The 68,039-nt window shown below is 55.5% G+C and overlaps 2 protein-coding genes and 1 long non-coding RNA gene across 5 annotated transcripts; 2 read left to right on the top strand and 1 right to left on the bottom strand.

Moving 5' to 3' along the window:
- Positions 1-8,241: 8,241 nt before the first annotated feature.
- LOC118522890 (uncharacterized) lies at positions 8,242-10,331 on the top strand. The gene is made up of 2 exons (XR_004910839.2): positions 8,242-9,485; positions 9,785-10,331. It is a non-coding gene; the product is annotated as an uncharacterized LOC118522890 (long non-coding RNA).
- Positions 10,332-19,537: 9,206 nt separating this feature from the next.
- CISH (cytokine inducible SH2 containing protein) lies at positions 19,538-24,801 on the bottom strand. 2 transcript variants are annotated; one of them, XM_036072229.2, is made up of 3 exons: positions 24,634-24,801; positions 21,336-21,556; positions 19,538-21,089 (listed from the first exon to the last, which is right to left on the bottom strand). In XM_036072229.2, exons 1-3 carry the CDS (start codon positions 24,651-24,653, stop codon positions 20,557-20,559), a joined length of 774 nt encoding a protein of 257 aa, XP_035928122.1. In that variant the 5' UTR covers positions 24,654-24,801; the 3' UTR covers positions 19,538-20,556. The 2 variants fall into 2 exon arrangements, with proteins under 2 accessions (XP_035928122.1, XP_077933836.1); XM_078077710.1 differs by lacking the exon at positions 24,634-24,801 and adding an exon at positions 23,231-24,615 and having other exon boundaries at positions 21,336-21,560.
- A 4,604-nt stretch (positions 24,802-29,405) lies between these two features.
- MAPKAPK3 (MAPK activated protein kinase 3) lies at positions 29,406-57,455 on the top strand. 2 transcript variants are annotated; one of them, XM_036072223.2, is made up of 11 exons: positions 29,406-29,538; positions 29,809-30,085; positions 48,202-48,341; positions 49,922-49,986; positions 50,453-50,532; positions 52,397-52,520; positions 53,721-53,796; positions 54,130-54,254; positions 54,932-55,017; positions 55,288-55,368; positions 56,053-57,455. In XM_036072223.2, the coding sequence occupies exons 2-11, from the start codon at positions 29,861-29,863 to the stop codon at positions 56,203-56,205; spliced, it is 1,155 nt and encodes a 384-aa protein (XP_035928116.1). In that variant the 5' UTR covers positions 29,406-29,538; positions 29,809-29,860; the 3' UTR covers positions 56,206-57,455. The 2 variants fall into 2 exon arrangements, with proteins under 2 accessions (XP_035928116.1, XP_077933826.1); XM_078077700.1 differs by lacking the exon at positions 29,406-29,538 and adding an exon at positions 29,655-29,675.
- The last annotated feature ends 10,584 nt before the right edge of the window (positions 57,456-68,039 follow it).

The raw sequence follows: 68,039 nt of genomic DNA, 5'->3' as shown, positions 1-68,039 counted from the left end.
TCCTCATGACATGAGTGTGGTCACTGTATCCTACAGAGTCCAGGTCTGAAGAGGTGGGGGAGGATGGCTATGGGAAAGGCCTTGCAGACCCTTTCGAAGCCCTGTCAGTGCTCTGAGTAAGCTTCCCTCAGAACAGCGGGTTCCACTGCTCAACAGGCTTTGAGAACTGATTTAACCTTTTCAGGCCAGCATGTCCTTCCCTGTCCACTTCTGGGTTCTTCAGTCCACTGCTCTGGACTGCAGCCTCCCTGCAGAACTCTCCATTCCCTAAACACAACTCCTTCCCTTCACCCAGCAGTGCCTTTCGTCAGGAGTGCCTTGCCCACCCCCGCCAGTCCAAATGGTCCCCTCCTTCAGGCTGCAACCCAGAAGCTGCCTCCTCCAGAACGCCTGCCCTGACCTCTCTATTCTCACCGCCAGCCCCTAGTCAACACCAGTGACAGTCTGCCCCATGTATTTGGAAACCTCCCTCATCTCTCCGGGGCCCCACGGTCAGTAATATCCACTAATAAACCAGCAACGTATGTGTTTTCTAGAATGAAGCTGGGACTTCCTGTGTGGCTCACGTCTGACCTGACAGCAGCTTTTGCATACTCTGGCCAGTAGGGAGAAGAAGCCATGAGGGCCCGGCCGAGCTAGGCAGCTGTCCCAGTTGAGCCATGACTGCTAATGGGCTCAAGTGCACCTGATCTGTGCGCAGCGGCTGCGCCAGGAGTACAGGCTGTCCTTGGCGGCAGCAGGGGCAGGCACCAGGTTTCCTGGAGCTCTGGGCTCCAGCCAGCCCCCAGCCAGAGTCTTGGCCAGAATAACGGCCTGATCCCTTGTCACTAATAGAAGCCTGATCCTCAGTCCTGGATCAGCCCTCTGGACGGAGCTGGGGACTGTCAAAGCAACCCTACCCCTCCTGTGGCAGATCGAAAAATGGCCCCAAAGATGCCTGTGTCCTAAATCCCCCAACCCTGTGAATGTGTTGCCTTACACGGCAAAAGGAACTTTGTGGGTGTGATTAAGTTAAGGATCTTGAGATGGAAAGATTAGCCTGGATTATTCAAATGGGCTCAGTTGTAATCAACAAGTGTCCTTAGAAGAGGGGGGCCGGACTGTCAGTGAGAGGAGATGCGAGGGAAGCAGACGTCACAGGCAGCCGGGGGAAAGGGCCATGAGCCAAGGAATGCAGACAGCCGCTAGACACTGGCGAGGGCGAAGAAATGGATTCTCCCCTAGAGCCTCAAGAAAGAGCAGAATCCTGCCAATACCTTGGTTTTCACCTAGTAAAGCTAATTTTGGATTTCTGACCTCCAGAACTGTAAGATGATAAGTTTGTGTTGTGTGAAGCCGCCAGATCTGTGGTAATGTGTTATAGCAGCAATAGGAAACTACTACAGATGGGAGTACCTGAAGTGAAGCGCTGCTCTAACAGATACCTACAAATGGAAGTGGCTTTGGCAATGGGCATGGGCTGGAGGGATTTTGAGGTGCATGATAGATTGCCTTGAATATCTCTGCTCTGAGAGCTGGGGTGGCTGTAGTGGCTGGGGTGGGGGGTGGGGAACCCTGCTCCATCTGGAGACCTAAGCTGCCCAGGCCCCCCCATCCACAGGTCTCACATATGGTAGAGAGCTGGCCTTTGCAGCGAAAAGACTAGAAGAGTGCTCAGAGTGGGCTCTGGAGAGGCTAACCTGGCACCAGGGGCAGCTAGGGAATGGGACTGTGATCAAGGGAGGGGAAGCAAGGCTGGTTTCCACAGTCCATCTGTGGTGGCCTTCAGAGAGGATCGCAGAGACTGGATCTGAGCCTGGTCTTGGCCCCCGTGGAGTCACGTGGCTGGCCCAGCACCTCTTGAGTATGTGAACTCTCTGGGTTGCAGATACCATATCTGTGAAATGGGTACAGCAGTCCCTGACTTCAAGCTGATGGACCTGACCCCTCCATGTAAGCTGTGGAGGGTTCGGCTTCTTCCAGCCACCAGCCAGTGCTCAGCTCCTGCTACAGGCATGGACTGGGCTCAGAATTAAGTCGTTCCTGGGATTTTCAGCCTGTGGTTCCCAAAGCTGAAGTGACAAACGAGAGTCCTTGACCCTGTCCCTGTCCAGGCTAGGACCAAGATTCCACTACAGATGAAGGGGACTCAGGGGCTCTGGAGGCACCATCCCACCTGGCCAAGGCCTGGGGCTCCTGAAGCCACAGTCCTAACTCAGGAGCTGCAGGGAGAACTGCTGGGAGGCCAGACATGGGCTGGTGTGCCTCATGGCAGGTCTGAGAATGTGGATTCTCCTGATATGCTTTGGACGAAGCCCAGAGGGGCCTGATTGTAATAGATGGGGTGGATTGTAGCAACTCATGTCTACTCCCTGATCCTCCCTCCTAAACAGAAGGAAGGAGGTTACTCAGGGTCGCATAGCACTTGCCTCCTGACTCCTGGTGCAGTGCTCTCGGCCTCCATTGCTGCCAAGGGCCTGTGGTCATTTACTTGGATGGTGTGACTCTTTCATATGGCTCTTCAGGTAGCTCCTAAGGTCGCTCCTCATGGTAGCTCAGCCATTGCTGAGCGGCTGGATGGAGGAGGGGGTGGCCAGGACCACAACGGGGCCGTGACTCTGACTGGAGCCTGGGGTGCCTGGAGCCACCATAAACTGGGGAGTGGGGGAGTTCGGATAGTCAGCTTAAGAGTGTGGGATGCCATCAGGACATCTCAGAGGCAGTGTCGGGCAATGGACAGATGTCGGGAGATCCAGATGCAACCAGTGGGGGCAGAGGTCAGAGGCAGCCCTTGAAGTGAAATAGGGAAGAACACTCTCCCACGCCTGAACACGGCCAGCAACGGTAACCGGGCATCTCCACGTGCCAGCTCGGACCAGGTGCTGCACACCCTGGTATAAATCCTGTCTGCACATCAGGAATGGCGTCCTTGGCCGCTAGACAGGTAAAGAGACTAAGGCTTAAGTGGCCCAACGTCACACAACCAGGAAGTGGCCATGGTGGGGTTTGAACCTTGTCCTCTGATGTCCCAGCTGGGGGCCCGGGGTGGGGGTGGGTGGGGGGAGGTGGTGAGCAGGCCCTGGGGGCTGACTACAGCCCAGGGCATCAATTCCCAGAGAGGCTTCAATACCTGCGGGTGGGGGAGCGGCAGGGCTCACCGGAGCTTCCAGGCAAAGGGGAAAGTGGCGAATCATCCAGAAGCACCAGGTGTAGAGCAAGCTGCCTTCCCTCCCAGGTGCACAGCTTTCTGCTAAGCAGGAGAGGAACCAGGCGAAGGGCCCTGCATGCAGGGCAGGGGAGGGCAGTGAGAGCAGCTGCTACTGAAAGGAGACCTATGTCCTCTGGCCGTGGGGTGGGACTGACAGACCTCGGACTCTGCTTCTCGGCTGACAGGCAGGTGAGGAAAGTGAGTCCCATCTCAGCATGAGGCGGATGAAGCCTGCTGTGGCAGGCAAGGCGTTTTAGGTCCCCAGGCCTGGGGGGTTCTGGAAAGAGGTGCCAGGTAGATGTGCCTACCACCCTTCTTGAAGGCGTTCCACAGCTCAAGAACTGACTACACGTCCCTCTCTCTGCCTGCACAGAAGTCCACCTCTTCCTCGTTCTGCCCAGCCACTTAGAGCCACGGGGCTTGTTCTTTCAAGCCAAGTTCAGGTGGAACTCAAAATGTATTTTTACAAAGATAAAAAGTAGTATCTTAAACATAAATTTATTATTATTATTATTAAAAGATTTATTTATTTGACAGAGAGCGCACAAGCAGGGGGAGCAGCAGAGGGAGAGGGAGAAGCAGACTCCCCCCTGAGCAGGGAGCCCGATGCAGGGCTCGATCCCAGGACCCTGGGATTATGACCTGAGCCGAAGGCAGACGCTTAACCAACTGAGCCACCCAGGCGCCCCAAACATAAATTTATTTTTAAAGTTCACATTCTCAACATCTTCTTAGCATTAAGTCCATCAAGAATAGCAGTGGGGGTGCCTGGGTGGCTCAGTCGATCCTGGGATCGAGTCCCGCGTCGGGCTCCCTGCTCGGTGGGAGGCCTGCTTCTCCCTCTCCCTCTGCCTGCCGCTCCCCTGCTCGCGCGCGCTCTCTCTCTCTCTCAAATAAATCTTAAAAAAAAAAAAAACAACCCAGCAGTGAACACACGTTTGAACTGGGGGCTGGGATAGAAACCACCATCTTATGTCAGCCTCAGAGATCAGTTTCTCTCTGTGTTTGATTTCAGTGACACAGGACCAAGTGACCCCCGACTGTCACAGATAAGTGGTTACAAGTGGTGGCAGTGTTTCTGAAGGCCACCTCGCAGTCTCTTTCATTCACAGGGACAGCAGGAGAAGCCTTATTTCAAGCTCAGCACAAACCCAGTTCTCTGGACACGTGTCATAATTTGGTGGTATGTCCATTTGAGTCTGTGTGTGGTTTTTTATTTTATTTTTTAAAAAGATTTTATTTGTATTTGTCAGAGAGAGCGAGCACAGGCAGGGGGAGCGGCAGGCAGAGGGAGAAGCAGGCTCCCAGCTGAGCAGGGAGCCCGATGTGGGACTCGATCATGACCTGAGCTGAAGGCAGACGCTTAACCGATTGAACCACCCAGGGGTCCCTGTGTGTGTGTTTTTAAATTGGGCTCTTTATAATAACTAAAAATATGAAAAGAACAGAGAGGGAAAGCAAGAGGAAGGAAAGGAAAGGAGGAAGGGGAAGGGATGGGGGAAGGAACTCATGGGGCTCCTTTGGGTTCTTGGTGACGGCAGCCTCCGCCTCTGCCTCTCCCGGGAAGCCCGCCCTGGCTGGTCTATCCCTACACATCCTAGAGATTCCCAGAGCCTCCTTTTGCCTAGCATCTCTCTCAGCAAGTGAATCTGGGCCACATGCTCCTGAAAAGTCTCAGGAATCCACAATCCCCTCTTGGCTCCTGTGTGGACCTTCCAGGTACTCAGTCCCTGGTTCTGGGGCCGGGAAGAAGGCTCCAAGCAGGGGACAGGGACTAGGGGCTTCCCTGGGTCCTATGGTGGTGTCTCCAGGGGTGAGAGGACTGGGGAACCCAGTGCTCCTGAAAGCCTGAGGTTTCTGTAGTTCCGGGTACCTTCATTTCTGGGAACATGCTATGCTTTGGAAAGAGAGAAATGAGAAGCAAAACCCTAGGGCCCAGCACCACCCCCCCTTCCTGCCTTCCTTCCGCTGAGTCACAGCCAAGAGCCCAATACCTCAGCCTCCTCTTGGGGCCACTTGGGTGGGGTGGAATTCAGGGTCATGTGAGGATGCAGCATCTGGGACAAGTCCTCTTTTCCTGCCAACATCCTCTGTGAGGTTACTGAGGGCTGAGGCTACCTCCCAAGCTTGGGGAAGGGGTGACTGAGGTCCTTATCTGTCCTCACTCCCCTCCCATTGCCAGGCCCATTATTCACCTGTAAGCACTGAGCACCAACTGTAAACCAAGCCAGGGGGTGGGGTGGTTTAGGTGGGGCCTGTCATTGAGGAACTTGTGGACTTGGACAGGGACTCTGGACAGGCCCCCAGTGCGTGGCTGGGTCCTTAAGTTTTCTCTGGTCAGCAATGGGGAACCATGGGAGCCCTTAGGCTTTGGGGGAACGAGGCCACCTTATACACACACATCATAGAGACCTATACACCCTTACACAGGGACCCATGTGCACGTGCGTGTGCATAGGTGCGGGACTTGAGCACTTGGGTCCATGTCCATGATCACAGGTGTCCGTGCAGGGCCTCCCATGGTTGGGGGAGTTCTAGGCTCTGGGACCCAGGTCAGGACCTTGTGTGCGTGTGTGTGGGGGGGTGTCACCCTGTCTTGGAGGTCCAACCACTGTCTCTGAGTCATGGGAGCCCATGGGAGCTTGAGTTCTGTGCTCCCATTTCATTGGAAAGAAAGCTGAAGTCCAGAGAAGGTCCATGCCTCAGCCAGGATCATATAGCAAGTTAGGGGAGATCTGGGAGGGGAGGGAGCCAGACCTGGGTGCCTTGCCCACATCCCTAACCTCTTTGACCTGGCACTTGGGGCTTGACACCCCCTGACAACCACACTGCATTAAACTGGGAGATGAGATCGGTGATTCTCCCAGCAAACTCACCTGAGGACCAATCCCAGGGTATTCCCACTTTATGGACCATTGCCGGGGTTTCCCAGACACCACATCTCTGGTTGGGCTGTCCTAGATTCTTAGAATGCTCTCTCTGCCTCTCCCTCTCTAGTCCCTGAATGAAATTGACTTCCATATTCCAGTTAAATGCTTCCTCCACCTTCTCTGACCCCATGGAAGGTTCCCCTGTCTCTGGATTCCCCTGAGTGTGTCTCTCCCCTTACTTCCACCTCCTGTTCACCCACCTACTAAACATAAAATTGATGTCTGGAGGCCTAGGCTGGCAGTGGAGGGTGCTTGAGGCAGAGACAGTGGGAGCCACACCCAGGCCAGCCCAGCCCTTCAGACTTTGCCCGTGGCGGGGATGGGCCTGGAGCTAGGACAGGAAACTGCATCATCTGCTCCCAGCTCCGCTCCTTCTCTGAAGGCCCAGCAAAGCCCTGTGTGACCTCTGAGGGAGGAGAAGACTGCCGGCTGACAGAGCAGGCCTGGGGCACTGCACTCGAGGCAAGATGGGCCCCTCTGAGTTTGCCATTCCGGGTTGTGTTTATTCCTCTGCGCCCGGAGCGCCCCTCTGAGGTGCGCTAGGCCTGTGCCTGTGTTTGGCCAGATGAAGGGTTGGGGCTGACGACGTGTACAGAGCCCTCAAGTATGGTGGGTGCTGTTCTTCCGTTAAATGGCCCCGGACCAAGTTCTCTGCTCCTTTGCAGAGCTCTTCCCTTCCACTTGGTCTCGGGAAGGGGGCAGAGGGGCTGCCTTTGCCCCACGAGGCTGCAGGCCCCATCGCCACCTGGCCATGTCCTCGCTCCTCCTCACCCCTAAGAGCTAAGAACTCTGTCCAGGGCGACAGCGGGTGGCTTTGCTGGGTCTCCGGGAACGGACCCAGCTGGCCCAGCCTCTGGAACGGCCGACTTGCGTCCAGCCTCTCGTGCAGAGGGTCCAGCGCAGGGGAGGACATCAGGATTTTGCCTGTGCACCTGGCTCGGGGCCCTGGAGAAAGTTCGGTGGGTTCTGGGGGGTAGGGGGGGTAAAACTCACAGTCAAGAGGAAGGTGGTTTTAAGTTTCTCACGCCTCATTTCCTCCCCTGGCTCTTGGAGGCCCATGCCCCTCATGAAAAGTTAGCTTTGCTGCTTATCTATTATACAGTGGTCATTGTTATTTATTATACAGGGGGATGGCCTAACTGGTTCTTGCTGCTGCATGGGAAGGTTAATTGCTGTGGATTCTGTAGATTCTGTAGATTTCTTATACTGGCCGCTTCTTGCTTTCTCTTAGATCTGTTGTTTGTTGCTTCTCTTGGATTGTTTTTAAATTAAATTTTAGTTAAACATACAATGCGATATTGGTTTCTGGAGTAGAATTCAGTGATTCATCACTTACATACTACAACCCCCAGTGCTCATCACGAGTGCCCTCCTTAATGCCCGTCACCCATCTAGCTCATCCCCCGCCCACTTCCCCCCAGCAACCTTCAGTTTGTTCTCTGTCGTTAAGAGTCTCTTATGGTTTATTTCCCTCTCTCCCTCTTTTCTTTTCCTCCCTCCCATATGTTCATCTGTTTTCTTTCTTAAATTCCACATGAGTGAGATCATAGGGTAGTGTCTCTTCGATTTTCTACATTGATGTTTTACTACTGAAAATAATGACATATTTGCCTTTTCCTTTCTAGTATTTATAGCTCATATTTATTTTCCTTGTCTTTTGGCTTGGCTAGCATCTTCAGTATAATACTGAAACATAGTGACGGCTAGAGCACTTGTGTCTTGTTTCCCACACGGACTGATGCCCCTGGTGCCTCCCTATCAAGTGTACTTGCTTGGATTTTGGAGAGAGAGACAGTCTTTCTCTAGTTAAGGATAGCTCCATCTACTCCTGGCTGACTCCGCTTTGCTTGTTTATTTTATCTGATTAATTTTTTTAAAAGATTTTATTTATTTATTTAACAGAGAGAGACACAGCGAGAGAGAGAGAACACAAGCAGGGGGAGTGGGAGAGGGAGAAGCAGACTCCCCGCTGAGCAGGGAGCCCGATGCGGGGCTCGATCCCAGGACCCCGGGGTTAATGACCAGAGCTGAAGGCAGACGCCCAATGACTGAGCCACCCAGGCGCCCCTATTTTATTAATTTTTTAAGAAGATTTTATTTATTTATGAGAGAGAGAGAGGGAGAATGGGCGGGGAGAGAGGGAGAAGCAGACTCCCTGTTGAGCAAGGAGCCCGATGTGGGGCTCGATCCCAGGACCCTGAGATCATGACCTGAGCCAAAGGCAGATGCTTAACCAACTGAGCCACCCAGGCACCCCTGCTCATTTATTTTAGAAGCTTCTTTATTTGCATCATTTGTGTAACAAACCTTCAGTGAATGTTTGCTGATGTCAGGCCTACCCTTGGTACCAGAGGATGAAGGAAAAATTGACACAGATGCTGTCCATAGGGAGCTCACGGCCTAGTGGAGGACAGAGGTAGGTAAACAGGCCCTTGTCCTTGGGCCACATGGCCTGCACTTGACGGCAGTCTGCTCAGCACCATGCGGGGCACTGGGGATGGCCAGTGTTCAGATAAGGCCCTGCTCCCTTGGAGCCCCCGGTGGAGTCAGATCCTCTCCCACTGAAGTTCCCACACAGTAGCTGCCATGCTCAGCCTGAGGTCTTCTCTGATACACCGGGCAGCTTGGTAAGTGGCTGAAAGCCCATCCCCTGGAGCAGCCCTAAGCCAGGGAAGGTGGGCATTGGCTACACACCCCCGCTTCCCCACTCCTTGCTGGGGCAACAGCGAGGTGTGTTCTACTCCATCTCTCAGCTGAGGACTGTGCCTCATGGCCCACAGAGGGAACCCACTCGTTAACACACCTGGCTAATAAGTATCCTTTCCTTCCTGCCTCACCTCCCCTCTCCTCTACATCAGGAACTGGGAAGGCTCTGAGATTTTGCCCAACTCGCAGGCTAACAAGTTAGCCCCTTATATTCCCAAGGCTGCTGGCAGAAGGCACTAGACTCGTGGTTCAGAAATAAGGATCAGTTTGTTACAGTAACAGCAGGATCAGCATTTTGTTGCACCACTTCCCTGAACCCCAGTTCCCGCAGGGTGACCCAGGAGGCGCCAGATGGTGCATGCACATGCAGTGGGTTTGCATTACAGGAGAGGAGCCCTGGGGTCAGGGGCCTGGATGTTTTATAATAGGCTGCCAGCAAACTTGCCAACCTTGGACTCAGAGGGAGCTGCAGTCTCTGCTGTGCTGGACAAGAAAGAAATCTGCCTTTTTCCCTGGAGGGAGATACTGTCTCTGTTTTCTAAGGCTGTTTGGTATAATCATCACCCTTGAAAGGATTGTTTGGACAGGGAGTCGTCTCCTCCAAAGGCAAGGATACAGAAATGGGAGCGAACCATGGAGAATTGTCTCCCAACACCCTACTGGTGAGTCTTAATTTTAAGTAGGCTCCATGCCCAGTGTGGGGTCCAATGCAGGGCTTAAACTCACGACCCTGAGATCAAGACCTGAGCTGAGACCCAGTCGGACACAGAACCAACTGAGCCACCCAGGCGCCCCCCTACTGGTGATTCTTGGCATCACCTCTCAAATAAGCTACTTGTATTTGGATCCTTGTCTTAGGGCCTATTGCTCGGGGAAACTCTCCCCCAGCCCCCCACCTCTGGCAGGGAGATGACACTAAAAGGACATTAATGGATTTCTGATGTGACTCTCCTTTCCCCAGACTGACCTGCCCTGCAAATAATTCAGGGGAGCACATGAAGGAAGAAGAGGTTGCCTCACTCAGAATCGATACTGTCGTGACCCTGAGGGAGGTGCTCTAAAGGGCTCTTAGGGTTTCTTTTTTCATGTTTAAATATTTAACATTTAGGGTGGTTGCCTCTGTGACATAGACATTGGACTTTTCTTTTTTTCCAAAGCATTCCAATACCATGTATTGGGTATTGTACCTGGTCTCTTACCGCTCTTTTCTCATCTGCCTGGGGCCTGTCATTTAGATCGTATCACAAACACACAAACGATCAATTCACAATAAGTGGACTAAGAACACATGGGCATCACCAACCCTGGGGATTTGACACTCAGCACTGACACAGTGTGAGACAGACCCAAACACCAAACATCCACTCATGGTGACACCATTTGGGCCCCGGGGAAGCGCAGGAAGGTTGTGACCCTGCCTCAGAGTTCACAGAGGATGTGAATGTGAATTGGGAAGGTTTACTTCTATAAAAATAGTTAACAGTGAATAAAAGTTTCAAAAAGTTAAAGTTTTAGTTTTAAATCTTTTTAATTTAAATGTTGACATTAGTTCATTGTAACTTGTAACGTATATTTTGCCTTTTAATTTTACTAATTTTGATTATTGTTAAAATAGCTTTGTGGAGTATATTTTAAATACATGTCAGTTTTTATTTATTTATTTATTTAGAGAGGGGCTGCGGGGAGGGGCAGAGGGAGAGAGAGAGAATCTTAACGGGGAGTCTGATGCAGGGCTCAATCTCACAACCCTGAGATCATGACCTGAGCTGAAATCAAGAGTCAGATGCTTAACCGACTGAGCCACCCAGGCGCCCCAATACTTTTCAATTTTTAAATATATTTAATTTAATTTATATTTTTGTGCTCTTTGAATATAATATTTCACTTTAAATCATTACTGCCAATAGGACAGTAATTATATGAAAAATCTTGATTATGATAACATAGCCAATAGTTTTACTGGAATAAAACAAGAACAGTGAATGTTATAGAGCAAATATATAATACTTTATGAACTCGGTATGTCTTTATTTTCTTACTCATCTCATACCACTGAACACCTTGGACATGAGCAATAATCATGAAACTCGATCATCTTTGATATCTGACTTTCTGATATATATATTTTTTAAAGATTTTATTTATTTATTCATGAGAGAGAGAGAGAGGCAGAGGGAGAAGCAGGCTCCCAAGGAGCAGGGAGCCCGATGGGGGACTCAATCCCAGGACCCTGGGATCACGACCTGAGCCGAAGGCAGACGCTTAACCATCTGAGCCACCCAGGTGCCCTGACTTTCTGGTATTTTTATGTGACTTCCAGACATAGAAAAACTACAGATTTATAGATTTTGTATTGTTATGAAAGTTTCTTTACTGAATAGGAGGATAGAACATATTTTATTAGCAGTCCATAGCTTGATTTATGATGTAATATTTAGATTCTGGGGGCACCTGAGTGGCTCAGTCGGTTAAGCGTCTGCCTTCGGCTCAGGTCATGATCCCAGGGTCCTGGGATCGAGCCCTGCATCGGGCTCCCGGCTCTCCCTCTCCTTTTGCCGCTCTCCCTGCTCAGGCTCTCTCTCTCTCTATCTCTCTGTCTCAAATGAATAAATAAAATCTTAAAAAAATATTTAGAGGGCGCCTGGGTGGCTCGGTCGTTAAGTGTCTGCCTTCGGCTCAGGTCATGATCCCAGGGTCCTGGGATCGAGCCTGCATCGGGCTCCCTGCTCAGCAGGAAGCCTGCTTCTCCCTCTCCCACTCCCCCTGCTTGTGTTCCCTCTCTCGCTGTGTCTCTCTCTGTCAAAGAAATAAATAAAATCTTAAAAAAACAATATTTAGATTTGGGGCGCCTGGGTGGCTCAGTCGTTAAGCATCTGCCTTTGGCTCAGGTCATGATCCCAGGGTCCTAGGATAGAGCCCCACATCGGGCTCTCTGCTCAGCAGGAATCCTGCTTCTCCCTCTCCCACTCCCCCTGCTTGTGATCCCTCTCTCTCTCTGTCTCTCTGTCAAAATAAATAAATAAAATCTTTAAAAAAAAATATGTAGATTCTGTAATGTGGGACTCCATGTGTCCTTTTGCCCAGAGCGTTACGAGCATCAGGCCTGAGCTCCGGTGGGAAAAGCAGACGTGTCTATGGGTACTTCTTGATGCAATGAGGGCCAGCGAGAGTGCGCTGCTGGGGCTCGTATCTCCTTGGTTTCCTGTTAAGGGGGAGCGGAGGGGTGGGGTGGGACTAGGGAGGAAACCCTAAGGAGAAAGGAAATCACCAGATCTACACATTTACTCCTTACCATGATAAAGGTGAGTGATAACATCGCCCCCACTTTGCAGAGGGCGGCTCAGAGAGGGTTCGTGACTGGCTCAAGTCACGCAGGTTGCCTGGCTCTGAAACCACCTACAGCAGGTGTATCCCCCTGCACCCGTATCCCCCTGCAAACCCAGTAGGTGCCAGCCAGCAGCTCTTCCCACTCAGGATGGGTGGGCTCCAGGTCCAGGTCTCCCATGGCAGCTTCCTCCCAGCCAGCTTGACCTGGGTGCAGATGCCAGGGCCTCCGGCTGGTGGAGCACGCAGCCTTCCCCCCACAGCAGCCTTCCCCCCCACCGCCAGCTGCGTCAGGTAGCCTGAGAACTGGCACTCCCAAGCGCAAGCACAGTGATGAACTGGGTCCCTAGGCTGCCCCGCCATCCTCCTGCAGGGGTCAAAGGACCTCTCTGTCACAGCCCTGCCTCACAGCCCCACCCGTGCACTGAACCTCAGGACTTCTCAATTCCATGACTGGCCCTGGAGGATGGATTTGGGGCCCCCTTCTCTGTGATGCGTTGGGGGTGGGTGGTAGCAGGCTTAGGGCTGTGCTCGGTGAGAGGCAAAGAGTGACTTGAGGGCATGAGGGGAGAGGCAAGTCCCTGCCCCTGTCCAGCCTTGGCTAGGGAGGGTTCTCCATTCTTCTGGAGGCAAACATGTCTTGAGTGGTCAGAAGGCTGCCCCAAGGCCACACAGCCAGAGAGGGAGGCCCTTACTTGCCCACTGTGCCGATCCCGACCTGCCCTCAATCCCCCCTCAGCCAGACTTCCAGGCTCCTGCTCTGACGGTGCCGATCCTGGGACCCCGTACTGGGAACACTGAGCCACACCCGCAAAGTGTAGCTGGGCCCCAACCCTGTCCCAGACCCGGGTCATAGTCCCCAGGGCCTTCCTGGGGGCCCTGTAGCATCTCCTCTCCATTACCCAGGCAGGGAAACTGAGGCTCCAACAGGCTGGATGTGGGCTGAAGGCTGCACAACTGGGCACTGGGCTAGGACGACTCTGTGTGGCCTGACGCTAAAAGCTGAGGCCTGTTCCCCAACAGTGGGACAGGGATCTGAGGGAAAGGCCTGTACAAATGACAGGAGTGCTGGCCAGAGGCTGTCTGTCCCTCAGGAAGGGGAACTCTGCGAACCAGGCCTGGCCCCGCTGACCCCACCTTGCTCTCCCTCCTACTCTCCTTAGCCCTTCCCAGCCTGGCTGCACATCCCACCTTCACCTGTGTGCCCACACCGCACGCTGCCCCACTCCCCACCCCCACGCACCCCCCTCTTCCCCTACTGTTTCTGGTTGTCCACTCTGTACCTATTCCTGGCCTGGACGCCGGGCACCGCAGAGGCCGTGCCAGAACTGGGCCTCTCCTGGGGCCCAGCAGACTTAATGCTGAGATGGCGGAGTCTCAGGAGGCACCTGCAGTCAGGTAGGGCTTCCTGGAGGCAAGGACCCAAGCGGAGGCCTCAGTACCCCCCCCTCCCCGAGGTCACTGCCTGTCCTCTGAGCCTCTCTCCCTGGAGTGGCCAGCAGGTTCCAGGAAGTGTCCCCTCACCCTGCAGTGCTGATTCCAAGAACTGCAGCTCCTGGCAGTGCTTGCTCAGGATCCTTTCCTAGAACACAGGCCTCGCCCCGCCCAGGCTGCTGGAGTCTCATTGGGCAGCTGGTGGAGGTAGTGGAGGAGGGGGGACCCTGGGAGGAGCCTCTGTAGGAACCAGACACTGGGAGGGGGGCCCAGGCTGCCAGCCCAGAGGGGATGGAGGCCAGGAGGTCAGTGAGTGTGAAAGCACTTTGACCCCAGTTCGCTGTGGGGGGGCAAGTCCAGTGAGTTCAGCTCAGAGCCTCCCCGCACACCCTGGAGCCTCGCTCCTTGGGCCCAGAAATTTGGCTGGCTGCTGCAATTCCACCCTCCATCTCCCTCTGTCCCCCGCCCCCCCACAAGCCCAGCACCCCAGGGTCCCACCCCCTGGGCGAAACGCAAGGGCCTTACTCTGGCCTCAGAGCAGGCCTTCATCAGTGACTTCCAGAGGGACAGGCTGGGGACAGGCGTGGCAGGTTCTGAGCAGGGAGAGGGGATTGGGGCAGTCAGGCTTGGGGCCCTTGGAAGGATGTGACATCTATATTATTAATCCTGTTATAATGTCACCTAGCCTGGTTAGGACAGAGGAAGTCACCCCACCCCATACCTCAGCGAGTCAGGTCAGGCTGGTGGAGGTCTGGGGTGACAGGCTCGGATTCATGGACAAGGACAGGGCCCAACTTCCCTCAAGGTCACTGGGCCTCTCCTCTGGGGCGAGTCCTCCACCCCCACCACCTCTGAGCTGGCAGCGCGCCTGCCTGCCCGCCTGGGACCTGCCAGATCACGTTGAGCAACCAGTTCCTGAGAAGCGTTGAAGTCTGTTTGGTTTAAAATTAACTCCCCCGCTCCTCCCTCCCCTGCTTGTGGGCCTCCTCTGAGTTCTTGGAAGAGGCGCTCTGCTCTTTCTTCCTGGGAAGAGGCCTCCAGCCACAGCTGCTCCGATTCTGGTGAAAACACCTCACCCTGGGTGGGGGTGGGGGTGCCCGCACCACGCCTTCTCTGCCCTCTAAAAGGCCCAGGGGTCCTCCTGGAGCCCAGCATGCCCTGGTTCGCCCACTGAGACCCAGGGGAGAAAGGGGGTGATTGTCAAGGTGCTGATAGGGGTGCTACTGCCCCCAAAGCCCACAGCTACCAATCAGGGACCCGCTGGCCCCAAGGGAAGAGGTAAAGGGCTATAGAGACCCAGCCTGGGCACCTCTGGGGTAGGGAGGTCACGCACGCTGGCAACAAACCCAGGACTTTGGGGGCACCTGGGTGGCTCAGTCGTTAAGCGTCTGCCTCCGGCTCAGGTCGTGATCCCGGGGTCCTGGGATCGAGCCCCGCATCGGGCTCCCTGCTCAGTAGGGAGTCTGCTTCTCCCTCTCCCTCTGCCCCTTTCCCCGCTCATCCTTGCTAGCTCTCTCTCTCATAAATAAATAAAGTCTTAAAAAAAAAAACAACCCAGGACTTTGGCTTCTTTGAGACATAAAGAGAGATAAAGCAACCTGTGCAGGGTCACCCAGCTTTGCTGGCCAGGCTGACAACAATGATGCCCAGGGGCAGCCCCCACAGGCACTCACATCGGGGCCAGAGTGCTCTCTGTGAGGAGGTCCTTGTCTCTTACCCACAGTCCTCTAACTGCCCTGGGAACCCACCTTCTTTTCAATAGACCTTCATCTTCTAGTGTCTCCTTGGGCTCCATGTCTCTGGGGCTTTGGAGAAAAGGTTTCCTGAGAACCTGCTCTCCTAATAGCTCCTCCTGCCATGGCCATCAACGCAAAAAGCTGAGAAAAACAAAGGAATGTTGGCCAAGTGGAAAGGTCAACACACACACACACACACACACACACACACACACACACAAACACACAAGCTCATAGTGATGTTGCTCAGAGGTGGGACTGGTGGGGGTAGGGTAGGGATCAGTGAAGTGCTCTTTGGGAGGAGGCTGAGGGCCTAGAGGCCGTTTCCAGAATAAAGTTTTGGCCCAACCCAGACTATGAGTAAAAATTCTCACCTCTGATGGAGGAGGAGCCCAGCTCTGCTGAGGAAGAATCCAGTCTGGTTCCCTGATGCTGTGTGAAGGGAGAGTCCTCGGAATAGGGTTCTGCCTGGGGAGCGTTTGTTGGGCACCACTCCCCCTCCGGCAATACCGTCCCAATGTGGGGCTCGCCAGGGCGGACTGTGGTGGAACAGTCCTAGAGGACTGCCTGGAGGAGTCGTGGCAGTCCCAAGTTCCATCGGCCCTCAGAGACCACTTCTAGCACTCTGGGCCCTGCCTGCTTCAGCCAGGCCGGGGTCATGGAAGCAATTATCTTTCCATTAAGCATAAAGCTTTGGCCACACCAAAAATGCTCCCCCTGCTCCGGGCCTAGCTCATCTCCTCTGGCTCATAGGTGAGCATCATTCCACTCACTCCACATTACCCCGAAGCCAGACCCAGCCATTCTCCAACCACCCTGCGGCACAGGCACTACCACTATTTCTGTTAGATGGCGACACTAAGGCTCCGGGAAGAAAAGTCCAGGTCTGGACGAGTCTGAGGTGCCATGAACCAGGCTTTTCAAGTTGCCAGCCAGCAGGCAGCTGACTCCAGTTCAAGAGTTCTAGGGGGAAGGGGACAAGCCCTAGCGTGGGACTCAGAACCCTGGGCTCCAAGCCCATATGCCCACTGCCTCTCGGTGACTATGGAAAGCTACTTTGCCTCTCTAGGTTTCAGGCTTGCATCTTTGAAATGGGGCAGACCCAGAGGCACTTGCCCAGCTCACCTCTGTCCCCTGTAGCTCACCTCTGAGGGCGCAGACCACTGAGGGCTGGGAGAGGAACAGGCCTTGAAGGAGACCACCCCCAGGGTCTGGGGCAAGGGTAGCCAATGGCCTAATCTTTACTGTTACTGTGAGAGAAGTTGCTAGAAGGTAGAGCTGGCCACACCTCCACCCCAGCCCATGCAGAGACCAACTAAGGGGTCTGTTCACCAAGGACCAGAATCCAAGGTCATTGGCAACTGACGCCTGAGGGTGGAGGGCTGGGCTTAGAGGGCAGAGCTAATGGGGAGAGGGCCCACTTCTAGCTCCAGGTGGTGCCAGCCCAGCTCCCCTGCAGCCCCATGGGGACCTCAGCAGACATCGACACCCAGCCCTCCTCTCAAAAAAGACGAAAACGATGGACAGGGAAGAGTTATAATGACAGCTGTGGCAGCTCTCCTCAGCATCACCGCATAAATCCGTCAGGCTCCCCATGTCCTTTCTGAGGGAGGCCCTGTCACTCTCCTCACTTCACAGCCAGGAATTTTCTCAGGGTCAGTGAGGTTGAAGGAGACTCCCCAGAACCAAGTGCATGGCACACAATCCAAACTGGAGCGGCAGGGGGGCAGTCGGGGTAAGACCAAGGTGGGGCCCTGTGGGCCAGGATTAAACCTCCAGGGCCTCTTCTTGAGTCTCAGATGTGGGAGGCTCAGCCTGCTGCGTGAGGGCAGCTAGGCAGACCCCTCGGGCGGCTGGCCGCGTGGCCTGCCTAAGCTGGGGAGCAAGGCCCACACCGTGCAGTCGGGGTGGTGAGGACTCACTCACCGTGAGAAGTTGTTGAGTTTCTGGCAAAGCTAGAACCTGCTTTATTTAAAACTGGTCTAACAGGTTGGTGTGAAGGGACTGCCCAGGCCTGCACAGGTTCCACGTCTCCTGGAGGAAGATGGCCTTTGTGAGGTCCCCAGAATTCTCCTGCTTTCTTGGGCGGGACTTACTTCAAGCGCCTGTCCCTGCCCTTCACTGTGGGCCGCTGTGCAGGCTGGGAGCGTTTCCGCCTGAGAGTGCAAGCTGCCCAGCTCTGCCCCCAGCCCGATCCAGACTCGTGTTCGGCCTTGGCCCAGCGAGATTTACTCAGTTGGCAGATTAAAAGCTGAGCCTGGGTACAGGGGCACTGATGATCCTAGGGGTGTCAGGACACTTGGTGATCATGGGAGAAACGTCCCAGTAAGACCTCACTGATGAGAGAAATCTGGATGGCCTGGTGGTATCTCTGTCCCAAAGTCATTCCGGAAGGCTATTATGAGTCTAGGGAGGGATACCACGTGGGATCATTCTCCAAACCCACCTCCCCATGGCCTGGTGGAATCCTCCAGGGCCCGGCCTCCAGCCCTTGCCCCTGCTGCCTCCTTCAGAAAGTTCTCCTGACCCCACTGGTTGAGCACTCGAGGACACAGGGGGATAAACCCAGCATCTAAAATCAATTTGCCTGAAAGCTGCCAACCCCAGCTGCCTGTTCTTGCCAGCTCATGTAGCAGCCCAGGGGCAGGGGGCCGTTGGGACCCCTCAAGGTAAGCTCTGCTCTGTGCCTCACTTCCCCAGCCAGTGCCTTGCCCCCTCTGGGCCTCAGTTTCCTCCTCCATGGAGTATGGGTCATATTTAGGTCTAGTCCCACAGTTGTGGCGAGGACTGCATGAGGTGCAAAGCCCTCGTCCATTGCCAGCACCTGGCGGGCACCCTGAGCCACCCCCCAACCCCTGCAGACAATGAAGAGTTTGTGGGCCTCCTCCTGCTACAGCAGCTTTCTGTCCAGGCCGTGGCACGAAGTGGGGAACACCCGGCCTTTGGCCCCTCTGTGTCCACTACTCACCCATAGGGTGACTCAGATCTGGGGGTGGAGCAGACAGAGGAGTCACAAAGGGGCTGAGATCCAGGCTGGAGCAATGAGGAACAGCAGATATCCCTGGCAGGGTCATGGTGACCTGGAGGAGGCGTGCTGTCGGGCCCTGCAGCCGGCAACAGAGAGGGTGCCAGGCTGGGCACCTGGGCCTGGGCACTAGTCCCAGTAAAGTCAGCTTTCACTCACCTCTTATTCACTCTCATCCAGTATCAGCTCTATTCTTTGCTAGAACTATCTCCACGCCCACAAATTTCTGTGCCTCCACAGTTCTGGCTTTTTATCCCTTCCTGCTTCCTCCTGTCATCAGTATACCGCTCCTTGTACCTTTCTGCTCTCAGTCTTCCAGCATTTGTCTCTTCTAATCATCTAAAGCCCAAGAAAACAGGAAGGTTAAAACTATTTCTAAAATAAGGGTTAGAAGGCTATAAATGAGTTTCAGAAGAGCTTTCCTGTGAGTTATTCAAGTGAAAGTGCAAAAAACTTCAGGACACAGTGGAATTTCAGATACGGAAGTGTTACAAAGTCAGACCATCAGATGATGGAGAGTATTTTCATTTTAATCGCTCTTCCATCTACTTCTGGGGTATAGGGCCCTGAGAGGAGAGGGGTCCCCCCAACCCCAACTAGCCTGTGCCAGAACCCTTCCAGGTCCCACCTCAGGCCAGACCCTGCCAGCTTATTGGCTACCATCCCCAGCTCCACTGTTCTGCCCCACCGCACAGAATGACCCTTCCCCACGCCTCCTTGTGGTCACGCCCTGGTGCCTTTGCACTCCCTGTATTTCTCCCGAAATGATTGGCCCCGACTTCTCTGTTGGCCTCATCTCAAAAGACACTGCCTCCAGGAGTGGGTGTCCCCATAGCACCCTTCCCCCAGGATCCTCCACTTTCAGTCTTTAATTGACATCTCCTGTTTACACGTCTCTCAGGTCGGGTGGTCTGCTGCCACCACTCCCAGCTGGCAGAGGCCTGGGCAGTGACCCGGCAGGCAGTCCCACTGCCCTTCACCTCCTGCCTCCCGTTCTCCAAGGGGAACAAGAGGTAGCAGGAGAGGAAGCTTGCTCCCTGTTCCCCTCCAACTTTTAGTGGGTCCCCTAGTAGGGCCTGCTCAGCCATATAAGGTCGCTGGGCCCCAGCTGACCCAGATGTAAAGTGGGGGATAATAATAATATCAAATGGGACAAATTGTGTAAGAACTCAAAAGAGGACCCACTGAGGGCTCCTTAAATGAAAAGTACAATTTTATTGTCGATACAGAAAAAATCAGTAGAAGAAAAAAAGACTACCGAACTGGGTTTTGCCTGTTATAATAATAATTATTTTATAAAGTCTTATCAGATACGTATTCCTTTCCCTCTCATGTGCAGGTGCCTTCCTGGGCAGGAAGCAGGCCCAGCAGACCCGGGGCCCAGCCAGACCAGCCCTGCGCCAGTAGGGCTCTGCCCTGTGACGGGGTGAGCGGCGGGCTGGGCCGGACACTGACACCTTGGCTCCATTTTCTTGTCCATTTACCCACCCTCCCAAAGCAGGGCTGGGGGCAGAAGAGGGGGGACACATTCACAGGTGGTGGGTCAGCGCCAGGATATCCAGAACTGCCTTGGGTCCAGCAACAGGTCTCAGGATGGGGCTCTCCACAAGGAGGAACCAGAGAAGCTGGGGCAGAGCTGGGGTCTCCAGAGCACTCAGGGCTCAGGGCAGAGAGGTGGGGCTGGCTCACCTCGAGACCAATCCAAGGAGAATAAATAAATAAATACTGTATAACTTTGCCATCCCCCAGCCTGGCCTGTTCCCCCATCGGGGGACGGTCACTGCCAACCTCAGTTCCTCTGGCCGCCATCCCGAGACAGGGTGGCTGGAAGGAGGGGGCCCGCCCCACCCTGTGGACTGAGAAACCAGGGCGGGCAAAGTCTACACAGTCCAGGAGGTCATAGCGGGCAAGTGGGGGCCTGGGCCCAGCCCACAGGGTGAGACAAGGTCCTGCCTGTCTCCCTCTCTTCTGACCCATGGCTCTCCACAACGAGCCACAAGGGAGCTGGGTGGGGGTTGACCTCCCGGCTGTGGGACGCTTTTCCCTGCCCCTCACCCCCCAGCCTTTGCTCCTGCTGGCTCTTCCTGGTCCGGCCGCTCAGGGGCACGTAGTCACCGGGCTGACCGGAGGAGGGACGGCGGGAGCCCAAGTCCAGCTGGGGCCGCTGTCCCCTCGGGGTACGGCCGGGTGAGGCTAGGCAGACGCCCGGGCGCGTCAGAGCTGGAAGGGGTACTGTCGGAGGTAGTCGGCCATGCGCCGGGGCAGCGGCAGGCAGTCCACGTCCGCCGCCAGGCGGTTGATGACGAGGCGACACAGGTGCTGCAGGCTGCGGGCGCTGCTTCGGCGCACGAACGGCTGCACCAGCTTCAGGTGCACGGCCGTGACTGCGGGCGCGGGCAGCGCCGGGTCGCCGGGCACGTCTTCCTTCGGGGTAGGCGGGGCCGGGGTGGGCGCAGGGTCGGGGCTGTCACTTCGGCTGTAGGCGGTACAGGAGGCCACATAGTGCTGCACCAGGCTGACCACGTCGGGGAAGGCTAGGATGCGCGGCCTGGACAGGCAGTTGGAATCCAGGCGGAAGCTGGAGTCGGCGTACTCGATGCGCACGTTGGTGGGGCCTCGGGTGGTCTTGACCGACAGTGTGAATAGGTAGCTGGGGTGGGTGCTGTCGCGGACGAGGAATGTGCCCTCTGGCATCTTCTGCAGGTGTTGCCGGGCCTCGCTGGCCGTGATGGAACCCCAATACCAGCCTAGGCAAGTGGAGAGGGAGCCGAGAGACTGGTCACAGGGGAATTCGGCTGGGGGGCACAACATAGGGCCGGGCAGGGCAGGGCAGGACTCTGCCTGCCCCTTTACGCTTCCATGGGGAGCGCTGCACCTCCCCCATCAGACTCTCCTGGGCATGGCCATGTCTCTCAGATCAGACTCAACGGACAGAGCTAAGTTTTTCCCACCAGACTTCCCAGAACAAGGCCTGCTTCCCTCCTCAAACTCACCAGATTCCCGGAGGTAAGAGAAGGTCTTGGCTATGCACAGCAGATCCTCCTCAGGGTCCAGCACCTTGGGTTCACTCTCTGGCTGGGCTGGGGTCTCCTCTCTAACCTCCTCCAGAAAGGCCCCGGCTGGCAAAGGCTGCATAGCTGGTTCGGGCAGCTCCAGGGACTGGGCCCACAGGGGCCGCTGCCCGATCCGCTCCACAGCCAGCAGAGAACAAGGTCTAGAAGAGGGTGGATGGGCAGTGAGTGGAGGCCCTGTGCTCGCCCTATTTCCAGAGACCCCCTGTGCCCCGGACCAGCGACATGACCTCTGGCCAGTCCATCTCAGTGTCCCCCTTGTGGGCTCAATGACGTCAGCATACCACCTCCCAGCTGTCACCACAAAAGCCTCCTTGATGGCTTCCCCCAGGTAGTGATTCTCTTTTTAAAGAGCCTTCTCCACCCTCCTGCATTTATTGAACAGTAATTAATCTCTCTATTGCGTACCAACCGAAAACACAGATCATTCCCCATAGGCATTTCTAGCTCAGGATGGGCAACTGGCGTCCCCGCCATTGGTAGGATCCAATGCAAAGAAGCCTCCCATTGGTGCCCTGTGGGCTGAGGGGGGCTGATTAGATGACACTGGTCCCACCTGAGCCATGGCCTGGGCCTTCATGGGGTGCTCCAGAGAGGCCCCCAAATTATGGTAGGATGCCTGAGGTCACATGCTACCTCCCCTTGGATAGGAGTATCTGTCGGAGGGACCTAGGTCCACACTGGCCAGGGCTGAGAGGCTGGACCAATCTCCCCAAACAGGTCAGACTCCCATCCTGTTTTCTCCTCCCAGCTGGGAGTCTGGGGTGGACACTGACCTCTAAAGGCGCTGGCAATTCCCACCTCCCACAAACATAAGCTTCCCGCAAAGGGCCGGGTACTCACTCCACATTCCAGTTCCCACCCTGGCAAGCCAGCCCTACTAGGCTTTATGATCTTATGCGAACGTTGCTGTCAGCTTCTCCACCCCCTAATGAGGGATGCTACCAGTCCAGATCCTGCGGGGTTTGGCTATACCATATTCTCAGGTGGCTAGAGTTGGGTTGCTGAGCCAGCCCCAATCTGAGCAGTAGCCTTTCTCTAGGGGAAGGCCACCCAGCATGGTGATCCTGGGGCTTCCCAGGAGTGAGGGGCATGGGCCCTGGATCCCAAGGAAGAGACTGCTCATCCTTCCTCACTCCTCAGGAAATACATCCTCAGGCCTCAGTTCTGGGTCTGGTCCCCTGCTGGGCCTCAGGACACGAAGATAACAAAACCATGGGCCTTGCCTTCAAGGAGAACTTATAACCCAAAGTCATAAATGCAAAGGGTGTCATGGGGGGTCAAGGTCTGCCTGTTCCTGAGCTGAGTCTGTGAGGCCAAAGGAAGGAGGAGGGGGAAGGCACTCCCTCCAGGCAGAGGTGACAGCACAGGTAAACAGTGCCAGGGACTTCTTAGGAGGTGGGAAGAGGTGGACAGAAGCCTTGGTGGGACGCAGGCAGACGAGCCAGATCTCACAGTGTAGGTTATAGGTGAGCATTAGAAGATTTTAACAAACCCGGAGAAGGGGTCACAAGACCCTGGTCCACCATAGTCTGCGTAGTACTTCTCCACAGCCACTCTGGGTGCATTACGGGTGCTCTGGAATCCTACTGGGGGAAACAGAGGCCAAGCTCTAAGCAACCAGCTGGTGGCCTGCCTGCTGGGTCCCCGAACTCAGCTCAGGCTAGCCACTCAGGCCAGAGCCTCCAGTGTGGCCACGTCCAGACAGCTTAGCAGGACCCTTGTGCGTGTGGGCACCTCTAGGGTCAACATGGTGTCTTGGTGTGTGAAACAGCTGTATTGGTCTCCGCAAGCTCCTGGCCAGTAACCGTGTACCTGAGGAGGGGTGTGTCCACAGCTGTCATCGTCATGGCAAGGGCCATGGCTTGTGTGTTCCAGGTGTGGGTGCCTGTACGTGTGGGTACCTGTTGCGGAGCCCCGCCTGTGAGTCCTGACTGGGGACACATGCCAGGGGAGCATACTCAGCCCTGAGGGTGGGCCCCTCAAGCAAAGCCAGCAGCTGAAACCTACATCTGGGAATCTCTGCTCCCTACCCCAGGAGGGCACCAGCTGGGTTGTGGCTGTGTATTTGGAGGTCTTAAAAATCTTGCTCCCTGACACCGAACACTGGCCCTGAGGTCCCAAGGGGCCTTCGTCTGGAATAAAGTAAAAGGAGAATGTGGGACCCCAGAATTGGGGGAGGGGTCCTGAGGACAAGGGTGTGGGGTGTTCGGGAGTCCCAAAATTCAGAGGAGGGAGATGCTGGAGACAATCAGGTAAAAGTATAGTAGCACAATCTTCCTAGCTTGCCTCCCTGGAAACAGGACGGCTCAGGGCAAGGGGCACTTCAGCCTTGCCCCACCTTCCACCCTTCTTCACTTGGTACTATGCCAGTTCTGATAACAACAGTCACTGGGCCACCCAGCTCTCCCTGGGTGTGGACACTCACTCATCTCTCCTTTCTCTCTCCCTGGAGCTTTCTGAGTTCCTGTCAGATCAGTCTGGAGAACATCAGACCTATTGGTTGAAGGGGGATGCTGAGGCGGAAGGAATGTACCAAGAATGCTCAGCTGAGGCCAAGATTCTGTCTTATCAGCCCCCACCCCACCCCTGTCTTTGGGGAAAGTTGGAGAAGGGAGGCAGGAGCCAAGTCCTCACAATGGGATCCCAGACTGGGCCGAGAGGAGGGGTGACGCAATTGTGGGGGTACCACAGGTAAAATCAGGCCAAACTCAGGCTCTTCCAAGAGCTGCTGGTCAGCAGGTGCCAACCTGGGGGGTGCCATGGATCTCAGGCTGGCTTCCCAAGAAAAGCCTAATTGTTAGCCCGTGGCAGAACAGCGGATGATGGGACAGAGAGGGGCAGGGGCTAACCCAAGGTCACCAGTAGGCCCTGCGGCCTGCAGGCTAGGGTAGAGAGCTCTGGGCCCAGAGGGGGTCTGGGCAGGTGAGCCACGTCTTGGGAGTACGCGCTTCGCGGGCGTTCAACTGCTCCAGCCAGAGCCCAGGGTTAGGCTACCCCGTGTTCCTCCCGTCGCCAGCCGACCCCCAGTTTCACCACCCACAGTGCGAGTACAGGTAGTGACGGTGTTGTCACCGTTCCCTGTCGTCACCCCGAGGTCCTTCCGCACTCGGTCATCTCTGACCCGTCAAGCCCTCTCACTGGCCGGCAGCGAGCACGAGGCGGTACGCTCCCGAATGCCGGCCGCAGAGGCCGGGCGGGGGCGAGGAGCCGCGCTTACCCCTGAACGCAGAGGACCATGTCCCGGCAGCGCAGCAGCAGCTCCGGAGCTGGGGCTCGGCCGGACGGCGGCGGCTGGAGGGAGCCCGTGGGCGCAGGTCTCGCTCGCAGGGGAGGCTCCCTGGGCGCTCGGGCGGCGGGCTGGGACTGAGAGGCGACCGCGCGGGCGGGCCGGGAGGGCGCGGGGGGCGGGCCGGGAGGGCGGGGCGAGCCGCCTAATCTTTTGTCCTCTGTGTCCCAGCCCTTCCCGGAAGCGACGTCTTCCTAGAACCGCCGGCTGTGCTGCCGGGCCGGGGAGGGGCGTGGGTGGGGGCGCCGGCTCCCCAGTGTGGCGCTGAGGGCTGTTAAAGCCAACACCTTTGACAGATTTCCAAGAACTTTCCAGGAAAATGGGGCGGGGTCCCGCTCGCCGACCAATCGCAGCTCAGGAGGCGGAGCCGAGTGACCGGGGCGGGCCAATTGCAGCTTTGGGATCGTAAGCTGAAGAACGAGCCGGGTTGAACGTGACCTAGAGACCAGTAGGGAAAGACCCGGTTGGAGGAGGCCAGGGAGGGGCAGGGGTTCTACCCGCCCGAGCCCAGACTACTTTTGGGCATTCCGCTTCGTTGGGGACAGTCCCCTTTGTCTCTGCAGAACTCGTGGCAGCGCAAGGGCAGGGTCACGGGCCTGTCCGCCCAGCTAGCGACTCCCCCAAAGCGGTCTGTCCGGTGTGCAAGCGCCCCCTGTGGGCCGCATTTGGATCCCCGGACTCTGTGTGGGGTGGTGGGGAAGTCGGTGGCATGGGGTGGGGTTTGGAGAAGGACGTGGGAGGAGGGGAGGGGTGCAGAGGGGGGCCTCAGATCCGAACAGGTCCGCGGGGGTCAAGGATCCACCACAGCTAAAAGGATCCAGGCGAGAATGTTTTCTCTGAAAGAGTTGGGAGAGAAGGCACATCCCAATCTTGGGATGGGGCAGGTGTGGCGACCTCATTATCCATTTGATGGCTGGGGCACTGGGAGACCCCAGCATGGAGCACCTATGTAGGGTGCAGTCTCTTCAGAAGAAACTATCTACTGCCCCATTACTGTGAAGACAAAGGGCCCTCATAGCTGCCAAGCAACAGAACTAAGATTTGAAGCTGGGTCCCTATGGGGCCAAATCCCAAGCTCTCTATCCCAGGACTACCTCTTCCCTTCACTGAACACTTTGGATGTGCCATGTACTATCAGTGATTTCCAGCCTCATTTCATTGTCTAACCACTACATAGTGTGTCCTCTTTACAGGTGAGGAGATGGAGGGACAGAGAAGTGAGAATGTACCCTAGATCTCACAGCTGGCAAGTGATGAATTGGTGCTTGGACCCCAGCCCCCCCTGCCGCCCGCCTCCTCTCTAGGTTCCTTGACCTAACAACTCCTAGGCATCCTTCAAGATCCAGCTTTAAGGTCCACAGTGAAGCTTCCCTGCCGCCAGGCCAGTCAGTGTCAGAGCACCGTGGGTGTCCCCTTGAAAGCTCCCTTATGGATGTCAGGGATTATGCAGTTCTGTGTGTTAAACTAAATGGCCCCAAGGGTTTTGCCCTCCAACCACCTTTGTGCATTTGACAGAGTAACGCACCTCACCTGTGTGCATGGTCTATGGTGTGCCCCTGTTTTGCCCCAGGTGTTGTGGGTCCCTCTGGCCATCTCATTATCACCTCTCCTGCTCTGGCTGCTCCCTACCCATCCCTGCTCTGAGTGCTGGGCCCACGATGCCACCCAGTGGCAATTCGTCTCATGGTTTCACTCGACGCATTTCCTTATTCTCTCCAGGATAAGCCCTTCCCACACTCCAGGGATGGGCCTTGCTGCAGGATCTCCCTGCTCCTCCCCACCAGGAATAGTCACAAGACGGGTCAGTCACAATAATACACAGCAGTGCCTTCCTCAAAGTCTGGCTCATTTGGTCTCTCTAGTCTCATCATTTGCAGCCTTTCCTCTCCCGGAAGAATAGTCTACACATGTTATGTGTGTGTGTGTGTATGTGTAGGGGCTATATTCAGTCCTCTACACTGCCCACCCCCACCCCGCCCGATGCTCGAGCGCTTGCACACACACACACACACACACACACACACACACACTGGACCCCTTTGTCACTGTAAGCTATTCCAAAGGCCTCAGCCCTCGGCCCCTTGGACAAACAGCTATCATGGAGGGCTGGGTGGCAAAGTCTGACACCACGAACCCACCCCTGCCCTAGCCCAGCTATCCCAAACAGTGAATTCTCCCATCAGTGTGCAAGTGGTTGCTGGAAAATGAGCAGCATTCTGAGTCTCTTGGGTTGAATGAACAGTTGCAAAACATCTGTCTATGATGGACCTACCTACATGGGAAATGTATGTGCTTGTGTAAGATTGGCATTGGTGGTGGAGACTGCAAAGGGACAGGCATCGCCATTGCTTACTTCTTACATTTCCCTATGGTTTGAATTTATTATAACAGGCAAGTTTTACTTATGCAATTAAAATTTGAATTAAAAAGAGATCAGTTTAAAAATATAATTATAGGGGTGCCTGGGTGGCTCAGTCAGTTAAGCGTCTGCCTTCGGCTCAGGTCTTGATCCCAGGGTCCTGGGATCAAGTCCCACGTCGAGCTCCCTGCTCAGCGGGGAGTCTGCTTCTCCCTCTACTCCTCCCCCGCTGCTCGTGATCTCTTTCTCTCTCTCTCACGCTCTCTCTCTCAAATAAGTAAATAAAATCTTTAAAAAAAATACAGTTATAAAATGTTTAGAACAATTGTAATCTGATTCTATTTTTAGAAAATAAGATAACAACTGCAACATACACTGAGATAATTTGGCTGGGACAAGGAGCCAGCCCCCACCCTCAGCTGCCCAGCACTCTGCTTGTGACTGGGACCCTGCTTGTCCAGAATGAGATCTTGCTCAGCTTTGGTTTCACCTGGCCCAAACCAGTCACCTCCAGAAGCAGGATCCTTCTCCAGTCTCCAAGCTGTGAAAGCTTCCAGATCACAGTCTCTGAGATCTTGGATCAGGTTCTTAGGTGGGGCTCTGGGACTGAGGTTCTGGGTCCTGCTGGGCATAAATGTCTGTATGCGTGTGGTGCACGTGTAAGCCCATGTGTCTGGGCACATGTGCAAATCTGCGCTTGTGCATGTGTGTGCATCTGTGAACACGTGTAAGAGCATATTTGTACAAGTGGAGGTAGGAAGGGGGCAGGGAGGCACAGGAGAGGAGGGTATCGTTCAAGGGTGAGATCTGGGCCCTGGAGTTGTTCTTTGGGGGTTGGGATGGAGACCCTGCCATGAGAGCTACTGATCAAGCTACTGGCAGGTTGCTTGATCTCTCAGGGCGTGTCTGTCCTGTAGGCTATGTGGGGTGGGTACAGCCCTGCCTCCTCTGGTCCCAGTGAGGTCATGGAGTGCCCCGGTAGAACATCCACTCAGTGTCTGGTCCGAAAGAAGGGTTTAGTCAGTTGAGGCCATCATCAGGGTCTCTGCTTCACCAAACCCTGCTAGCTTGAAAGTTGTCTCAAGGAGACAGGGCAGAGCCCTGGGCCCTTTCCTCTGGCTCTATGCCTGCACACACGGAGTCCCAGCTCTCCTGGGAGTGCTGGTCTGAAGAGCCTTGGACCTGCAGCCCAGGAATCCACGTGCATCCACATGCGTGCGTGCGTGCGTGTGTGTGTGTGTGTATGTGTTTTGGCGTATGGGGAGGTGGGCGGGAGGCTATCTGGGCCCAATCCCAAAGCCAGAAGAAGGGCTCAGAGAACCGGGTGGGACTGAGGCCTCAGCGCCTGCAGTCCTACAAGTGGCCTGTAGATGGCAGAAGAGGCCCGCGCAGGGACCTTAACCCAAGCCTCTCCTTCCCAGTCCCAAGTGAACCACCACATTCCAGTTCCTCAGCCTGAGGGTTGAGGAGTGGGCGGGTGTGCAGGAGTAATGCAGATTTGTCACAGGAGAGAGCAACACCCCCTGTGGCTCTATACAAGTTGTTTCCTCTCCGGGGGCCTCAGTTTCCTCATCTGTGAAATAAGAGTTGTTTAACAGCCTGTGATGGGAAAGCTGGGTCAAAATACCTAAGATAGTCTAAGATGGGCTCAGAATAGAGACCTAAAAGTGGAAGGGAACACCACATCGTTAATATAGAGTATATGGAGTGTCAGGAGGAGACTTTTTAAACGGGGCACCAAAAGCCTAATGTATAAGATGAAAAGTTAATGGATCTGACAAAATGGGAATTTAGGATATCTGGTCTAAGGACGCTGTATCCCAAGGGAAAAAAATAAGCCACGGATATGAGCAGGAGATGCACGGAAGGTGAGAGACACCCAGAGCCCCCAGGAATTAGAAAAAGGTGAATCACAACGAAATGCCATTTCACTTGGCCTGATGGCAAAAATTAAGACTTTAGGTAGGCTGGCGGTGGGCCACCACTAAGGAAGTCGCAAGCCTTACAAGCCTTGCTGGAGGGCCGTCTGCAGAGTGCAGGGAAAACGCCCGACTCAAGTGGCTTCCTGAGGCTCCGAGAGAAACTAGACTTCCTGCACTGTCACTTCCTAGGTCGCTGGTAAACTCCGGGGCTCACACCGCCCTCGCGGGTGTCCAGAGCGCCTAGGTTTCCGCCCCCTTCGAGAAGCCACGCCCCCTATTCTGTCCGGGCGCCCGGGCGGGGCCCGCCAGGGCCTCCCTCCCCGCCCGGTCCTGCCAGGGCTCGCCTGGCCCTTTAAGGCTGACCGAGCCCGGCCCCAAGTCCAGGACTCACGGGGGATGGGGGGTGGGGGGGGGGGAGGGAAAGGGGAGCGGTCACGTGGGCCGCCGCCGGCGCGACTCGGCTCTAGGAGCTCCCGCCGCGGGTTCCCGGGGCCCCGGTCCCTGTCCCTCGCCGGCGCCAGCCAGGTACCCTGCTGTCAGGGACGCTCTTGCCAGGTACGCCCTCATAGGGCTCCCTCCACCTCCTGCTCCCAGAACTCGCGGCCTCTCGGCGCCCAGTCCCTTCCCCTCTTGACAGGAGTCGGGCAGGACTTGCTAGTGCCGGGCTGCGCAACCACCGCCTCCCGCCTCCCGTCTGTACTCTCGGACAGTTCGCTTCCCACTCCCGGCCCTGTCTGCTGCCCGCAGCCCAGCCAGGCTCAGGGGCTCCGGGCTGCGGAGTATTGGAAGAGTCTGAGCGGAACTCATTTTTCCCTTCTCCCCCAGGTGGCCCTGGACGCGCCAGGCTGGGGTCGTCTCTGAGCGCCCCGCGGGGGCCATGGATGGCGAGACAGCAGAGGAGCAGGGGGGCAATGTGCCCCCGCAAGGTGCACCCTGCGGACCCGGCTCAGCCGGCGCTCCTGCCCTCGGGGGGCGGCGGGAGCCCAAGAAGTATGCAGTGACCGATGACTACCAGTTGTCCAAGCAGGTGCTGGGCCTGGGTGTGAACGGCAAGGTGCTGGAGTGCTTCCACAGGCGCACTGGGCAGAAATGTGCCCTGAAGGTCAGTGACCCCTCACTGCTCCATGGGTGACCTAGAGGGCCCAACAGCAGAGGCCTGTGGGTGCAAGGTGTACCCAGGACCCCTGCTAAGCTTCTTATGATCAGTATCTCCTTTCATTCTTATACTCCCCTGTAAGGTCAGGCTCCTGGTACTCCTTGCTTTACAGATGGGGAAAACAAGGCTTAGCCTAGCTAAGCTCTCTCTCCCAGAGAGCAAGGGGGTGGAGTCAGTATGAGTAGAGTCTGTTGGACCCGGAAACAGGGAAGGAGTGGTTCCTGACGCGGGTTATGGCTGGGCCTATGTGTTCCTGCCAAAGGGAGGGGGGTGCTCTCGCTCAGCTTGGTTGTTCCTTCCATGAGAAGCTGTTCTGACTGGAATGGATCTGAGTTTCCCTCTACCTGAGGCTGAGTCCCCACCGAGGCTTGGGGTGGGGCTGCTTTCTCTCGTGGCCCCTGACTGCCTGGGCTGGAGTGCTGGGTGGGAGCCTCCCAGGGCTGGCTGGTGGGCAAGGATGGTGTCCATCACACCTGTGAGCAAGAGGTTGCTGATGGGCTCCAGCTGAGTCACCGGCCCTATGTCGAAAAGGGCAGGTCCTGCTCCAAACCTGGCTCACCCTGGTTCCTGGGCAGAGGGCGGGCCAACCATCTATCTGTGTCACACTGTGCTCCCTGGAGGCCAAGAACTCGACTGATAGAGGTGGAATCCAGGGAGTTCTGGGGGTGGCTGATCTAGCCACATAGTTCTGGCTTAAGTCATTTAGTTCTGGGCCCAGGACCCTGCCCCATACCCAGAATGCCTTGAATCTGTTGTTACTGGGAACTTCACTCAACTGCAGTTTGTGCCAGTGGCCACCTGGACGGATAGGTCATGGCAAGGAAAGTTAGACTACAGCAAGGGCTCTCATTTTACAGACATTACAATTATGAGCCTGAGTGCAGAGTTCTGTGGACGTGGCTCTAATCTCTGGCCTGCATTTGCCAGCTCCGTGATCTTGGACTAGGTCCTGGACTCTGGAAATCAGGTTTCTGCCTCTGTTCAGGGGGAAAGATAAGGAGTTGATGTGAACTTGGAACGAGATGATGCCTGCAGAGTAATTGGTACAGGGCCTGATGCAGGCCTGGAGAGGTTACGGGACTTATTTAGGGCACAGTGTCTGCAAGTATCTGAGCAGGGACCTGGGTCCAACTCCCTGTGTCTTTCCTAGGGGCACGAGGGCTGATAGGATGTGTCTGGAGGAGGCTCAGGGCTGGGCTGGTGAGGCTGAATCTCAGGCGCAGCTTCTTCACCTACTAACCCAGCAGTGGAATGGGGTGAGGGGGCCTTCTCTGAGTCCTTCAGGAGAAAATGGCTCTTCTCAGGGAGGAGTCTCTACCCCTTCGCTCAGCACCATCTTAGCGCTCTCACCTATAGTGGGGTAAGGGGCAGTCTGGGTAGATAGACAAGGGGCCAAGTGAAGCCAGAGAGCCTCTTAATACCAAGGCTTTGGCCCTGTGAACCAGGGCTGAGCTCTGACCAGCCCCTGTGGTGTTCCAGATGCTGTGAGCAAGGCAGGGATGGAGTGGGAGGCCAGAGATCTTGGGCCCAGGCAGCACCAGTTTTAAGCAGGCCTGGATCTAGGCCCTTCTCCGTAGACGCTGTGTCTGACAAATGACTTGGGGGAACTTCTGACTGCATCAGTTTCTAAAACACCTCCTCTTGAATCTAGGGCCTCAGTGCTTTCTTTGTTCTAGACTGGGAACTAGGACAGGCCTAGAACAAATTCCCCTGCTATACCCCCTTAGGCTTTATGGGTGAGTGTGGCTAGGGCTACTGCCTTGGGACCTTCAGGAGCTGGCCCTAGGAGGACATGGATTAGATGTGGCTCCCACTCCAACACCTTTCTTGTCTTGCCCCCAGTCTCCCTCTGGTCTAGTGGGTGAGTCTGGAAGTCTCTACCATCTGGCAGGTCTTTACCATCTTCCAAGATGGCGCTAGCACCGCTTCTGAAACATCATACCAGTACTGTGAGTGGTGGCTCCAGCCTTGATGAGGACAGTGGCATTTTTCTACTTAGCTTCTGCTCCCTGCCGTCTCTGCCCTTCTTGGTAGTACAGGCCTAGGGCCCCGGCCTCTCTCCCTGCTTGTCCTCTTGGCCCTGAGATGGCAGAGAGTGCTCAGCCTGAAGCCCGGAATGTAGCAGGCACTCCTAAAACAGGAAGAGTTGTGGTCAATGTCCCTGTAGCTGTTACTATTCCCTGGGGGCCCTGGAGGGAAGGCTCCTCCCCAGGGAGCTGAGCCTCTTCCCCTCAGCCCCTGACCACTGTTGTGGTCCATTTTGGCTTCGCTCCCACTCAGTGGCTCCTTCCCAAGGCCACTTCTGCTGCCGGTGCCATCATTCCACTCTCCATTCCTAAGCACTTGCTGCAGTCCCCTTGGCAGGACCTAGAGGAGCCCCCTGCCTCCTACCGACATCTTGTGCCCTCCTAGGCCTCACTGATGAATTGGTACCCCTCAGTTTTACTCCTAGCTGGGCACAGCCTTGCATATCTGCCCCCCATCAGTCACCCCACCACATCCGAGACACAACCCCTCCATCCTTATCACATATATGAAAACTGTGACTTGGAGTCAGTGGTCAGAAATCATGTAGCTTGATTGGGATGGCAGATTGTAGCAGAGGCCAGAGTCTCCTCCCCTCCCAACTTCCTGCCCAGCCCACTTGTGGTCCCCCGCCTCTTGGCAGGCAGAGTGACCATGACACTTAGATAAATAAGCACAATGAAAGGTTTTGAGAGGACAGAGGGGTTCTGCCTGTGGGGAAAGGGGAGTCTTCTTTCCTGCCCCTGTGCTCCGGGCTCTGGGGCTTGGGGCCCTCCTCTCTGACCGCTGGAATATGTCGGAGGCCCCTGGGGCTCCCCGTGCCCTCCTCTTCACTTCTTCATTGGACAGAGTGGAGTGGTGGGGTGCTGGAGCCGCAGGCCGGGGAGTTACCCACATGGCTCCCTGGGTGGGGCCGGCCTGTCGAAGCTGGTGCCGCAGAGCTGGATTTGAGGCTGGGCGCGGCTGCCAGGCGGGCCAGGTACTTTCTCATTTGGCAGCTGCCGCCCCCTCACCTGCCATCTCGGGACCGGTCAGATCAGCCTTGGCAGGGCCATCTGTTACCGAGTCAACCAATCAGGAAGCGGGTGGAGGGGCTGGTAGCCCTGTCCCATGGAGGCCCCCAGTAGGGGTTTCACTGTACCCAACCTCCTCCCCGGGCTGCCCCTCTCCTTGAAGGAAAGAATCGTTGGAGCTCGTGTGCTTTCATGCCAGTGGAACCTTCGGAACTGTCAGGGGTGGGCAATTGGCTGTTTAAACAAAGATCCTAGGAAGGGCATCAAACCCTAAAGAATGCAAGTAGTGGGGTTTGGGGCAGAGGTCGGTTGTTTTGAGCTGCTTCACACCTGCCCAGCTGGCCTTGCTCACAGGTGTAGAAGCTGTGCTCGAAGCCTACACCTCTGCTGGGGATCCCCTCTGCTGGGAGTGCCAGAATCTTCCCATCCTATCCAGGAGCTGATGCCGTCTCTCCAGGCTTCAGGCCTTGGTGCTGTGGATTCTAATATTCTCATAGACGGTTAGCGGTTTTCCAGAGTGTTCTGTCCAGCAGGCCCCGTCCCCAGTGCATGATACGTGTTCTCTTACCTAATTCCTGTGGTTCCCATTTTATGGGTAATGTCGCTGATATTCAGTAAGGTGAACGACTTGCCCACAATGCACAGGGGAAGAGTGGCAGGGCTGTGATGTGAGCCTATGCAGTTTGATGCCAGAGTCTTTGCATTTAAGTCACCCCACACCTCATGCTAGTTTCTGGGGGGGGGTCTCTAAGACTTGGCCCCCGGAAGGGTGCTGGCATCCTTGGCTCCACTGGGAGCCCCAGTGGTGCTGTTCATAGTTGTCTCTCTCTCCTCAGCTCTCCTCACTATGCAGGACTCTGCTTGTGAGGGGACCAGTGGTCCCACAGGCCAGCACACAGGGCCATGATGGCTGTGGGGCTGTCTCAGAGAGGTTGTGTGGTTCATCTCAAGCCTGGTGAGTCTCAGACAAGCCCAGCCCAGCAGAGCCCAGACTGCCACAGGCAGGAAGTGAGGTCGGTGAGTGGGCGAGAAGAAACTGTGTCTGGGCTGGGCGGGCCAGGGGAGACTTCCTGGAGGAGACTGCCAGCTTTAATCCAGGCCTCTGGTCTGAGAAGGATGTGGCCGACAGAGGAGGGCACAGGGTGTGCGTGACGGCATGCCTGATTTGCACCACTCAGCACCTGCTGCGGAGTACCACTTCCCCGCTCCCAGCCAGGGGTCCTGGCAGGATGCGGCTGATCTCAGCGGGGCAGGCATCCAGGCCCTGACAGACGCTGCGAGCCGTAGAGGGACCGTGAGGGCTCTGTGGAAGGAGAGGCTTTTACATAGGGCCTTGAAAAAAGGTCAGCGACCCCCCCCCATTCTCCCACAACTCAGATTCATACTGCGCCCCCAGGGACCTCTGTCTGTCTTTGGTGTCCTCTCTCACTAAGTGGGCAGAAATCCTCCCTCCTTCCCCCAGAGCTTTCTTTCCTAACATCGCCAGAACCCTCGTGGAGCACTGTTGCTTAGGGTGCTCTAGAGGCTCCTGGGTCACCTGAGCTGTCCTTTAGTTCAGGCCGTGTGGGAAGGGCCTGGTCTCTGTGACAACAGAGGTCTGTTATGTCTCTGCTGAGGTTTGCACTTGGGGAAGCTATTTCCCTACTTGGATCCCTCATCTTTTTCTCCAGGGGCCTCCTTGGGATATCATCATGGAACACACCTGTGAGGGGCAGCAGGTGGGGCACCTGGCTTTGCAGTCCCCTCACCTCCTTTGGTTCCAACCTGGTGACTGGCTGCCGGGTGTCCAAAGGTGGTGGTCACCAGGCAAGAGTTGAAGACAGCGGCCATCCCTAGGTGTGGTAACAGTGTGCACCCAGCCCTCCTGCGTGTGAGGGTCTCCTGCTCTCGGGGCACTAAGAACATGGCTCCCATTGGCTCCTGTGTTTTTTCCAGGAGAATTTTGGTCCTGCTGGCCTTGCTCCTGTCTGTTTGAGATCTTACGTGTTCCCACGTGAGAGGCTGCCTGAGTGCATTTTATTGGTGGCATGTTATTGGCCTTTATGAGGATTCCCTTGGGCTCATCGTGCACCTGGGGAAGCCAGCCCCTTGTGGGGTGAGAAAGGATAGTGTGAAAGGAATTTTGGGTCCTGGACTCCTCCCTACCCTCCCACCCTTTTAGAACTAAGTGGATTAGGCCCTGTGTAATTGTGAATAAAATCCTGCTGCTGGGAACCGTGGGGGTTTTGCTTAGAGCAGGAGAACAAGAGGAGACTGCTGTTTGGGGGAACAAGGAGCCTCAGGAGGCCTTTCCAGCACTGGACAGGCCAGAGACGCTGAGAATATTGATTTTGCGTTTTTTTGTTTTTTTTTTTTTGCGGGTTTTGTGTTAGGATTGCCTTTTTCTTTAGACTAGGGCTTTTGTCCTTGCTGCTTTCTCTTTGTGGCACTTTCTGTTCTTCTTAGCTCCTTGTCACTTTCATTTCTTCTTTCCCCTCTCTGTTACCCTTGCTGTCACTTAGTTCCTCCCCTCTCTGGCCTTGCTACTCTCTGTCTCAGGAGTTTCAGGCTTAATGGGCCTCTTCTCTGCAGCCTGCAGGCCAAGGGCAGGCAGCGGACAGATGGGGGCTGGTTAGGTGCTGGGGATTCACGCGAGTCACCCTGAAGGGGTCACCCTGAAGTCTCCCCCCGACAGGGTTGGGTAGGGGTAGGACAGGAAGGAGGAGCATCTGTACCCATGCCACTCACAATGTCCCCTCCTTGCTGCTGGCCTTGACCAGGTGCTGGTGGCCTTGGCAGCCAGAGCAGTGGAGTCAGGAACATTTGGGCCAAGCTTGTAACCCGAGGAGTCCCCTGTGGAGTGTAGGAAGTCAGCGTCGGCGGGGGCCTCCGCTGTTGGGTCTCCTTTTATGGCTCAGTGGTCTGAGACTTACGCTCTGGACAACAGTGTGAGATTAGGAGCACTGTGACTCCCAGGGATTCTCTGGCTGAGGCTGAGGAGAGAAGGGGCTGGGGTCAGAGCCAGGGCCTCAGAGCCAGTGGGAGGAACTTGTCGAGGGACTGGGAGGGCTTGGACATGAGGTGCAACCTCCCACTACTCTAGGGGACAAAACTGCATGTGAGCTGCCCTGCACTGGCCGGGACAAGCACCCCAGAGCACCAGACTCTCTAGCCTGCACTCTGCACCTGACCCCGTCACCTGAGACACTCGAGGCTATTTTCACGGGTGTGATGGGCCAGGGCCTGGACCTGCACACTCATCACCCCATTCCTAAGGGTTCAGCCTCTAACAAGGGACTCACAGCTTGTTCTGTAGATGTTCCCCCAACATAAACCAGCCCCCTCCTCAGGGTGTGGCAGAGGGACAGGCAGGGAGCCTCCATGCTGTCCGGCAGGCAGTGGCCCATGGGGCAGAGGTTGGGGGTGGAGGGTGGGGATAAGAGCACCCACTTATCCCTTGAGTGCTTCCTACGTGCTGAACCCAGACACAGAAACATCTAAGAATGGGTGTATCACCCCCGTGTCACGGATGCAGAGGCTGAGATTTGGGAAGGTAAAGTAACTCACTCCAAGTCTCAGAGTAGGGACATGCCCTGCTGGGCTGGAACCCCTGGCCTTTCTGGTGGCAGAGTTGTGGCTCTCAGCTATCTCTGGGGATCAGGAGCCAGACCTCTCTCCCAGGCCACAGTCTACCCATCTATAAGATGAGGGGCTGGGCGCTCTGCTTGACGAGAGCCCCCCTTCTAGCTGTGCAGACCTTTTTGGTGGGCAGTGATTGTGGGCATTGCTAGGGAAGCAGGCAGGTAAATAGTGGCAATAGACGGGCAGCGTGGAGACTGGCTAGAGGGAGCCCCAAGATGCCTCTCGTAAGCTAGCTACTAAGGTGTTGCCAGGACGACGGTCAGCTGTGTGACTCCACCAGCAAGGTCTGCGTTCAGCTACGGACAGGAGCTCTGGGGTTATGACTTAGGTTGGAAGACCCCTTTCCACTGTACTCCATTGCCCAGTTAAAGCCTGTAGTCAGGCTGAGCCTGTCCCCGGGCACATCTTTACCCTAGGAAGGCATGAGAGAGTGGGGATGAGTCACTGTTGCCCGTTCCTATGGCAGGAGCATCCCTCAGTGTGGCCAGGCCACTACCCTGGCCTCTCCGAGGACTTCCCTTTCCTCCTGGCTACGGCTCCATGGCATGATCAAAGACCAGGACATTTTCCCAGGAGTTGGAACCCTCAGAGCCCTCTAGCAGAAGAGGAGCAGGAGAGGGAGAGCGACCAGGGGCCGGTGGAGGTTGGACGCTCCTCTGGGAGGAGCCTGAGTGAGGCCATGGCGGCCTGTGCTCACCCAAGCCTGTGTGGGGAGCTGCAGGGACGTGGATGAAGCCAAGGGAAATGGGAGAGATGCTAGCAGATATGATGTTGGCTGTTGGCTTCAGAAAGAGCAGGTCTGAGGGGTGGGGAGTCAGAAGGTTCCCTAGGGTCTCGGCACTATGCCTCTGGGAGTAGTCCAGTCTGTCTCCCCTCTCCCCCGCAGCACACACATTTATTCCTTTGTTATCTTTGTGACACCTCCTCCAGGGCACAGAGACCAGCCGTCACTCTTCTCAGAGCTAGAGGGTGCTGGGTCTCCTGTCTCTACGGCCGGCCCGGGGCGTGGCCTGCTGGGTGCCTCAGCAGGGGTCCCCCGGGCATGGCCTCACTTGCCCTGGTCACCCCCTGCTTAGGGAAGGTGGCCACTGCCCTCTGTAGCCCCACTGGCTATGTGGGCATCCCTGTGGCAGAGCTGGCCACTTGGGAGCACGGACTGTGGCTGGGGTGGGGCTCTCTTCACGAGGAGGGACCATTAAAGGGACCTGGCTTCTGAGATGAGAATAAAACACTTGCGTTTGCTGAAATTTTCCACTCTTAGGCTGAAAATGTCCTATTTTTACACTGCCATAGGAGAAATAGAACTAGGGTAATGTTTCACCGATAACATAGCTGATTTTGACAGAAAAATGCTTTTTTCCCCTAAGAATTTTTTTTTTTTTTTATCCCCTAAGAAGTTTAAAGGAGGATAATAGAACCTGGACCCTCTGAGGAGGCACTCCGGGGCCTCACAAGGCACCTGAGTGGCCTCTCCTCAAACCCCCTCTCAGAAGTCTCTGGGTGGGGTGCTGGGATCTGGTACCTGCCTCAGGCAGAGGGAATTCTGGTCCTGCCACTTACTGCTGGTGTAATCTCTGAGAGAGAGAGAGAGAGAGAGGATGTCATAGCTCTCTCTGGGCCTCTTTTCCCTCCTGTGAAGTAGATGCTGATAGTCACAGACCTGCCTGTCCTGTCCCCATTGCCATGTGTGAGGAGACTGCACATCCATTTCCATAGATGGGGAGCGGGAGCTCAGAGAGGTTAAGGGATTGGCCCAGAGTCACCACACACTTTGCAGAAAGGGACATTGCTCAAAAGGATGCATGGGGGCAGTTGAGATGTATAAAGGTGGCTGCCGCCTGAGAGAGTGAAGTTGTGCTCCTCCCCTAGTCTGCCACGCTGAGAGCTGGGGTGGTTCCCTGGCTGGGGTGCCCAGGTCTCCACCTTGCTCCCTCACCTGACCCTTGGCCCCCTCCCCTGAGGTCAGCCATCTCATCCTCTCCCCACCCTGGAGAGTCTGTCCCTTCCTCACTGGGCCTTTCACAGCAAAGCAGGGTCCATAGACTCTTGCTTCTTAGTCCATTTTTGCAAAGCCATGTCCAGTCCTGTCCCTCTCAGGGTTTGAGACCATTTCCTGTGACCTGCTGGTTTGCAGGGGGTCTGTCTCCCCTTGATCCCAGAGGCTGCATCTGGATTTCCCCAAGTTCTGCTGGTGAAGAGTATGGGGCCACTTCAGGGCAGACCCAGGGGAATCCTGGAGCCAAGCAAACCTCAAGGCCCATTTCCACTCAGTATGTACTTGGCACTGTGCTAATCTGAGCTCTCTCTGTGTTCTCATTCCGTCCTCATGGCCACCAGGGAATATGCGTACTGTCACTGTTCCCATTTTCCAGTTGGGACCAGTGAGGCTCAGAGAGGTTGAATGGCCTGCTCAAAGCTAGAGGCAAGTGGAAGATGGCAGTCCATGTCTGCCCTGGAATCCTGTGCCCACAGCTGGTCCTTCATAGTACATGGTCTCCAGCCGGGGGCACGGGGACCCCTGGGCCTGCCCCAGCTAGCACTTATGTTCCTGCTGTCCCTCTCCCTCCCTGCCTTGGAGTCCAGCTCAACTCCCTCTTTCCGGAAGCATTCTTCCCCTCTCCCACGTTGTCTCCAGCCATCTCCCTCCCCAGACCTGGCACTTCTGCCTTTGTTTCCAGGTCGTCTGTGGCTGGTGGGAAACAGGTAAACTGAGGCCATCAAAATTTAGCAAATTGAAGGAGTCTTGTGTTCCTGAGACTTAACCATTTCCAAATGTGTGTTGGATCTCCTGTAGGCTCAGAGCCTCAGCCATTCTCTCCTCTTCCGGGACTGTGGTGGGAGGCACCCAGCCTATCAGCGGTCCTACCCTCCCTCCTGCGCTCCACCGCCTGCATCAGGTACTCTGGCCTTGGCCTGGAAGGGGGTTGTTTGGGGGCTCCTCTTCTTCCTGGGCTCCCTTGGCTGGGCTTCCCCGTCTTGTCTGCTCTGCCAGGTTCTGGCTCTAGAAAGAAAAGAAGAGGGAGAGAAGGAGCCAGGACCAGTTCCCTAGGGCTTACATCCTCATCAAGCACTCTGATTGGCAGTAAATCATCCATGGACCCCCAAATCCTTGGGGACAGAGTGCCCACGGCTGCATTCCCGGCCCCAGCTCTGGGCCTAGCCCTCAGGCAGGGCCAGTAAACATTGGCAGAAGTGGGGGAGGGATCTATAAAATGGGCAGGCCTCCCTAGGCATGAGGGATGAATCTTGGTTCCCAAAAGACTCCCGGCTGCAGAGGTGGCCATGTGTGAGCCGTGAGACCCCGAGAAGCCACAAAACCTCCCTGAGCCTCAGTCTCCTGGGCCACTGTTATAATAGCCACCAAGTGGCAGAGCCTCATCTAGGTCCCGAGGTGTGGGGCCAAACCCCACATACAAAAGGAGCAAAGCAGCTATCGGCGTGGTCCCCACTGCCTAGAAGCCAACAGATGGGCTCAAGTCCTGACTCTCACTGCCCCGGTGTGTGACTTTGGACAAGTCACTTAACCTCTCGGAGTCGTAGTTTCCCCGCAGTTAAAAGGATGGTATTGGTTCTTCTCAGGATATGGTGAGCACTGAATGAGGTGGTTTCTGTGATCAGATGCCGTGGCCAACACACCACTGGCCGAGAACCAGGGAGAGATAGCTGTCACGAAGGGGTGGCTAAAACGGATCTGACGCTCTCAGTCCCGGAGCACCCAGCTGGGGCCTGGGCATTCGGGGTCAGTGGTATCATGTGAGCTGACTGCCCTGGAACTTAGCCTCTGAGGAGGAGAGGTAAATGGACAGGGCAAGCCGGAGGCCAGGATACGGCCAGAACTTAATGAAGTGAGGTCTGATCTGGCACAAGGCCAGCTAATCCATAGCTGCAAAATTGGTTCCATTAGCTCCTTTAATGAGCTACAAAAGCTGGGGAAATGAGTGTGTGTGAGAATAGTGGCACATGTCTGAGGCTCTCATTCGAAATGTGGCGAAAAAGTTAGACTTGACCCTGTCAGCAGCTCTCTAAACAGCACTGGCGCCCTCGGCTGGGGTGGGGTTGGTGGGGGCGGGGGGCACGGCCCTGGCTCTATAAGGAGACACTGAGGCCAGACGGCCTGAATCCTGAACTTGAGGTCAATCTATAGCGTCCCATCCCTGAGGCTGTGGCCTCGGCCCTGAGTGGACAGAGCAGCTCGTGAGGATCAGGGGCCGGCCAGGGGCCAGGGTGAAGTGTGTTGGAACCCCTCACTGGTGCTAGCCGCACAAGGCAGGAGTGGTCTCAACAGCTGGCTATAAAATGAATTTAGCTTCTCCAGTGGTGTGTCTCTCATAAAAGCAGAGCTCTGTCTAATGGGAAAAATAATCCTAAATAATCAGAACTGGGAGCCCGAAGGGACCTTAGACATGGCTGAGTTGAATGCTCTTGTCAAGGAGGGAGCGTGGTAGGTTCAAAGTGCTTTTTCTTACCTATGACCTCTCTCTGGAGAATAGAGGTTTCCCACAACGAACAAAATGGGAGTGGAAGACCTGTATTTTCCTATACCATTCCATTCAGTTCTGCTGCCCGAGTGTTTGGCGTTGAATGGGTGCACCACGATGCAATCGATAGCCCAGAAATGCAGCTCTTCACTGTTCTTGCCTGAGGCTGGGATGAGGCCCCCAAGTGGGAGAAGGGGTGTTGTGGGGGGACATACCGGTCCTTCCGCCTCTCTCTTCTCTGTACTCTGGCACAGGACAAAGCTGGAATCCCCAGAAAGTAGAGGGTCTGGCGATGTTACCTCGGGCTCCCGGTGGTTGTGCCAGGCTACCATGCCACATGCTGGCCTCAATTTTTAGGAGGGAATTTATAACGGATAAGTTCATGCGAATCCTTCTGTATCTTGCAAAATTATTATTGAAGGTGTTGTCGGAATGTTATACTTTTCCCTCATGTAAGGTCTGATGTTAAATCCCTTTAAGAATTTGGTCTTGAAATGAAGGGGGGGAAATCGGAGGGGGAGAAGAACCATGAGAGACAATGGACTCTGAAAAACAAACTGAGGGTTCTAGAGGGGAGGGGGTTGGGAGGATGGGTTAGCCTGGTGATGGGTATTGAGGAGGGCACGTTCTGCATGGAGCACTGGGTGTTATGCACAAACAATGAATCATGGAGCACTATATCTAAAACTAATGATGTAATGTATGGGGATTAACATAACAATAAAAAAATTAAAAAAAAAAAAAGAATTTGGTCTTGAGGGGCGCCTGGGTGGCTCAGCCGGTTAAGTGGTTAAGCATCTGCCTTGGGCTCAGGTCACGATCTCAGGGTGCTGGGATTGAGTTCTGCATCTGGCACCTTGCTCAGTGGGGAGCCTGCTTCTCCCTCTCTCTCTGCCGTCCCCCAACCCCCCCCCGCCCCCACCGCTTGTGTTTTCTCTCTCAAATAAATAAGTAAATAAATAAAATATTAAAAAAAGAATTTGGTCTTGGAAAAAGTTCAATGAATGTCTGTGCTTCTCTTCATGGGGTGATAAAAGCAGCAGAACCTATCTGGTTTCCTTCTTTGCCAAGACTCCCAGGAAGCTCAGAATTAAAAGATGTCCTCAATTATAGTTACGAGCTTACATGGGTTTCTGGTACATTTTATTTTTCTCTGTATTCTAAAGAGAATCTGACGTTTTTTGTTTTAGTCATGGTTTTAGGGTTATAAAATGCCTGAACTCCTGTTGTCAATGAGTAGAGCAGTGGAAATAATGAGACTTAGAGTGGCTCACTGGGCAGTGAGAGCACCTGGATGCCTGGCCTCCAGGAGGTTCTCTTTGCTGTAAGGATGATGTCTCTCAGGCTGTGGGTTGTCATGAAATCTGGAGTAAATATTTCTTAATTTGTTAGTGCTTCACTGATGGGAGAAATTGCAAGCCAGCTCTCTTCCCCCGGAAGGAGTGGGTGTTCCCACAGTGGCCACAGAGCAGCTTGGCCTGGGCTGCAGGTTAATTGGCTGGGAGTATGGAGGTTGGGTGAGGGGAGGCTGCCTGTCCAGGCTGGTGGCCTGGGGGCCTCCTGTGTGTGAGACAGATGGGGAGACTGTGAACACTTCTTACTTGAGAAGAGCCCGGCCCTGGGGTTAGCTGGATGTGGACACTAGATACATGGGTGAGCATAAGGGCCTGGGTAGGTGGCCCTTCTGGGGCTGGGAGGTGGCTGGAGTAGGGTGTTGGGGGCTTGTCCCAAAGCTGTGTCCTCACAGAGCCGCCACAGACATCCCAGTTCCATGTGATGCTCTAGGAAAGCGGAGGGAGTGCTTTTACAGCTCTGGGCAATGTGAGGTGATGCAGGAGACAGGGCCTCAGTGGGAGAGGAGGTCTGGGTGGAGGGGTCTGGGCTTGGGCAAGGCGGTCACAGGGTGAGTAGTGGCAGCAAGACCGCCAGTCTTTCTTGGGCACCTCTCCGTGCCCAGTACTCTGGTAGGCACCGGAGAGAGAGAAAATATTGGATGAATGAATGGACAGATGGATGGGTCCCACTCTCTGGGGGTTCAGAGTCACTGTTGCAGGGGTGGGAGACACGCATGCCCACGGCCCCCACCCCCATGCTCCCTATACCCATGCAGCCCCAGGACACACCCCTATACCTGCCTGTATCCGTGTTCCCGTGCCCCCCACCCCCTGCGCACCCACACCTGTGCACACGTTCGTTCCAGAGCAGGTCTCCCGAGGCCTGTAGCGGTAGTTTTGGTTAGTGCCACCCCATCCTCTCATTTCCCTTCAGGGAGGGGTTGTCTGGACACTCTCTTAAAAGTCCCTTCTTCTCCTTGTTCAGTCTTGCCACACTCCGGCTTGGTGGCCCCAGGGCTGTGACTTCATCCTCCTGAAGCTCTCTTTCCTCAGTCTGTAAACTGGGGTTGCCAGCCCCGCCCGGCTCGCCTCACAGGGCAGCGCCAGCATTCCCATGAGATGAGGGGGGAGACTGTTTTGTAAACTGCAGATTGTTTTCCAGTCCAGCGTTGCTCTCGCTTTCCCCGCTTCTGGACTGGGGAGCTCCTCCACCCACATGTGAAGCCTGTCCTTGGGTGGGACAGGATGCAGCATGCAGGGAGGGAGGGGGCCTGGCTAGTCCTGAGCCTCCCATTCTGCCTGGTGCTGCTGGCGGGGGGGCCCATGGGCCCCTCGGCCTCAACCTTTGTTGGGGTCCACTGGTGGGGTTGGCAGGGCCATTCGGCTGTAGGCTCTGGGGGCAGCTTGGAGAATTTGTCAAAGGAGAGCGAGGGAGAAGGGAGAGGTTGAACCTGCTTCGTCAAAGCCTGAGGCTAGAGCAGTGTCTGTTCAAAGAAATGTCATCCCAGATTCGATGTTCATCTAACTTCACCAGGGGCCCACAGCTCAGTACAGCCAGGAGCCCCTCCCTTGGGAGGAAGCCAGGGTTCTGCCTCATGGGTGTGTGGGTACCTGCTGGGCGCTTCATGCAGCTGCCCAGGAGCCATCACAGAGCCTCAGCTTTGGTGGACCCCTAGGGGGCCCGGGGGACATGGGTGGGAGTGAGGTTAGGGTGGGGTCTGCCAAATTGGCTGGTCAGAAGGCTATGCCATCTTCTTTTCTTCCCAGCTGTGACTGGGAACCAGGTGGCGCCCATCTGTTTCAGGAATTTGGATATGGGTCTGTGGAGCCTCAGGACTGCTCCGTGGGGGCGGGGATGGGGGAGGGGGGCTACAGTAGTTACTTTGCAAGGAGCCCCTGACCAGAGGTTTCTGTTCCTCCAATCTAGCTCAAGCACTGTAGCTCAACATTAGGGAAACAGAGGCCCAGAGAGGCAAAGGAGCCACCGAAGGTCACACTGAGAGTAAGAGTAGAATCTGAGCCTCCTATCTCCTAGCCCTGTGCTCATTTCCATGCCTGGGAAAGTGGGGCTCTTGCTTGGGGACATCTTTTATGAAGGGTCGTGTGGACTCATGTACCTGTGTGAATGAAGCCAACGAATTGCCATTTATAGCAATGGCCTTGTGGGCTGGAGCAGTCAGGATGGGCTCCTTGGGAGAGGAGGTAAAGTCTGGTTCACCAGGGAGGGTGGGTGAGGTGGAGTGGGGAGCAAGTTCGGCCAGGTTGTCACGTCTCTCGTTGTTGAGCCTTCCTAGGTCTTCCTCAATTTAATCTTATTCTGTCCTCATGATGGGTTGTGAGTGTTTCTTCCTCTTAACCCCACTTCATAGATTTGTTCCATAAATCTACAAATATTACATCAGCCAGTGCTCTGTGCCAGGCCCAGTACTGGGACCCAGGGATGACCAGGCAGGCTGGTGGTGCCCTTGCCCTTCCTTTGCCTCTCTGGGCCTCTGTTTCCCTCCAGCCTGGCTGGGGCACCAGCTACGTGGTCTGGGACCAGTTAGTTCCCCTTGCTGTGCCTCCATTTCTCAGCTAAGGAACAGGGATAATGAAGCCCCTTGCTCCTAATATTTATAAAGTGCTCAGAACAGAGCCAAGTACGTTGAAAGTGCAATACTTATATGCATGTGTTTGTTTAAAGAGTTATCAAAGGAACACTAATTGTAGGCTGTGAGCCGGCGCTGCACAGGAGGGAGGTAAAAGGGCAATGACGCGGGAGCTCGCTGGGAAGCTGGAAGTGTTTCTGTCTTGCTGGGGGTGTGGGTCGTGGGGGGTGTGCAGCTGTCGAAACTCATTGAGCTGGACTCCTGAGGCCTGTGCATTTTACTGTACGTGAAGTGTACCTCAACCAACAACACACACAAACACACACATATATATATAAAGAAGAGTGGAAGGGAGAATGAGGGGTCCTTGAGGTCCTCTTCAGTCAGGGTGGTCAGGGAGGGCTTCTGAGAGGAGGTGATATTGGGGGGACTCCTGGAAGAGGAGAAGGCTCTGGCTATGGAGAAGGCAGATGAGGAAACTGAGGCTTAGGAGGTTTGGGGCCACACTCAGGGCCAACCTGAGGGATCAAGAGTGACAGCCCAGGAGGTTTCTTGGCAGCTGGGCCTGGGCTCTGGCCCCTGTGATCTCCCCTGCAGGGAGGCCAGTGGAGACATTTACTGTGTTTTTTGGGGGCAGCCCTCTCCCCACCCCTGTGCCTGTTCTTAGGGTCTTGGCACTCAGAAAAGGACAATTTTAATCCATGTGGGAAATGGGTTCCTAAATACGGACTAAGTCGGGTGGGGGGCATTCGGAGGTTCCAGCTCAGGGCAGCTCCACCTGCTTCTCCACCTCAGCAAAGACAGGGCCCAGGCCCAGGCCGTAAGGCCTTTGGGCCCCTCCTTGGCCATACACTCCCCTCCTCCTCTCCCTCCCACACCTTCCTTCTAGCACCATGTCCACCCTCCCACCCTTTGTTTGTTCAGGAGCCCAGTGTTTTCTGTCGGCCCTAGCCAGGAGCCTGCAGGCCAACCTGCCCTGATTTGCCCTAAAGCTGCCTTCAGCCTGGTGGGAGGTATAGAGGCAAAAACCCTAGAGGGGAGGTGCTGGGAGGTCTTTCCAGAGGAGGAGACATCTGAACTGAGCCCAGAAGCTTCCTCAAAAAGAGGGAGTTGACCCAATGGAGAAGGAGAAGGGCAAGAGTGTACGTGGCATAGGCAGAGTGAGGGCTGTTCGGGTCAGCAAGTACATCATTCTGACAAGAATGCGAAGGGCTGGGGGCAAGGGATAGCAGGCAATGAGAGCAAGACAAGCCTGAAGGCCAGGGGAGGAGGTAGCCATTATTTGGAGGAATGGGGGTGGGGATTTAAAGAGTGGGGACAAGGATAGGTGGGGCTTGGGACCCCACTGGGAGGTTTCCAGCTGTGTACTTGGGAGTTTTTGAGAGGAGAGAGAGGACTCGGGTGTAGGGGTGAGATGCCAGGAGCAGGGCAGAGTGAGGAGGGGATCCAGGAGCCAGCCTGGAGAGTCAGGCCGGACTGGGGAGGAGATGGCAGGGGGGCAGGGAGAAGTGTAGGGAGGCCATGCAGAAAAGGGTGCAGAAGAGACAGAGCAGGGAGGGAGGATGGCGCATCTTGGGTCCTGTGGCTAAAGACTGGGGGACCCCTGGCTAGAGCCACAGTGGGGGTGAGCTGGTGTGGTGAGTGGGGGTGACTGAGCCCCTGCCCCCAGCACCGTGAGCAAGAAGCTGGTGCTCTGGAGCTGTGTGGTCACGGAGCTGAGGATGTTCTGGGAGGCAAGGGCAGCATGAGCAAGGGACTCAGGTTTCCAGGCTGGGAGTCTGTCCACAGCAGCCTCTGTGCACACCCCCATCCTGGACTGCTTAATGGAGCAGGGACCCCCAAAACTGGTGGAGGGACTTGCCCGGCTTCTTTCACCCCCAGGCTAGGGTCAAGGTGAGCAGCTCCAGAGATGGAGGAACAGCCACGGGGCAGCAGATGCGAGAAACTGCTGACTTCCTCCGTGCCTCAGTCTGCCTCTGCCTAGAGAGCTTGGTCCCAGAGTCTGCCCCACACAGTGCCCTGGCAGAGGGGAAACCATCCTGCAGACGAGGAGACCAAGGCCAGGAATGGCCCAGGGTCCTGTGGGGGCTGAGCAAGATGAAGCTGCTCTGAGCCCCAGGCTTGAGTTCTGACCCTGGTCCTCAACCCTAATCAACTAGAAAACAAATGGGGCGGGGTCTCAGGTGAGCAGTGCTGTGGGAGGATGGCTTGTCCTGCTGTCCGCATTCTGGACCACCTCACCCTGCATGCTGACTTTTCCTCCCCTACACCTCCTCCTCTGAGCAGGACCTCTGGGGCCTTGCTCGTTTCTGGTGATTGGCCTTCTGCTTGGTGGCCATAGCCTAGGGCTGAGTTAGCCTGAGCAGGGATCCTGACGCCCGCGCACCCGCTGCGTGCCTTGCCGTGATGCATCCTGTGGGGATGGCTCCGTTATGACTCCATTTTACGGAGTTGTGGGCTGTGGCTTGGAGCTGTGAATGTTCACGTGAGGTCATACTGAGTCACTGGAGGAATTCAGCCCCAAACCCAGGCCTCACCCGACCAGGCTGTCACCTCCTTCAGCTAGGGTCCCTCCTGCCCCCAGACTCTACCTCTGGGTCTACAACTCTTATGCCATCCCATTGGAAAAATGCAGTTCCAGGGATGTGTGGCCCCTGGCCTGGGGTCTCACATCTAATGTGTGATTTGTCTACAAAGCCCGTGCAACTGCCACTTGACTTGCAGCCCCCAAGAAGGGAGGCAGGGCTTCTGTAAGCAGCCTCTGAGCCTTTCCAGGTTGTCAGCCACCTCCCAGGGCTTTCTTGTGGTCATTGGACCACAAGTCAGAGAGACCTGGATTTGAATCCTCATTCTGCCCTCCATAAGCTGCGCGAGCTTGGGCAGGTCACAGGCCTCTCTGAGCTTACATATTCTTGTCTGCCACATGAGGGCGGTGACACTAGTGGGGGGCTGCTGGGGAAGTGGGCTGTGTGCCTCATGCTGTCTGTGCCTACCTGCCCTCAGCTCCTGTATGACAGCCCCAAGGCCCGGCAGGAGGTGGACCACCACTGGCAGACCTCGGGGGGCCCTCACATTGTGCGCATCCTGGACGTGTATGAGAACATGCACCATGGCAAGCGCTGTCTCCTCATCGTCATGGAGTGGTATGCTGGCCCACCCCGCGTCGGGGCCTCATCGGTACTCCTGTGGCCCCCAGGCTCCCACCCTTCTTCTAGGGGCCCTCTCTGCTCTCAAGATAGCAGCTGCGGGAGGCACCCCAGCCCCTGAGGAGTAATGGAGGGCAGTTGCAGGCCTTGCCCATGGAGCTGTGCAGCTGGCCACAAGGCCGTTCCGTCCGTGTGGGAAGGGAACTCCAGGGGCTCCAATATGGCCTCCGTGGGTGTGCTGTCACTCTGTGAGGAGGGGCTGGAAGAGGGGTCAGAGAAGGCAGCCGAGCCCTGAGTGTGTGATGCTGGGCAAGGCCCTGCTCCTCTCTATGCCTCAGTCTCCCCCGCTGAACAAGAGAGGGTGGGACAGGGGTGCCTGGGTGGCTCAGTCGTTAAGCGTCTGCCTTCGGCTCAGGTCATGATCCCAGGGTCCTGGGATCGAGCCCCGAATCGGGCTCCCTGCTCAGCGGGAAGCCTGCTTCTCCCTCTCCCACTCCCCCTGCTTGTGTTCCCTCTCTCCCTATGTTTCTCTCTCTGTCAAATAAATAAATAAAATCTTTAAAAAAAAAAAAAAAGAGAGGATGGGACAGAGTGTCCATGCCCCAAGGAGTTCTATGAATTCATAACACCTTGTCAGAGATGAACTGTCCATGGCTTTGAGATGGAGGCTTCAAAGCCTCCTACCTTGGGAGGAGCAGGACACACACCGTCACCTCCACCTTCTCCTTCCTACCTGGGTTTGGGCTCCCGTGGTCCCAGGAGACCACGGGGTAATCCAGGAGCCAGCGGCCTCTTCTACCTTGGGCTTCTCCCAACAGCACTGTGGCTCAGCCCTAGCCTTCCTCAGATGCTGGGTCTCGTGTCTGGACCTCAAGCTCCTCCCCATCCACCTTTAAGCAGCCCTCATCCTATAGGTTAGCAGCCCTTGAGTCAGATTTGAGGTTCAGATCCTGGCTCTACCACCAACTAACTGTGTGATTTTGGGTAGCTCTTAACCTCTCTGAATTTCTGTAACTGCCACATAAGACGTGGAGGAAGATGTTAACATGCTATTCGCCCTGTACCTGACTCCATTCTCAGGGCTCCACGCGTACTGCTTACTCAATTTGCACAACTCTGTGACACTGGTGCTCTAAATCCCATTTTACAAAGGAGGAAGCTGAGGCGCAGAGAGGTAAAGGGACCAGGCCAGGTTCACATAGCGCTGTAGGTGTTCAGAAAACAGTGGTGATGATGATGACAATTGACATCTCCTCCCTTATTTGAGGGAACTGAGACTTGGATGAGGGTTGGGCTGCCCAAGGCTCAGCCAGGTGGGGGCAGCCCCGTGGGAATACAAGGCCCCCCCCCCCCCAATGATCTGAGGACCTGAGCCTACCCTAGTTCTAAGAGTCCAGATCAACCCACCCAAGCTGATGGCCTCCTATGCACCAGGTTCTGCAGGGCACAGGGAGGCTGCCCGTAACCATTTCCCAGGGGCAGGGTGGCCGGGCCTAAGCTCTGGGCCCATGATTCAGGCCAGGAGCAGGCTGACACCTGATTCAGGGGGCCCTGCTTCTAGTCACTTTCTCTTCTAGCATGGAAGGTGGTGAGCTCTTCAGCCGGATTCAGGAGCGTGGCGACCAAGCTTTCACCGAGAGAGGTAGGTGTGGGCAGCAGGACCAGAGGGGGCATTCGGACTGAGACGGGCTGCACAGAGTTGCTGTGTGATGCTGGGCAAGGCCCTGCTCCTCTCTATGCCTCAGTCTCCCCCACTGAACAAGAGAGGATGGGACAGAGTGTCCATACCCCAAGGAGTTCTATGAGTTCATAACACCTTGTCAGAGATGGACTGTCCATGGCCTTGGGATGGAGGCTTCAAAGCCTCTTGGTACCAACCAACACTTGAGCTGGGAAGAGGTGGCCCAGGCCTGAGGAAAGAGGTCCAGGTGGGCTGCGACATCCCCAGAGGAAATTAGGATGACTGGGGTGGGGGTATAGGATGGGTCCTGGGTGGCAGGACTGCTCTCACCATCTTGTGCTGTTCCAGGGGGGATGATTGGGTGGAAGCCCCAGGCTACCCGACCTTGGCCTGGCCTCACTGGCTCTTCCTCTGTCTGTGTCTGCAGAAGCTGCAGAGATCATGCGGGATATCGGCACTGCCATCCAGTTCCTGCACAGCCAGAACATCGCCCACCGAGATGTCAAGGTGAGGCTCAAGGTTAGGGGACCAGAGAAGGGAGTACACAACCCCCAGTGGCTCCCAGCACCCACTAGATGGAGGCAAGTTTCCTTGATTGGCATTCAAGGCCTCTGTCCCCTAGCCCAGACTGTTCTTCTCAGCCACTTCTCCCATGGTTCCAGCGTACTCATCCTGCCCTAGCCAGATGGGTCTCCTTGTTTCTTTCAAACACTGTGTAATCCCAATAGGCTTTAGAACAACTGAGTGCCTACCTCAAGTCAGTAAGCCCTGACAAGCATCTTGTTTAATCCTCACATAACCCTGTGGGATCATTGCCATTACCCATTCTACAGATGAGGAAAACAAGTCTCAGAGAGATTGTGTCTTGCCTAAGCCTGCGCAGACGCCACACCGGTATTCATTCATCCATTCTTTCTGCGAGGATTTTTTTTTATTTTAAAGATTTATTTATTTATTTGAGAGAGAGAGAGGGTGAGGGGGTGGGCGGAGGGACACAATCCTTCAAGCGGACTCCCCGCTGAGCGTGGAGCCATCCCAGAAGCCTGAGATCATGGCCTGAGCTGAAATCAAGAGTCAAAGGCTCAACCGACTGAGCCACCTAGGCGCCCCCAATGCCAGCATTTTCAGGGAAAGAAGCCGTTAGCTGGGAGGCAAGGAGGAACGAGCAGAGGTAGTCCCAGTTCCTGGGCCTGCTTGCCCTTTCAGTGGATGGGCTTCAGACATGTTCTGGAGGCTCAGCTCTCCAAATGTCCTGTGTAGGGAGGGCTGGGTCCTAGAGGTCAGCAGGACCAGATGGGGAAAACGCGACCCGTGTGAGGCACCCCACGTGCATACGCATGTACGTGCCAGCCACCATAGAGCAGAATCTGCGAGTCCTGAGCCCGCTGCCCCAGGCCTGGAGCGTTACCCTGAGGCCTGTTTCGTCCTGAGACTGGGCTGAGAGTTGCTGAGGGCCCAGCTGCGGCATCAGGTTCCTCCTCTGGCTGAGTACCACCAGCCCGTTTATCCCTTGATTCTGGATACACGTGGAGCCACGACAAACTCACCTTCTGAACCCTTGCTTTATTTTGGCCCTGCCTTCCTTTTTTTCCCCAAGGAGAGAACAGTCTTCTGTAGAGGTGACTCCCTTGTATAGATTAAATGTGCTTTCCTGTTTTCACCCCAGTCCAAGGTCGGATAATCTCAAATAGAACCAGAGAAAAGGCTTTCACTGGCCCCAAACTGGAACTCCATCCAACACCCTGTCCTTCTACCCCAGCTCTGCTTGAGGGTCCCCCCTTTCCTCCATGGCCCTAGGTCCTACCCATTCATTAAAAACCAGCTTCAGGGCTGCCTCCTCCATGCAGACCTCCTCACTGTCCTCTCCTCTTAGGCCTCTCTGTGCTTTGCAACCAGGAAGAACTGCCTCTGTGCAGCTCCTGGGGCCTGAGGGGCAGGGGCCTTCTCCCCGAGTGGCCTCAGGCAGGCTGCCCTGCTGCCTTGTTCTGGGTTGGGTACCGGACAAGTGCTTGGCAACATGAGCTGCCTACCTTGCCTGGAACCCTCATTTTGGTATTTCATGACAGCATCACCAACTCAGGCTCTGAAGTTCCTACCCCTGGGCTCTCTGGGGTACTTGGCTCTTCTCAGCTTTGGCTGAACACCTGCCTCTGTTTCCCTTCTGCAAAAGGAGGCATCACCTCCCAGCCACCTTGGTCTTCTTCATATTTGACCCACATTGTTGGTGACCAAGGCCAGGTCTTTTTAATGAGATGGAGCTGGTTCCTCCTGAACTGATTGGGTTGAAGGAAGTCTGCCTGAAGATCATCTTGGGAACTCTTCCCCCACCTGGTGCCTAACTTCAGACCAATGCTTTATCTTCCTGGCCCAGCCTGAAAACCTGCTCTACACGTCCAAGGAGAAAGATGCAGTACTCAAGCTCACCGACTTTGGCTTTGCCAAGGAGACCACCCAAAATGCCCTGCAGACACCCTGCTACACTCCCTATTACGTGGGTGAGTCCTTGGGACATGGTTTGTATGTCCCTACCCCCACTGGACCCTGTTGCCGTGTGGGGCAGCCCGTGGGTTGCAGAAGCCAAAGGGTTAAAGCCCAGTAAGGAGGGAGGGAGGGATTCTGTCTTTGTGGAGGCGGTGACGTGGGGGGCCGGAGGCTGCAAAAATATTCTCCCAAACTTCAGCTTCTGCTTTTGAAAATAGATCCAGGAAAATTCTGGCTGTGGCCTGTGAGCTGAATGACATCACAGCAGCTCTAAATATATACGTGATAAAAGGCTGCCATCAGCTTGGGACGGAGCCCAACCGCGGTTGTTTTTCTCCAGTTTTTATCTTTCTGGGATTCATATTCAGAAAGTAGGCAGGCCTTTCCTATTACATTAGAAGGATACAGGACACCAGCCCCTTGTCTTCAGGGAGAGGGTCCCTTAGGCCAGGGCAGGGATAGGACTTGGGGGTGTCACATACCCATGCTTCCTTCCTTGGAGAAGCTCCTTGCTCCCTTATGAGCAGGTAGCCCAGATCTGGAAAAGCCCCTGCTGAAGGTGCTCCTTATCCGAGAGGGGTGATGACTCGCATTACAGGGGGTCTTTCCCCTCAGGGGAGACCTTCCAGGAGAGCTGCTTAAGGAGTGGGGAGCCCCCGAGACAGCCGAAATGGTATCCTGTTTACCAGGACGTGTTTTGCAGTATTTTGGCTCAGAAATCTTCTGGCCTACCCATCTCATTGCACAGGTGGGAAGAACAAGGCCCCATGGGATGGTAGCCAAGCTGAAAGCAGAAACCAGAGCCCTGCCCCGGCCCCTCCTTGCCCATGGGCTAGGCTGTGCATTCAGGGGGACAAGGGACATGGGGCTGCTGGGGGGAGGAGGCCCTCTTGCCTATGGCAGGACCCCACCAAATCCCAGACTGGCCTTCCTCCCTTTCCTCCCTCACCAAAGGCTGATATCGGCCCAAAGAACCCAGGAGGCTATCATTCCTTACAGCCCAGCCTAAAAGTGGGTTTATTTTTTCTGGGAGCTGTTTTTCCTCCCCCAACTTCACACACAGGCTGCCTTCCCAGAATGTGCCAGACACCAGTCTGCTTTGCCCCGCCCCCCAACCCAGGTACCTGCTCCCCACCTTGCTCAGGCTTCAGGCTCCTGTCTGGGCTCCAAGACCCTTGGGGCTGAGAGCCTTCCTGTGCCCTCTGCCCTGGTAGCTCCTGAGGTCTTGGGTCCAGAGAAGTACGACAAATCGTGTGACATGTGGTCCCTGGGCGTCATCATGTACATCCTGTGAGTACCACGGCCTCTGCCTCCTACACCACCGCCCCCTGCTACCCTCGGTACCGCTTCTGCCTCCTCTCCCCCAGCCCTTGGTGAGGGGCTTGAGTGGGTCATTCTTCATGCAGGCTGGGGACACCCCTCTTTCAGGGTGCCTGAAGGTCTCTCCTTGCCAAGGGCAGATGGCATTCCTAGGATGAGCCCAGAGTCCAGAGGGCTGGTCTTCTTGCCCAGGTGGCTACCTCGGTGGCTGCCTGTCTTCCCAGTCAGGGATTCGGGGAGGAGAATGGGTCCACCCTGGCGCTGCCCTCACACCTGTGCCGAATGACCTCCACTCTCTCCCAGCCTGTGTGGCTTCCCGCCCTTCTACTCCAACACGGGCCAGGCCATCTCCCCAGGGATGAAGAGGCGGATCCGCCTAGGCCAGTATGGCTTCCCCAATCCTGAGTGGTCGGAGGTTTCTGAAGATGGTGAGTGAACCTCTCTGCCCCAGCTTGCTCTGCCGGACCCCATTAGCCTTCATTCTGGGACCTACCACGTTGGTGTCAAAGCAACCTGTGTTCAAATCCTGGGTGTGTGACATCCCACATCCCATCTCCCAGCTAGGGACCCTAGGCAAGTCACCCAAACTTTCTTTTTTTTTTTTTTTTTAAAGATTTTATTTATGTATTTGACAGAGAGAGACACAGCGATAGAGGGAACACAAGCAGGGGGAGTGGGAGAGGGAGAAGCAGGCTTCCCGCTGAGCAGAGAGCCCGATGCAGGGCTCGATCCCAGGACCCTGGGATCATGACCTGAGCCGAAGGCAGACGCTTAACGACTGAGCCACCCAGGCGCCCCAAGTCACCCAAACTTTCTGAACCTCAGTTTCTATATCTGCTAAATGGGCTCAAAACTTGCCTCCTCAAAACATCCTCTAACTCCTACCCCTTCTTAGTATTTCCCTTTTGGGGACCACAGACAAATTTGCCCTGTACCCATTCTCCATGGCTGCTTAACGAGTTACCCCCAAACACGTGGTGGCTTAAAACAAGAAACAGTTGTTAGCTCACTGTTTCTGTGGGTTAGGAATTCGGGAGCCCATGCAGAACTGGGGCGACTGGCTCTGAGGCACTCTGCAGCCTCCTCACTCCCCTGTCTTCCCCAGCCAAGCAGCTGATCCGCCTCCTACTGAAGACAGACCCCACAGAGAGGCTGACCATCACACAGTTCATGAACCATCCCTGGATCAATGTGAGTGCCTCCTTGTCCTGTGGCGGGCAGGGTGGCAAGCTGGAGGGGGGGGCTGTGGGCAGGAGGGTGGTGGCTCCGGAGGCCCTGATGCAGGCCACAGATACGCAGCAGGACCCCGCCGAGAGCCTGACTTTGCCCCTGCTCCAGTCCGGCTCCTTCACCTCCCTGAGCCTTGCTTCCCATATCTGAGACCAGGAGAGAGGGTGGGGCCGGGGAGCCAGGGCCGTCTCTGGTGCCTGTTCTAATCCAAGGGTTTGGGGCTCCTTCCAGCAATCAATGGTGGTGCCGCAGACCCCACTCCACACGGCCCGCGTGCTGCAGGAGGATAGAGACCACTGGGATGAGGTCAAGGTGGGTGGACGCTGTTGCTGTCTCAGTCTCCCAGGATTTTGGGAAAAGGGACTCCAGGGTGGTGGCGACCAAGAGCCTGGGTCATCATCCCCTCCCCTGGGGTGAGAGCCCGGGGTGTCACAGACTGCACCAGGGGTCCAGCTGGGGCACCCAGAGCACTGGGCCGCACTACTGCATTCAGGGTGGTGCTCCTGGCTCACTGGGACTCGGGGCCGGGGGCTCAGTGAAGGAAGGGGCTTTGGCCATAACCCCCCTTACAATCTACATCTGGGAGGGTGGTCAGCCTGGTTTCAGCATAGGGGACAGCAGCTCAGAGCCCCAGGGCACCCCGGGCCCAATCTTCAGGCTTTAGTGCCCTGTGTGCCCCACAAGTTGGTGTCCCCTGCAGGCCTGTGGTTCTTAGCAGGTGACATTGGTCCAGGTCCCTGCCCTACTTACCCTTGGTGTGGTCACAGGGAGTCACTATACTTTCTGTGCCTTGGTGGATAAGCTCAGTGTCCACCACAGAGCACTACAGCGTGGATTAGGGGACACAAGGGGATGGCCCAGTGCTAGGCGCGCAGTGGGCGCTCAGGCAGCAGAGCTATTGCCGCCCTCGTTGACATTAGTAAGGGGCTGGAGGCAGGAGGGTGATGGGGGTTTTGAGGCCAGTCCGTCCTGACCTCCATGGACATCTGTCACCAGGAGGAGATGACCAGTGCCCTGGCAACCATGCGTGTGGACTACGACCAGGTGCAGATCAAGGACCTGAAGACCTCTAACAACCGACTGCTCAACAAGCGGAGAAAGAAGCAGGCAGGCGGTTCCTCAGCCTCCCAGGGCTGCAACAACCAGTAGCGCGCCGGGCCTTGGATGAGGGCCTTGGATGGGCCGGGCCTCTCAGCCTGGGGACAGACAGGAGTGTGCTGACGCCCCGGGTCACTGTTTTTAACAAAAGGATCATTTTGTTGTGTTTTAATTTGTCACTTAGAACTTCAGGATGGGGGACCGTGACTCCAAACCTCCTTAGAGAGGGAGCCCTGGAGTTAGGGAGCCGCCTGCCCCAGCTGCAGCGCCTTTGGCCAGAGCAGCCTGAGTGGGACATAGCTCTGTTGGGCACGCTGGGGCATGGCTTTAGACTTCTAGGCCACTGGCAGTCGTGGCGGGCTTCCCTCCTCCCTTGGAGACATCCCCCTGTAGGGTGGGCAGATGGGCCTGGCCCTGGGAAAGGCATCTGGCCATGGGTTGCCATGGTGACCAGGGACCGGCTTGCTGTCTGTGAATGCTGAGTGAGAGAGCAAGGGAGGGAGAAGGGGCAATGGGGGTCTGCCTCTGCGTCCTTGGGGCAGCTGGTCTCCTTCACACTGCTCCACCCTCTCAGCCTCCCTCCCTTTGGTCTCCTGAGGCCCACGGTCAGTTTGCCTGCCTCGCTGGGTGGTCCAGCCCTATCTTGCTGCAACCCCATCCCACAGGGCCCCTGGAGCGCCCTCCCCGCAGAGTCCCTGGGCCTAGTGATGCTGTTACTACCCCTTACCCAAAGAGTGGCCTCTCATCTCAGGGGAGGGTGGGAGGTATTTTTAACCCTTTTCTACTTTGGAAAATGTCACTGTGACAAAAGCCAGTACAGTTCTCTTGCCCCTACCCACTCACCGGTTCCCAGGCAGGAAAGCTTCTCTGTAATGGTTCATCCTCCACCTTGTCCTGGTTGACGGCAGGGGCTGCCTTCTCGTGGACTTTTGTGAGAGTGGATGGCTGGGGGCAGGACCCAGGGGCTCCCCATTAATCAGGGGTCTCTTTCTACACTCTGGGTCAGACCCCAGGCAGTGGAGGGCTGCTGAGTGATGCTTAGAAGGTCTGGTTCTGGGTCCCAGCTTCGGCCTGAGTCGGAACAGAGAGGATCCCTTCCTTGCTGGTCCAAGCTTACCCAGTCCCACGGCTGCCCCGGGTCGCCTCAGGGTTCTCAGTGCCTGATATGGGCCCGACAAGTGCCTGACACCCAGCCTGGTCCCTGACCTCTCTTGCTGGCTGGGAAACCCTAGCCCACGGCAGATAGGAAAACACTGCTGGGTTTTACATGTAGATAGTAATAAACACCATTTTGGCGTTTCCTCCTGGTTCCTGGGTGTCTCTGTCTACACGAGTGGACAAAAGTGGCCCAAGGGCAGCTGCTCACACCTACTAGCGATCCCCCCCTTAGGCCTAGTAAGCATGCGGGCTGGCTCCAGGGCCACTGTGGCCTCGCCGGGCATGGACAGGTCAGACAGAGAGGCAGACGCATGGCAGCTTCCTCATGCCACCAGCCATGGGGCGCCCGGAGCACCGTATGTGTGACACCCACCCCCGGGCCCCGCGTGCGCCAGCGTCTGCCCACAGCGGCCACCCCCAGCTGCATGCCAGCCTGCTGAAGGGCGGGCGGAGAGCCTGCTGCAGCGCTGAGCTATTTTCAGAAGCTGCCAGATTTCATTTGGCAGCGAGAATATCGGGGGGGGGGGGACGCTGGAGACTGTCTTTTGACTATTCCGGCAGTAGAGCACCCTCAGCCCTCGGGAGCCCTTGCGGGCAGCTTCGAGGTGGGGCCTGACTGTGGCATATTCCCTCAGCTCCTATCTTGAAATCTCCCAGTTTCCCAAGAGCTCAACTGGCACCCGCAGCTCTCCCTCCACCTCCTGTCCCCTCAAGGCGTGGGGGAAGGGGTGGAGATGGTAGAAGGCAGGGAGAAGCCAGCACTCCTGAGATGCGGGCTGCTTCCTAGCTTGGCGACCTTGGACAAGTCCCCCAGCTTTCCCACCTCAATTTCCTCAACTGCGATGGGGCGGTAGTGCCCACCCTGGGGAGTCATCTGGGGGATCCAGGCAGAGGATGCGTGTGAGGTGCCTATTGAGGTGCCTGGTGCATGGCTCGTGCCCAGGACCCATTTGCCACCCCAGCATCCTTAGCCATCAGGAAGGAGAGAAGTACCTGAAGTTGCTAGAGGGAAAAGCAACCCTGCCCCAGATCTATCTCTGGGACTTTCCACCCCCCAAAGTCAGGCATTCGCCACCCATGGGGTTTTACTCCCAAGGGCCTGCTCTCCAGAGCAGCATCACCCGGGTTTCCTGAACCTCGGGCAAAGCCTTGGGCTTCAAGGAGGGTGGCCTACCCTTCTGAAGGGCCCCTGGGCCCCCCAGATGAATTCTGGGGACCTCGTGGAGCCTGTGGTTCAGACCAACCCTCGCCATGTACTCTGCCCAGTGCAATACTGGCCAGATGCAGAGGCAGATTGTCTAGTCACAGAGCCGCAGACAGACTCCCTCTCTGGGCCCTGAGCACCCACGGCGCTTGAGCCCCCCGCGCTGCGTGCGAGGAAAGCAGCAGGGAAAGCTGCACGCAGGGCTCTCACCTCAGGGAGTTCACTCTCTTCCGGGAGAAGGACAAAACAGCAAACAAACGCTACCAAATCTCAGGCTCGAAATGGTCTATGGAGGAAGGGCGTGGCTTAAGAAGGAGGTGTCACAGGGCCTTTTGAGCCAAAGAGGGAACTGATGCAGCCCAGTGGCTGGGGAGGGGGTCTGATAGTTTACAGGACTGAAGGCAGAACTGCAGGGACCTGGACCAGAGCCCCGGGGACAGAAGGACTCTACACCCCTCAGCGCTGCCTGTCTGTGCTTCTCCCTGGGGCTGATCTTGATCTTCTGCCTGCACCGCCTTCTCACAGCCGAGACCGCGGCTTCCGCAGTTCCAGCAGGGAGGCATCTGCCAGGGGCCTACACCCCAGACCCAGGGAGGGATTCTAATCGGCCGTACTTGGCCCATCGCTGTTGTGGGGAAGGGGAGGTGGCTAGCTTGGTGGGGGTGCAGCAGAGGGAGTTAGCAAAGGAGAGGGTTGGAAGGATTGCCCCCATATCTGCCATGTCTGCTCGGCCACTTCCAAGAGCTGAAGAGACGTGGGGTCCCCTGATCTCTGGCATCAGGTACAGCTCTCATAAGCCAGGGTGAGGAGGCTGGGTGCCTGGCCAAGTCACACTGTTTGGGCCTCAGTGTGGCTATCTGTGAAATAGGAGCAAACCCCTGACAATCAGCTGGAATTAGGTGAACCCCAAAAAGCTGTGTGGCCACTTGTTCTCATCAGCCTGTTCCGACACAGGCATTTACTTGGCCACCATGCTGGCGTCCCTGGAAGTTTTCAATAAAGAATCCGCGAGAGGTGTATTCACATGTGTGCACGAGTGAGTGCACGTGTGTGTGTGTGTGTGTGTGTGTGTGTGTGTGTGTGTGTATGTGTGACATTGCTTCCCAGTGCTTCCCAGGGATGCTCCCCTGACCCAGCTGACAGCAGAGTTCTCTGTCTTGCAAACCTGGTGCTGGCTGGCTTCCAGCAGCCTAGCTCATTGCTATTCCACACCAGCCCCTCTCTGCCCTCGATTCAGCCCCTCCACCGCAGTGCCAGAATTGAGCCTGGAATGCAGGCTGCCGCAACCTCTGCAGGGGGCTCAGTGCTCCCAGGCCTGCTGGAAACTCTCTCTCTCTCTGGGAGGTGTGGGGAGGGGGCATAGGCCCTGGGATAGCCATCTCCAGACCTAACTTCCTTGGGCTGAGCCTTTGCATCTCTAGTGGGTCCTTGCAGCTGCCTTTAAACCCAGCAGGGTAAAATTATTCCCTTTGTCCTACTGGGCACCCAACATATTCACCCCTTGGAATCAAAGGCAGGAAAGGGTCTGGAAAGTCCACTTCCCTCCCTGAGGGTGGGGTGGGGTGGGGTTATTTAGCTTAGAGCCAGGATATCTGAGCTTTGGTTTACATGAGGATTTGGGCAAAGCCGTTCCACTTTTTGAGGTTCCCCATCCTCATCAGTAAAATGAGACATTGATCAAGCAGGGCCAGATCCTTCCGGCACTCTGGGCAGACATGCTGCCACCAGTGGAAGGTTTTCTTACCCCTTAAATGGGAGTAATCCTCACAAGGGTGGGCAAGGCTGTGGAAAAGGGGAGGGGGCAGCCAAGTCCAAAGGCCATGGTCAGCAATGTTGCCCAAGTGTCTGCTAGGCGACATGCCAAGGTGCCAAGACTCTGCCAGTCCTGCCTTTTCTCTGTTTCCCATGACCAGGAGAAAGCAGCTGGAGGCTCAGGAAACCAGTTTCCCAGGGCTCAGAGCATTTTGTCAAGGCAGGTTAATTGGGGTGTGGGGCCACCTGCTGGTCACCCGAGTGAGCATTCAGTAGATGCCTACTGTGTACCAGAGCCTGAGGGAGCCATGGTCCTGCCTGGGTGGAGGGGGAGGCCACAACATCGCGATGAATGGCTACTGTTATTAAGTGCCTACTGTGTGCCAGGATGGTGCTGGGACTTTACATGGACCATCTCAGTCCTCACATTCCCATCTTACAGATGGAGAAACTGAGCCCCAAGCTCTCAGCCACTGCCCTCTCTGCTGGAGAAGGTCAGAGGGGACGACCATGGAAGGATTACCAGAACGCGGTGACGTGCGAATTTGAAGGGCAAGTCAGATTTGGAAAGACAAAGATTTAGGGAAAGGGCGTTCCAGCTGGCAGGTAGAGGGGGAGGCAAAGTGAGGAGGCAGTAATGGGCTCGACCTGCGTGAAGAACAGAGAACAAGTAGGTTTAATGGGTGAGAGGCAGCCATGGCAAGGAGATCTCTCAGTTTTTCATCCCATCTCCTACAGGAAGGCAGAGTGGGGACCCCAGGGGTGAGGCAGTGGGCACCTGGTAGCCTCTCCCTCTTAGCGCTCCCAGGGCACTCTCGTGTCTTCCCCCCTCCCTGCGTCCATATGCGTCTCCCCTAGAGATACACCCCATGTTTGATGCTAGTTTGTCAACCCGTCCACCTCCTTTTGCTGCCGTGGCACTTCCAGGTGGTTCCCATGTTGCTTGTCAGGGGCCAGATCTTTTCACACCTACTCCCCAGGTCTTCAGGATGTGGTAGAAGAGTCCTAGGGCCCTCCACCCCTGCTTCCAACAGAGCTATTTTGTGTATTGGAGTTTCTTCTGAGATTTGAACAAGAGTTTATATGCTTAAAAAATTTTGTGGACCATTGAACTAGACACGTAACAAACAATATTTATATCAAATCCTGCAGGTAGGCATTATGATCCCATTTTACAGATTGGAAACCAAGGTTCAGAGTGGCTGAATGGCTTGCCGAGGTCCATGACTGGGCTCTGACGTGGCAAACGGACTTCAAGATTGTCCTTTCTCCACTGTCCCTGCCCTTAGAGAGTCCAGACTCCACGGGGACAGGCAGCGAGCAGTTGCCTGCACTGTCTGGTGGGCTGCAAGCAGGCGCTGAGGGGGAGCAGAGGTGACTGGCGATCATGGCTCTTGGAGGCAGGCTTACTTTCCTCTTTCTTGTGGGGAGTTCAGAGAAAGTTAGGACAAAGAGGAAGTGATGGGGATGAGGAGGCATTGGGGAGCCTACCTTATCCCCAAATACCTGCTCCTGTGGCAGGGGCAGTGAAGATAAATCCGCCCGCTCCCCCCGCCACCCCAGCCTTCATCTTTGTTCACAGCAAGCCAATCAACTCTCAGACCTGGCCAGGATTCTCTGTGTAGGAACTCGGTGAGTTCTTCAGCCACCCCATGGAGCAGCCCCGTGTGGAGACCCTCCCCAGTACCTTCACTTCCAGCTGATGGGACTTTGATTCATGGGCCGTGTCTCCCTATCTGGGCTGCTGGGGCTGCATGGAAGGTCCCAGGGCCCACCAAGAAAAGGTAAGGTGGGTGAGAGGGCTGGGCTTCCCAGCTCTGGGCTCAGCCTTCCAGTCACATTTTGAGCCCATGTTTTGAGCACCTAGAGTGTGCCAGGAATGTCTCATACAAGATCTCCTTTACATTTCTTTCCTTCCAATGGCCCTCCTAGGCAGAGGTTATGCCCACCTTGCAGACAAAGTCACCGAGGCTTGAGCAGCACCAGGATAGAGTGCCCAGGTTCCTATATGTGGTATGTGGCAGGGCCAGGTCTGAACCTGGAAGTATGGGGCTCTATATTCCTCTCCCTAAGAGGAAGGCTGTCCCTGTCCAAAGAGTCCCAAACCCAGCTGACCGCTTCCCTGACCTGGCCTGGCTGGAGGTGCCACAAACCTGCCCCTTCTTTCCCTGGTCTTCTCTGCCCCCGGCTGCCAGAGGAAGGGCTCTTGGGGGTGACCTCCCATGCCTTCTAACCCCTGAACCTGGAAAGGGAACGCCAGTCCCCTTTCAGGATGGTTTAAGGTCAGGGCACCTCCCTGAGGATGAGAGAGAAGTTGGGCTGCATCACACAGCCTGGGGAGGTCACCAGCTCTGTTCGGTGACCTTGGACAACTCCCTTAATTTCTCTGAACCCATCTTCTCATTAGAACATGTGGACAAGTGACACCTGTCCCCTGGACTGTGAGACTGTGCAAGGGGAGGCACAGAGCTCTGTGGAGCTCTCAGCATGTTTCAGGTCCTGAGAAATGTCCTCACACGAGAGACTGTGGGGTCTGATGGTATCCAGGAAAGTGTTGAGTTTCAAGCTAAAAGCCTTTAGAAAGCAGGCTGTCTTGCTGGGAGAAGCTGCAGTCAGAGCTCCTGTCTGATTGAGCTGCCCACCTGCCCTTGGGGCCTCTCTCTCGCTCCGAAGGTTCCTGTCAGACCGGGGCCTAGTGGATTGTGCAGAGGGACTGGCCCGGGCTGTGGTGGGAGACAGGTGAGGTAGAGGAGGCTCTGAGTAATGGCAACCAGGCAGGTCCAGAGAACTCCTCCTCATGGGGTCATGAAGGGGTCCTGTGGGACATAACACTGGTCACTACACCAGCCAGATGAGGGGATGAGCTGACTCAGAGTGTCTAATGTGGGCAAGCCTCTCTGGGCTATTGGGAGGGGCATGCTAAGCAGTTGGAACTCCTTCTTTAATGACAGAGCTCAGAGCCAAAGTGGGGTGACAGACAGAGATAGGAAGGTCAGGGAAGGTCTCTGAGAAGGGGACACTCAGCTGAGGATGAATGACAAGGAATTGGTTGTAAGAAGAGCAGGAGGAAAGGCATCCCAAAAAGAGAGAATAGCAAGTGCAAAGGCCCTGGGGCTCAAAAGACTGTCAAGTATCTGAGGAGCAAAAGTGAGCACAATATGCCTAGAGAGTGCTGGTCTAGTTCAGCCTCCCTTAGACACAAGTGGGTGTGTGGGCAGCCTTATGGAGCACCAGGAAATAGAAATTTTGGAGGTGTCTTTCTCTAGGCTCTGCCACTGACCATCCAGAATAGGGTCTGGCGCAGGGTTCAGGACAGTTTAGACAGATCTGAATCAGCCCTCCCTGGGCCCTTGACTCTATAAATAGAACATCAGCTCCTGAGACAGCTTTAACATCTAATTGTTGGCAATAAATTGAGTCCACTAAAGTGTGGATATAACGCTTGCTGGGGTTGTTAACATCAGCAAAGCCAGTGGCCGAGTCTGTTTCCACACAGATTAGATGCAGTAAGATATAATTTCTCTCTGGAGGCAGATGCTACAGAGATAGGGTGCGGCTCCTGGGCCCAGGAGACAGGGCTCGATTCCTGTTAATGAGCTCCTGTAACGTAACTGGGATTCACTCTTATTGGAGTTATGTGACTGCTCAGGTGGGAGATCCTGGGGTGGGGGGTGTGCAGAGATTCTCAGCAATAGTCGCTCACCATAATCTCAGCCAGGGGAAGAAAATGCCCTCCTCTCTCCAGACCATGAGTCAGTGCAGGCCACCAGCCTGGGCTGGGAACAATGCCAAGGGATGAGGGGACACCAAGGTATTCTTCCCAGGACAGGCACCCCACCATCCCATGCCTGCCCTTTAGGGCTTGACCCTGGAAGATTTTCTTCTTTCTGTTGCTCTTGAGGTCAGGTGGGTTTTCTCAGTTAATTCTGTGGAATAAATCCTACCCACCTGAAGCTGGGAGGGCTGCCTGGAGGTGACAAAGGTGGAGTGGGTAGGAGGAGGTTTAGGAGAAGGGCAGGCAGCCAGGTTCTGTCCTCTGGGAAGAAGGAGGTCAGAGGTCAGCTGGCTCATCCAATGCCACACAGAAGTTAGTAGCGAAGCTGTGAACAAAGGAAGGCTCCCTGGAAATGGCCATAAAGTTGGGGGTGCGGAGGAGAGCATCAGGATGGGAGGAGCCTAGAAGAGCTTGTGGGTTCCAGCTTCAGGGCTTCTCAGAGTCCGATTATCTGGAGGGCAGGTGGTGCCTCTTCTCATTTCCCCATGTGCCCTCCTGGATGGGCCAAACCCAGCCCTCCAAGGATGGAAGTGGATCCAGGGCCAGTGAAAGTCAACACAGGTGTGGTTCAGACACGGTTTGGAGAGAAGTTCTAGGTTAGATCCGAGAAGGTCAGAGCTGGAAAATGCCTTACTGTACTTAATTCCCATTTTATTAATGAGAAAGTTGAGGCTCACAGGCCAGCCTCTCAGCCTAGGTGCTACCCCCACACTGCTACCCCCGCCTGTCCACTGGTTTGCCCAGGGGCCCTTCCCTGGCCTCAGAGGTCTCTCCCTCGGCCCTCTGGGCTCTCGCCTCCTGCAGAGCTCTTTTCCCCTTTCACTTGCTCCTAATAGGACTTTGTCAGCGACTTGCTTGGGGTTTCCGTGGCTCTTACTTAGGCTTCCCTTCCAGGGGCCTTCAGGTGAGGGGAGTGTCAGTGCTTGGCACTGGGAGCAGGGGTACGGGGCTCTGCCAGGGGCATGCAGAGAGGGGCAGGTGTGCGGGGAGGCTGGTCCTGGGGGCACCAGGTTGCTCTGGCCTAGGAGCCTGGAGGCCTAAAGGGGTGGGGGGGCTTCCCTGTGCAGATTCTGCTGGAGCCCAGGGGGCTTCTTTGAGTCTGAGACCTCTGGCTCCTGAGCTGGCTGCTGACGTCCCCCTCTCTGCCACTCCCAGGACTGGGACTGCCTGAAGGCTGGACATGTAAGCAATATCCTAGCTGTGCCTTGAGAACAGAGAGAGCTGCAGCTATGGAAATGTTGGAAGCTGTGGCCTGTTTGATCTGGAGTCCTGGCTTTGGGGCTGAAGGTGGGACTGCTCCCTGAAGGCTCCTTCAAGGTGGAGGCTCCAGAGAAGAGAACCTGCCTCAGCCTGGATGGCACCTGCATTTATGACTAGCTCCTTGAGTGACCCCGCTACTCAGCTTGGTTTGGGGACCTTGACCCCAGCTGGCCACCCCTAGTGCTCTCTCACTGGCCAGTGGTTGCCAGCACCAAGGGCCACCGTCATGTTCCCCACTGCTCAAGAGGCCCTTGGGATTCTCTCTGCATCTGGGCAAGAGACCCCTGATGTGGGCCACATCCTTGAGGTGGATGGGGGTGGGGGTGAGGGGAAAGCCTCCCTTCCTGCCCTCTCCCACAAAGTATCTTCCACAGCTTCCACACTTCTCCCTGTGGATGTCACAGGGCTAGGTCCAGCACTGCCTATTCCAGGTTCTGCAGGAGGTTGAAGGCCAACCCCTCACAGACTGGCCACTGCTCTTTCCTGCTATAGAGAAGGGGTTTGGTGTCAGGAAACACCTGGAGCTTGTGGCTAGCTGCCATGTGTGATCTTGGGCAAGCCTCTTTCCCTCTCTGGAATCTTAGTTTTCTTGCCCATAAAATGTCCACAAGGATGCTCACAGCGTTCTGGAGAGGATTCGATGTGAGAACGTAGGAGAAAACACCATAATCACAGAGTCTGCTGCTCCAAGAGTTGAGATAGTCCAACTCAACAGGATGGAGCTGGGGGCTCTGGACTCTTTCTAGTGTGGGGAGGAGAGAAGGGTCTGGAGGGGAGGTGTCAACTGATCTGACGAGAGGGTCAGGGCAGCTAGGAATCCAGAGGCCCTTATGCCTTGCCAAGGGTTCTGCAGTGCAGACACTGAGGGTGATGTGCCATTTACCCAGAAGGGCTTCTAATAGCCAAAGCTTGGGGTCCAGGGAGCCAGGAGAAAACAGTGTTGGGAGCCAGCCTGGAGGAAGGAGAGAGTAGAGGGAGGGAGCAGGAGATGGATTCCTCTTCTCCAAAGACTACACGTGAACCTGAGTTCTCCCTCAGGCCTTGGGTGTTGGAGAGTCAGTCTCTCACATCCTGCCCACAGGACCAGTTGACAGGGATGAGAAAGTTTCAGATTGGTGAGGGCCAAGGACCACCTCCAAAGCACAAGACAAACCCTGAGGGTACCGGCTGGTTCTAGGCCCAAGGAGGGAAAGCCTTTGGCCCCAGGATACAGCCCACTACCTGGCAGTCTTGGTCCATCTCCTAGAGGACAGATCCATACCCACTCCTGCTCTCCAAGGTCAAATTTTTTTTTTTTAAAGATTTTATTTATTTATTTGTCGGAGAGAGAGAGAGCAAGCGAGAGAGCACACAAGCAGGGGGAAATGGCAGGCAGAGGGAGAAGCAGGCTCCCCTCTGAGCAGGGAGCCTAATCCGGGGCTTGATCCCAGCATCCTGGGATCATGAACTGAGCTGAAGGCAGCTGTTTAACCGACTGAGCCACCTAGGTGTCCCCAAGGTCAGATTTCTGAGCCCAGAAGTCAAGACCTGGGTTGACCTGATGAATGAAGGAGGTCAAATACATGCTCTATGTTCCCAGGCCTGATTTATCTAACCCTCCAGAGCACATCTGAGGTGGAGCTATGGAAACGTCCACACCTCAGTTCCCATGAGGAGTAGCATTGGGTCTGTGATGGGCTCTAAGAACAGTCCATAGGTTTGTCAGTTGGCCACCGCTATGGTTAAACAAGTAGTTTCCAAAGTTTGTTTCTGCATTATAATTTATATAAAGTAAAATCTTAAGTGTAAAGGTAAATAATTTTATTTTATTTTAAAATATATATTTATTAAATTATTATATTAATTTTAATAATATTTTTAAGGACATACACATTTTTTCCTATTTTTCCAAGAAGTTTACTTTTTTAAAAATAATTTTCAAAAATCTGAGTATAGTTGGGGAGCCTGGGTGGCTCAGTTGGTTAAGTGTCCGACTCTTGATTTCAGCTCAGGTCATGATCTCAGGGTCGTGATATTGAGCCCTGTGTCGGGCTCGTGCTAGGCATGGAGCCTGCTTAAGATTCTTTCTCTCCCACTCCCTCTGCCGCTCACAGTCTTCCCCCTTCGCTCTCTAAAAAAAAAAAAATTGCATAGAGTTGACATACAATGTCACATTAGTTTCAGGTGTACAACATAGTGATTCAACTTCTGTGTACATTATGCTGTGCTCACCACAAGCATTGTCACCATCTGTCACCATACAACGCTGTTACAGTACCATTGACTATATCCCCTATGCTGTGCCTTTTATTCCTGTCACTTACTTATTCCATAAGAGGAAGCCTGTATCTCCCACTCCCCTTCACCAATTTTGCCCATCCTCCCATCCCCCTTGTCTCTGGCAACCATCAGTTTCTTCTCTGGATTTATAGGTCTGATTTTGCTAAGTTAGATCATTTTAATCTAATGCATATACTCACATTACCAGGATCCCAGTCAGGATATAGGACATTTCCATCACCTCAGAAAGTGCCCAGTAACCACCCCCATCACAGATGCTGATCTGATTTCTATCACCATAGATAAGTGTTGCCTATTCTAGAAGTTTCATATAAGTTATACAAGTAGGTAAGCATGTAGCTTTTGTGTCTGGTGCCTTTTGTTTCTTTTCAAGATGTGTCCATGTTGTTGCAATTAGTAATTCTTTCCTTTTTCTTATTGAGTAATTTTCTTATTGAGTAATATTACATTTTATGA

This window comes from Halichoerus grypus, chromosome 1 (genome assembly GCF_964656455.1).
Source record: "Halichoerus grypus chromosome 1, mHalGry1.hap1.1, whole genome shotgun sequence".
NCBI classification, from domain to species: domain Eukaryota; kingdom Metazoa; phylum Chordata; class Mammalia; order Carnivora; family Phocidae; genus Halichoerus; species Halichoerus grypus.
The sequence above is the reverse complement of the archived record's forward strand: the minus strand, read 5'-3'. Positions and strand labels throughout refer to the sequence as shown.

Bases quoted from the DNA above. Each gene is read 5' to 3' on its own strand.
- CISH (XM_078077710.1), bottom strand. From the start codon at position 23,372: ATGCTCCCCTGGCATGTGTCCCCAGTCAGGACTCACAGGCGGGGCTCC. The intron at 21,561-23,230 runs AGGTACACGGTT...ATCCACCCTCTT, and splicing joins CTGTGGACACACCCCTCCTC to CTAGACCTTGTTCTCTGCTG. The intron at 21,090-21,335 runs GTGAGTTTGAGG...CCACTTGCCTAG, and splicing joins CTCTTACCTCCGGGAATCTG to GCTGGTATTGGGGTTCCATC.
- MAPKAPK3 (XM_036072223.2), top strand. From the start codon at position 29,861: ATGGATGGCGAGACAGCAGAGGAGCAGGGGGGCAATGTGCCCCCGCAA. The intron at 49,987-50,452 runs GTAGGTGTGGGC...CTGTGTCTGCAG, and splicing joins CCAAGCTTTCACCGAGAGAG to AAGCTGCAGAGATCATGCGG. The intron at 54,255-54,931 runs GTGAGTGAACCT...TGTCTTCCCCAG, and splicing joins GTCGGAGGTTTCTGAAGATG to CCAAGCAGCTGATCCGCCTC.